The sequence below is a fragment of the Atractosteus spatula genome, chromosome 11, assembly GCF_055471065.1.
Source record: "Atractosteus spatula isolate fAtrSpa1 chromosome 11, fAtrSpa1.hap1, whole genome shotgun sequence".
In the NCBI taxonomy this organism is placed as follows: Eukaryota; Metazoa; Chordata; class Actinopteri; order Semionotiformes; family Lepisosteidae; genus Atractosteus; species Atractosteus spatula.
Window position 1 is genome coordinate 5956998 of NC_142716.1, and position 72089 is coordinate 6029086.

A 72089-nucleotide genomic window follows, 5' to 3' on the forward strand; every position below is an offset into this window, starting at 1 on the left:
GGGCTCCTAAACAATACGCTTAACAAAAAAAAAAATACACAGAAAACGTCACCACAATATCACAAACAACTCCAGTTGCTGGTGCTGTGTGCGTTAATGATCACAAAACTGTTCTAGCAGCCAATCCTGTAGCCATTAAATACAACCAGCATAATCTTTTTTTCCCAAAGAAAACATGTCTGGATATAAATGTTAGCTGGGTTAAAACATCTGAAAGCAATTTAGTGCTCCTGCAGGAGTTTTTTTCCGGAGGATTTATTGAGATGACACAGCCTAAATGGTGCATCAGTAAAAGGACTTGATGTTTTTAGAATGATCTTTTAAATGATTCACCCCTAAGAATCACAGCAAAACAAGAAGAGAATACTATTAAAAGTGAAAATATGTTAATGTTACCAAAATGACATCTAATTGATTCTTTGATGTCAAATTAGATGAGAAAGAAAACCTTAAGGAATACACTTACACTCCTAATGTCTTCTAGATTCCATCAGACAATGATAAAAACCATGTTAACAGCCACTCAAAGCTATTAATAAATATGCAATTACTGGTACACAATTTTGTAATCACTCAATTTATTTAATAAAATGTTAGAAGTAGGAAATCACATTTAAAAAATTGGCAAACACTGAATGCTGAACTACACACTATGTTTGCAAATACTTTTGATGAGGATAACACCAATAAGCCTAATGTTGATAACATACAGTTCAACAGTTCTACTAGGTTAAAGAGACTGCATTAATACTCTTTCCTGAATTCCAGTTTGGAAAACGTCTATTGTCAATTTAATGGAGCGCTGTGATTGAATTGTAAAAAACTGGAAAAAACCATCACAGAAACATTCAATGTACAATTAGCATAAACGAGAAGTCAATGACAGAAGTCTAATAGCACGCTTATCCTACATCCCATCTTTCCTTCTACTCCCTTAATACATAACTTCATTTGTGTTATATATATTTATATATTATAATATATAACTTCAATTATGACTTCGATATAATAATAAGGCTTAATAACTGATGGGACAATGGAGAGTCACAGACAAATCTGTAACTTCAGAAACAGGAATAAGCAAACAAAAGGACTGTGTGTGTTCCTCCTTACAGGTTGATGGTTTTTACTCATTTCATAGAAATAGGTTATGTTAGAAGTGTGGCACAGAGTACACTAACAACGTAAAGCCAATGAAACAGAGCTTCAGTTTGCTTTAAAACTGTGTTGCTTACTATACCGTACTTTCCTACTGACAGAAGATACTGATAACTTTCAGGGTCACTGGGTTGGGCTGAAGGATATATATTTATTTATTCATTCACTCACAAAATAATAATCCAGCTCCAGTATGATTTCTACCAGATACAAATGGAAATGTTTTCCTTCAGGTGAATGTGTTTAAAATGTATCAGTATCTGTACAAATTCACATAACAAGAATAATTTTAGTATGTATTTAATGCATAGGTTTGTTCTTATTTTATAATGCACTTTACATGTTATGTTTTTTAAAAAAATAATTTAAAATGCGCATCTCACTTGTTTCACAGCTCATTTGAAAGAATCAAAGGCATCAGGAAGTTTGGATTATAATCCAACATGTGATCCATCAAAGGTCTTAATTATGGACACAATTATGAGGCAAACAAGTAAAAAAAAAGCACAGACAATATAAGATATCTTTCTGTAAAACATTTGGCCTTGATGATTTAATTAGGACTTTAAGCCGATTTCAAGCTATTAATTGTATTTCATAAGATCTTACAATAGAGACAAGGATCAAGTAAACATGTCATTCTTCAGTACTGACATTTCACCTACTCTCTGCTGTGCACTGGTCTGTCACATGTTCTTTCCTATACTTCTGGCCTGCTCTTGACATCATTGGGGTGAGGCAATATAGCCCCTAGGGTCTCTGTCAATGAAAATACCAGACCATTAAAATAGATCTACACTAGTATCTGGGGTGATATTTAGTCATTGCTACTATTCATTTTTAAAACTTCTTTAATGTACAGTATGCAGTACATGTTTCCACCAAACACCTAAGATCTGTTTGAAAAGGCTTCCCATTCTTGTGAGCTTTCTTCTATATCAATGAAAGAGATTCTGATTCATGTACAAGTCAGACAGTAAAAAACACTATCCACCGATTTAGGAAGGCGGGTTTCATGATCAATTAAGTACTGTAGGACTCCTTTCTTGCAGTAAAGTGTCATATGACAGTGTAGTAGCATGTGAATGTAATCAGTGGCAGCTATAGCTCAGTCACAGTTTTACTTTGAACAGTTCAGCATCTACAAAACATATAGATTTGGAAGAGTTAACTTCCTAGGAAATATTTTCAGAATGTAATTTCAAATAAAGAACACTTTTTAAAGGGTTTGGACTGACACCATGCCTGAATCCTAATATACAGTTTTGGTGGGGTATGAATAGACACTTTTGTGTACAGTTAGTGAATTGATAATAATCAAAACGCAGACTTTCAAAATGCTATGTTATGACATAAGCCCTGGACGAAAAAGTGGCCCTTTGTGGCCTACCCAATATCCCAAACCAATTTCATGGGTCTTGCAGAAAAGATCAAAGTGTATTATTGAACCCAAACACTTATTTCAGCTGTTTTCAAGTTGTTGCCTGCCAAAAAAAAATTATGTCTTCGTGGACATGAGTCATCCTCTCAAAAATACTCGTTGGGTCATGTTACTTTTTCACATGACGGAGTTTGTTTCTCTATAAAGTTCCCGTGATTCTAATTAGATGTCAGTTACTGAATTCTTTAACCTCAAGTAAAGAAAACAGTTTATCAGTTGAGTTTGAAAATAGTAGTGCTCTATTTGAGTGATGTTCAATGCACTCTTTCACTGAACCATAAAATGATGCAAGCACAAATATATTGTCCAGACAAAAGTGCTTATTTTGGAATTGCAATGAAACTTTTGTATGAACTGTGATGGGCCACAAAGTATAATACTCAGAATACCTAAGATGTTTTCTTATTCTATGTTTTAGAACATAAGAAAGGTTACAAATGACAGGAGGCCAGTTGTGAGGCCCATCTAATCCAGTTGGGAGTTAGCAGTCAGCATTGATCCAATGACCTCATCCGGATGTTTTCCTGAAGGAAGACAAGGTGTCTGATTCAACCACATGACTAGATAACTTTTTCCATTCTCTATACCCCACACAGCCCTCTGGGATTTTAACAACATACCCTAACATTTTGTGCTTCATTTTAACTGCTTCCCCACATTGTTTAGATAGAAGATGCAAAGGAAGTGTCAACATAATCACCTGAGTCTTTTTCATAAGTAACCTCTTCTGTCTCACTGTTTCCCATTTTGTATTTTATGTTCACGTTTTTCTACCCGCATGCAAAACCCTGCATTTGCATATGTTAAATGTCATGTGCCTGGTGTTTGCCCGGTTTTGAATTTTACCTACATCTTTTTTTCTTTATTTCATCTGCTGCTTCTGGTGCCAATATGATTAGTGTTTGCTATACTCCTAAAGTGGAGTCATCTGCAAACGTAACCAGTTTTCTAACTATTCCTGAATCTAGATCAGTAATATAAATTAATCGTCATGGTCCTAGCACAGATCTTTGTGGTGCTAATTAGATAACCTCAGATTGAGTATTCAATGCTTTTCTGTAATCCCTGCTTCCTATTCACTAACCAGTTCTCAGTCAAAACACTTGAAACACTTCCAGGAATGCCTACTGCTTTAAGAATGAATCACTAATGAAGAAGTTGATCAAAAGTCTTCTGAAATATTATTACGCCATATCATAAGCCCTGTTGTTTCTTCAAGGGACTCTAGACAAGATCTATATGAACTTATCATCCTGTAGGCATTGTGGCAAACTTGGTAATAAAACAGTCATTGACCACAACTACCATTTCAGTTTCTGCTGTCGACATAGGTGTAATTTCTGTGAGCAACAGTGAGCAATTTTTTAAGGTTCCAAACCTCTGCATCTTCCTGATGGTGTGGATTCAAAACAACAACTTTTATCCTTTATTGGACAAGTTAATTTTTCCTACCCTAGATCCCCATATATCTCCAAAACAATTTCTCCATTAACACCTCCACCCTGATTTGAAGTTTTCAGCCATCATCAACTGAGATAACTCTTTTCCCTTTAAACACCAGGGAAAAACATAGCCAACACCTGCATCAGACTTTAACTCCAGAAGCCACAATGACCTTTTTTAAAACATTTATTTTAAATCTCACAGAGTTGGAGCATCTCTCCTCCCTAGCAAGCAGTCACACATGCAAAAAGCCATGAACTGAAAAGCAGCAACACAGTTATTATAACAACAGCTCCATTAATCACATCAATGACATAGTGAAAATCTCCATGTTCCCATAATTCCACTATAAAAAACATTTACATATACCTATCCTGAGTACTTAGGTGGTTAAAACGGCTATTCATGTTCTTGAACGATGCCCAGATCCAGAAGTATGACTTAATCATGGTCTGGACACACTCAAGACCTCTAGAGATCTGTCGCAGATCAATGCTGCTCAGAACGTGTGGGCAACTAGTAGGTGGTGCTGATATTCAGACGGAAACTTTTTGACTTTGATTTCTAGAGTGGAAACCGGGCTCACATATTCCATGCATCACAACCACAATGGCTGACCTGCTATATAAAGATAAAGGTTAAACCCTTGATATTGTTCAAAAGGGTTAATAAGTCTGCTCTTAAAAAGGTGAAAAACTTGTTTCTTTCAATAGTTTCAGAATTTAATGTTCTTCTTTGTAGATCTATATATATATATCTTTTAATAATTAAAAGCAGATTGCCAAAGCTGTCAGACATAATAAGAGAGGTTACAAATGAGAGGAGGCCATTTGGACTTTATTTGATAAGAAAACACGTTGCAGTCTTGTTCTCTATTTTTAGTTATCAAATATTTTTCTCTTCAAAAAAGAATGTTAAATTATGAAACATTTGAGACAATAAAAGATGTCTTATTTCTTATTAATTGGGGATTCCGTATCCCTTATGAGAAGCTTTAATCTTTATGTGAAAGTCTGGGAGCTGACATCTGCTGAGGTTGCTTGCAGATAATGAGCCTACGAATTTGTGACCAAGTGTGATAGGAATGGCTGCACTTAATACTAATAGTGATAAGCAACAGAATTGATAGATTCCACAGCTGAAGTTAGAAGATTGGAATTTTTGTGGAATAAGGACTGCAAGGATAATTATTGCAAGAAACAGCAGAAATAGCAAGGGAGGGAATTTCTCAAAATTCTCTGGGACCAAATACACCTGTACAGGAACAGTTAAGTTCCTGTTTTATAGTATATGATATCATCACCAGGCAAATAATATTGCAGCTTCATAACAGAGCACATTACACAAAACAAATACCTAAAACACTGCCTCATATTTGCATACTTAACTTACTAAAAACAGAAATTCGGTACTACAGGTAGCCAGCTGCTTTAATCCACCTGTCATGACTTTCTCATTCTCCGCTGTTTCTGGGCTATTTCAAGTTCAAAACAGAAGAAACTCTATTTTAGATAGAAGAAGAAAGTCATTTAGGTTAATGAATGTTTAGACAGAAAACAAAGGAAGGTTGCCTTTGTTTTTAAATATGGCAGTGCCTCGCCCTTACTTGATATTTCTGTTTATAGTCCTTCTTGGCTGTGTTTTTTCATCATCTATGCTAATCCCAGATTTTCAAATGACATCTGACCAGCTCTGAAAATAGATGCCTCTACAGGTTTATCCACATTAGTCATGTACAGATATTGCATTGGGGTTACAGAATTTCAGAAAGTCTACAGTCACTGACATATTTGATTTAGGCTTAGTGTTTGCCCCCCCTCAACAGTGCTCAGGTCAGAGACGAATAGCTGTTTCTATCTATAAAAAGTGATTTAATGCAGCTGCTAACGAAGATAATTGAGGGTTTTTTTTTATTTCATGCCCTTTTTTACATACAAAGCCACCGCTGTAGTTTCTGGCACACATTTTGAAAACACTAAAATTGAGGTATTATTGTAGCCTAACTGAACAAAGGGCTCACTGTGCTAGCCCATCTTTCCGAAACAGTAAAACACAAAGATGGTTTCATTTCTGTAAAGGTATGAAATGCCAGCCAGCCATACTGTGTAGATGGACAAAGTACAGTATGTTTATTTTTTCCTCCCTCTGACGTGCTCTGGAAGCACACGCAGGCTGCCTGAAAGCGTGGTGGGGTAACTCTAGGTTGTGGGGAAGCAAGCAGTCATAACGCCCCTCCCCTTCAATTCTATACCAGCCTCGTCATGGCATGGTTGCCCCCACGGCTCGGTTGTCTAGCAGATAAAAGCTGGGGGAGGAGTGCTGGGGATTCCTCCCATTCGCCACAGCAAACGTAGTCTCTCACCATAACAATCACAAACGCACACGGTTGTGATGCAAAACGCCCACGAGCTACAAGACACTGAAGCATCTGGGTTGGCGTCTCCCCACCCTTGATCTCTTTTCTTTCTGCTCCCACATGTTCAGCCTTATTTTTTTAAAACTTTTATCAGTCTTTGAAACCACAATAAACCGTTTCCTGTTTTCAGCTTGGTCCTTCATGTACGACGCATATGAAGCACACATATGTGTACCGACGGGTTTTCTTGTTTACTAGGCCAGTGAAAAACAGTACAGACCCCCACCAATCATTTTAAAACTTCCCGAAACAGAGTTCTTGTTGTTGGATTGTCAGTGCTGTGGAAGGTGAAAAGGTACAGTAAGCTGGATACTGTACATATAAACCTCCTGCCGGTTAGTGCTCTTTTTCATTATTCCTTTCCAATAACTTTTCCATGTGCTGTTCACATTTCCTGCCCACACTATTGATACTGTATGTAGAAAAAAATCCTTAGATGTGTAAGTATTAGAATGAATATCTTTACGGAAATACTTTTAAAGAGACAGAACAAAAGATCCAGCTTCAAGTATTTACTGTGGACCATGCTAGCTGATTAGTATTAGGCCTGAAATAGAAGCTCTCTTGAACATTTTTGATTACAACACATGAGATCTAATCGTTTCAATTTAACTTAAAATTTGTTATTTAGTTTGAGAAACACAGACTGTGGGATCTACATGATTCCAACAACTCCTGGATCTTTATCTCTCTCAGTACCCTGATCAGACCAAAGAGTCTCCTTCTCCATCAAACCTCAGGCAAAAATTCTTACTACTTTAACTTACAAAATAACCTTGAGGTATTTTTAGGCACTACTCTAATTTCCTCTTTTGGGAAGCACATGTGGGGAAATTAAAAGGACCATTATTTCAATATGATACACTTTCACCTTCAAGCATTTTCCTAACAAAAGGAACTTGAGGTTTGTAATGTGATTTGAAGGTGTAAAGAAAGTAGCTACTGAAATATAAACAACACGGCTTCATTCTGCATTTCTTAAAAGACTTAGAATAACCAGTAAAAAGGTGCATCAAAGTACTAGAGTGCCTTAGGGATGCCATTACTTAGATTTTGTAAATAATCATCTTTTTTTTAAACATTGACTTTTATTCATTAGCTATTTCTGAAACATTTAGTTGTAAAGTATTGACATTCAATCTAAACAGACTTGAACTGCTCTCTTTGATTTTGAAATCAAACAAAAGATAAAGAGTGCCCCCCAGAATTCCAAAATTGTCTTACAATTACTTTCCCTCCCAAGTCAAAACACACATAATACACCTACAAAATGCATAGAATCTGTTATAAACAGAACAACACACAGTGTCAATGTACTGGTACCCATCACATAATATTATCCCTGGCCTTAGTTATAAATGACCTGTACAGCAATTCCAGGGGATTAGAACTTCCTGTTTCCCATCCTAGTGCTCTACTAAAATATCAAACTGGAAGACGAATGAATGGTATCCGAGCCTTGGGATTTCTAGTTTCTGATGAAGCTCAAAATAACAGAAACACTGAAATCAGTGTTTGACTATCAAGGCTTCTAAAATTAAGCCACTACATCAAATGTATAAACACAGTGACTATCAAAATTATTCACCCCTTTGGATTTTTTCATATTTAATGTTACAATATGCTGGGTACAGTGCAGAATCAAAATGTATATATCTGGGATTTTTTTTTTGCTATTGATTGACGCAAAAAAGACATTTGGTTGCACCAGAGCCTATTTAGGTCTGTCCTAGTAAAAGGGATGAATACTTATGCAATCACTTATTTACTATTTTATATTTCAATTAAATTTAGGAGGATCTGTAGAATTTTGTTTTCAGTATGATTTTATATGGTTTTCTGTTTCCTGTCAATCAATCAATCTCCCAGTTAAATACATTATGATATTCGATATTGTAACACAATAAAATATAACAAAATGTCCAAGGGGGCAAATCCTTTTGATAGCCACTGTAAATACAAAAAACTGTAAGATGGCAGCAAGATGTGTAGAATGATTAGATAAGTGTGAATTTTGTATGTCTTTTTAGGAAAAACATAATCAGTAAATAAAATTTGTCTTTGGGTTTAGCGTTGTCATAAAAATGTTCCTAAACTGAAATTCCTGAGATGTCAATATAGGAATCTAAGACAGCCGATGCAATTTGCAATGAATGTCATAAAATGCGGAAGTTAACAGTTAAAAATCAGTTTTTTCTAGCATGTTTTGTGTTTCCCCCAGGATATACACTTGACATTTCAACTCAGTGAAAAAAGTTTCTTTTCCCCTTTTCGCCACTTCATCTACTTCCATTAGACAAAGGATCCCCAGGAGGCCGAACTTTAGACTAGTACATCTTGGAAAAGACTAAACAAAAACATCCCACACAGAAACAATCCAGACCACTAAATCGGTACATTCTTGGCCTAAAATTGATAACATTGGAAATATAGTTAAAAAAAGTTTAACACAACAGCCCGTTAGCTTGTGCATTTTGTAAAATGGCACATAAACACAAACAAACAAGGCCAAATTTAATAAGATATTCACAGCAAGGCATCTACTTTCTTAGTACTATCTGTGTGCCACAACAATGGAAGAAGGCTATAATAATCCTTCTTAGAAGAGATTGTTTACCATATGATATAATGACACCGTATGAAAAGCCAACACTGTGGCTAAGGTGACAGGAATAGGCAGACAACACAGCATTCAAAGTTGCATGCTGCTCTGGGCCAGAATGCCTGCTGCTCAATGAGGGTGACTGAAAGTGAGAAACTAACAGCCCCCTCCTGCCAGTTAATGAAGTGTTAAGGAGTAGGCCCCACTGACACCAAGGCCAGCTGACAGATGGGCTTTTCTGGACATGCCCTTTCGTGACAGCTGCTTTGAGGTCAAGGGTCAAACATCTCCAGCTGGTAGGTCTGGGCGACTGCCAGTTTCCTCTAACTTCATTAAAACATCCCTAAGAAAAGGGTGAAGTCTGGACTTGTTTCATACATCCCTGTGTGCGTGGAAGCAAGACAAGAGATACTGCTGAGAGGCAGGAAAGATTCTCTGATCTTCAGCTGCTGGTATCATTAATCATGTCATCTCTCGGAGATACCTTCTCTGAAGTGGACCACCTAGGTCCCATCATTTACAAAGGGGTTGTTAGGTCATGGTCTCCAAAACAGATATATATCGAATGCTTGGTGCTATATAAACAAAACCGCTCTGATCAAGAGAAAACAAACTGTGTTAAGAAAAAAAGTTAAATGTATTTAGTCATGATCATCACATGCCATGTTCAATTTTGTTCACCATGAAGTTCAAGATGTAAGAACAACAGTCTCCTTAAAAAATGGTTGTAGGGTGAGGCTCTAACAACCAAAACAAAACTCAATGGTAAATGACATTCAGAATGCCAAGTACACAACTGATGCCTACAGGAGTTTACACCCAATGCTTATTAAAAAGGACTATCATAATTACAGAACATTCCAAGATATGAATATTACATTTTTTTCCAAAGCAATTTTTGGTTTACATTTTAATAAAGCAAAATTAATATTAAATATTAAAAATAAAACCTTAAATTTGAATAGAGAACATACACTAAGCAACAACTGAGCTGACTTGGAACAAACTAAAATTACTAACATTCACAGTTTGAATGGTGACTTGTAATACATCATCTCTGAAACAGAGAGGACACACTCCACGATCTGATAAGAAGACTACAAAATTTCCCTCTTCACGTTGTGCGGGACTACGTATAAGCGCCATGTCTGAAACACTGAAATACTGACATCTTTTGTTAAGTAAAAAGCAAACTTGCCATTACAGTTTCTTAAACCGATACAGCGAAGTAAAGATACGCAAAGATCTGTCACTGAACCAACTACATGGCTTGTATTGAAATACTTAAAAACCCAACTGTAAGATAACTGGGAAGAAGCAGTGACTAGTCATCTCTAATTTATTTTGCGACACGTGGCACTTGAGCAATTTGCAAAGAAATAGTTCCTTCCTATAAATATCTGCTAATCCACTTTTACAGCTTGCTTGCTTCCTTTATAGTAAAGATGTCGGCAGTAAATAAGCTTCCCAGCAGCTCTTCTTTGGCAGCGCGACTGCAGTGATTAAAAGCATTAAGAGGAATGGTTCCAGCATTGAACCTGGCAGCCGAGATACTTTTCCTGGCAGATCCATTCAGGCCCGTCCAATGTGGAGAATACAACCAGCTGCACTTTCCAGTAAAGACCCTGGTTAATCCCCTGTCACTGCAGACAGCAGGGAATACACATCTACGAGGGAAAAGCTGCTGTAGTATCCATTCAATGAGAACAAAAAGGATAGACCATTTGCACTTTTTCAGTTTTATTTTCTTTCCTTCTTTGGACCTACTGTATGCACTTGTATATATATGGAAGGATAAACACCTGTATTTTTAAGAATTCCTGTCCCATTGACAAACATGGAAAAATAACACAAGCCTGCAGAGGATGAGTTAAAATGGTTTACAAAAAAGAGTGAGAAGGTGCTGATCATAAGTTTTCCTACGTTGCTTGTAAACACCTCCACAGTTGTTTAAGGCAGTCCCTCAAAAAAAATAGTTATCGTATTGGTCAAAGCGAGATGTTCAGGGGAAAAACCAAACAATGGGAAATTATCAAAGCTTGTGTGATCCCTGTCAATGACATACAGTCAGTCTTGGTTCATTTGCCGTGCTGCTTGTCAGTTCTATAGATCATTTTATACTTTCTGGTTTAATAACCACTCAGCTCTTAGGAAAATAATGTTTTATAAGTTCTACTTCACTGAAAATGTGTACGTTTCTGCTGAAAGTGAGAACTGCCATTGTTAACTGCAAGTAGATATACCAGTACCAATACAGAACTGCAGAAATGCAGTAATAATATTCAGCCTTAAACATTCAACATAGTTCAGCTGCACTTATTAAGAAAATTGCAGCAGAAATCATTGGGTCACCATATAGGAACGAGGAATTTGAATTTCTTACTTTATGCAGAAGAATAGCCTCTGTAGAGTTCAGGTATCAGGCATGACTGATGCTTAAATGTATTCTATCAAAATATTACCAAAGTATCATCACTAAGCATCACGGTTACCATGGACAATCTAAGAAGATTTAAGTAATAAGAAATGTATTTTGAATGGGAAAAGAAAGTGGAATAACTTTTTGCTTTAACCGAGGAGATTAAATCTGAAAGGATGGCTGTATAAGAACAGAAGAAAGAACGTAAACAAAAGTAGGCCATTCGGACTTGATCATTTCTTAGTTTAGTACATAACTGAAACTAAAATTTTGGCCAACTGCTTCTTAAAAGCACCCACAGCATGGGGACCTTTTCTGAGTCAGCTCATTTTGAAAAGAATTCCCTGTCCTTAAATTCATTCTTCTTTAGTTTCCTTCCTGTTGTGATCCCATATTCTTCTTTGCTACTGAATTTTAAAAAAAAAATCTGGATCTATCATATTTATACCCTTAGGATCTTATATACTAAGATCAAATCTTCTCAACATTAATATCTAAGACAATATTTTTTTGTGGTGGTAACCAAAACTGAACACAATATTCCAATTGAGATTTTACTAATGTATTGTAGATATCAAGCATAACTTTCCTGGATTTAAGGTTTCTAAATATTAAATACCTGTTTCTAAATACCCAAACATTGTTTTTTTTTTACATTTCCACATAATGTAATATTTACTGATTAATCCAAGACTTGAATGCAGTTCTGAAATACCTAACGTTTCCAAAAACATTGAGCTCAGATATGGAAAGGCAAAACAGTGAGGTTTCAAATTTTTTTTCAGCCTCGAGTCACAGACACAGAGTTTAGGTTTCAATGATTCTTGCCACAACAATACCTGAAAGTCTTCATTTCATTAAATTCTGGTCACAAAAAGCAAGGTATGCACAAACAGGAGATGCTAGAGTCTAGGATGTCAAGATTACAAAACTGTGTCATGTCCACCGAGGCCTGTAATATATACAGTATGCGGTATAATAGAACTTTAACCCGATATTCATGCTTATGACACAATCTGCATTATGAGGGCTGAGAGCTATGGCAGAACTTTGAAGGGAAAAGGAATTGTTTGATCAAATTCTATGCCCATTTGGAAATGAAACAGTTTCATTGTGTCACAGTTAATAACTAAACTGGGAAATCCCCCCAGAATGCATTAAACATATTCTTCATGTCCGTGGATAACCTCTTAAAACAGGCACATGATTGTAACACAGGGAGATCCCCCGATTATGTTAAAATGCTGCCATGAAACTTGTTTCTTATTTGGGCAATGCAGATCTTAATAAATGCTTCTCAACATGTATCTCTACATGGGGCTTGGGGCAGTTTGGGGCAGTTTGGGGCAAACTCTGCCCTTTGTTTTCTGATTGTATCCATTTAGCTGTAATATAAAAGCATGACATGCTATTGTGAGAACAGTTAATAGAAATCAGACTCATGACAAATATGCTAAACAAGACAAGAATCATAAAAAACAGCAATATTTATTGACATCAGTTGCAATGTCTTGTCAGAGGTCTTCATGGCAACAAACAGGAAAACAAGTAAACTGTTTTGTTTCAGCATATCATTCCTGCATATATCCAAGCTATACAATAGTATGCTAAATTAATACAACTTTTGTTTGGATTGTGAATGATTCAGAAACCAACACATCACAAAAGGCTGGAAGAACTGTCTTTGGTGAAGCTACTGAAACACGCTGAAAACACTGAATTTCCAGCTTTGTTCTTTTTAGATATGAAATATTTAGAAAGCAGCTCACAAAGTCCTGGTATGACTGCACAGCTGCCTGCTTCTGGGTTATTCATTAATGGAGGCTCTCTGTTGTGGCAGTTTAAAAGGATAAAGGAATTTAAGTTATCACAGGGAAATCCCCACATTTTTTCCAGTCTGTCATGCACTCATATATGAGGGAGAGAGAAGATTTTCTGGAAGACAAAAATACAACTGTAGAAAACAAAAATGCATTCTGCCCTGAAGTTCCTTTGTTTGTAAAAATCTAATGAAATACAAACAGGATTTTTACAAACTTTCCCTTTGGTTCCTCTTTGGATAAAAAATAGTCTAATTGGAAGTTACATACCATACGATGTGGTCATTTGTTTAAAATGCATTCAATGGGGAAGTTTTTATTTGTTCAACCCATTATTGCCTCCTGCCTGACATTCCCTTTTAATGACTGGTTCTGATTAAGCATTTTAAAACCAACCCTTTCATTCTGATCGATTGTTCTAGGCATTCTAAGCCTTACCCATTCAAGGCTGGATACAACTTAATTGACAAATCGACTAAAAAACATAAATGTCAAAGGATACATTTTAGTTTCGTTACAAGTACTACTTCTACTTCTAAATTGTTTTCGAATATTTCAAACAAGTATTCATTTTAAGTACTTTTTATGCTTTAAAACATTTAAAGGTCAGCTTCTGAAGTTTGTCCTTTAAAAGTCAACAATAAATATAACAAATGAGAACAGATCATCTACTAAAAAAGCTACAGGAAACTTAGTTGACAAGTCTACTAACATATTGTCCAAAATATTAGAGGTGATTCTTGCCATCAATAATTTCTGGCAGTTGTCAACTGTCATAACATTGAATAAATATAACTGCAGAGCCTCAGTAATGAGCAAAAGGTCTGCATTAATAATACTATAGATGGTAAAAAGAATACACAATCAGGAAACCTTCAGATTTAACAAAACATGACAACCTTGGAGACACACCACATGAATATAAATTAAAGATGAACTTAACTTATATTTGATACTGGACAACCTTACACGCAGGGTTTTGGTCTCAGTCCTACCCAAAGGATGATGAAAATGGTGAGAAAGGGGGGTCAAGACTCTGAAAAATCATCTTACACATGTTTTGTATCAATAACACTTCTCTGATTTCAAAAGCTTAAGTTTTTTTACAGATGTACAGATTTAAAAAAAATATAAGTCTGACTACACTTCCATTTCTGAATTGTATGGTTACATTTCAAAATTGTCTTCCTTGGGATTCCTGTGGTCCTGAGTCAAATAATATTTCCATTGCAATATAACACAGTGGTAGAACAGGTGAATGCTTAAAGAAAGTGACAGAATGTATTTCTTATTTGCCTTATTTAAAGCTGCTATACAGAAAATGACATCCAAGGATATGTGATCTGCTGCCTAGTTTTTATGTTTGCCCAATATGTGAAATAACATAAATATTCATGCCAGCAATAATTATAGTCACATATTTACTCATTTAGACTGTCTTTTTATGAAATGCAAAAGGATTATTTTTACTTTGTCTAAAGTTCTCTAGGATGGAAAATATTCCTTAAAAATTAAAAGACATTCAGGTACATTTACTAACAAAATGTAATATGTCAGTTAAATTGACTGCTCAGAGAATCCATACCTTTGCCTTTGGCATGCTTCACTTCAGCTCATATGTTAAGGATTCCAGTAATTTCTTTTAAAAAATACAGATGGCAGGGAAAATCATTACACAGCTGGGCTCTGTCCAAGTTCTATCTACATAAGGCTAATGAATAATGATAATGGCTGAAGACTGCGAACCTTAATAGTATTTCTCTGATAAGTGATTAATTCTTATATAGGAAAAAGGCTTCCATACTTACTTGGCAGTGCTTCACCATGAAGCATGACAATGACCCAAAGCTTAAAGGGGAACTGCAGTCCCAATTTCTCAGATCAGCTATTAAATCTGGGTAGCAAAATAAATTTACTGACAGTATCCTAAAATTTTACAAATTCCCAATTAAGCACAAATTGTGAACTTTCTGAAAGTACTGTATGGTTGCCATGTTATCGCAAACCGCTGGTCTTGCCACGGGCCCTTCCTGCTCACTAGTCATTGTAATGACTAATGTAATGAAGGGAATAAGTACGATTTGTGCAGCAGACATTTGACCACAGAAATGTTCCAATGTGATCTTCATGCAGTTAACAAGTAGTATTTGTCGGCGAAACCGTCTCAAAGTCAAAAGCAATTTTTCTATTGGATTAAAAGGGATGTATTCGCATGCCTGCTAGTTTACAATGTAATAGTTTCGTTTCACATCACTGGATGTTTTGTTGCCTCATTCTGAATCACAGACAATGACGGCAATATGGTGCTACGCATAGCTGGAAACTTTCTCTTTTTGCGATGTAAATTGGAGGTTTTACACATTACTGTGTACATTTTACTTTCATTGTGGTTTGAAATGCACTCGCCAATGTCAATTCTTTTTATCCCTGAAATATAAAAATGATTATTGCAATTCCCCTTTAAGGCCAATGCAAACAAGCAGTTCAACAAAAGCAGAAAAAGTAGAAAAACCTAGGCTGGTCAAGTCGATCTCCAGATGTAAATCCAATTGAACACACTTTTAACATGCTCAAGAGAAGACTGAAGTCGGAACAACCCAAGAACAGGCAATAACTCAATGTGGCTGCAGCAAAGCATGTCAAATGTTCACACGAAAAGTTTGATGAGCTCAGAAGGTTGGAGACCTCATGCCGTTATTGACTCAAAGGGATATGTGACCGAAACTAACTTTCACAGAAAGCATTAAAATGAATGTGTCCCAATACTTATGGTCACTTAAAATCAATAGGAGGAACACAAAGTATGTTTTTTTTCCCCCCAATTTGATCAGATGTATTCATGGTAGTATCAAAAATATTTTATTGTAAATAATCTCATGATGACAGATACAAATTGCTTAACTGTAAAATAACAAGTCGTAATGTGTTGTCCCAGTACGTCTGGAGAACACGGCATATTTGGCCAGAACAAGGAATAAAAAAGGTTAAGCTCCTGTTAACCTTCCTCTTTTGCACACATCAATACCTTAATGCGTCTCGAGACAGGTGCACGTACCCTGCGCATGTATTAGACTAATGTGATTCATTCAATTGAAAAACCGTTGCTGGGGCCCAGGCTGAGGGCGGCCCTGTTTTGCATATCCCAGCCTGGACCGTCTAGCAGCAGTTCCCTTCTGCGTGAATGGGACCTGTCATCTCCTTTCTGTGGTGCGGAAGGGACGGGTTGACCCTTTCACTTGCGCTGCAGGTTTAAGTAACGGTGGTGGTCCCGCGGTCGGGTGCCCTTGCGTCTCCGCAGCAGATGGGACCGGGCCCCCCGGCTGCCTTTCTTCAGCGCGTGGAACTTCCAGGCCGCCGCAATCTGCTCCACCTGCCAGACCGAACAAAAAATGGCGTTGTCTAACCTGTTAAATTGATTTTCTTGCTACCGCGGAACGGAGCCCAGGTTGTCGCTCCTTCGGCTCCGGCAAGAGGCGATGTATTCATCTTCTTTTGTGCCGTGTTGACGGCAAGCGCAAACTCCCAACCCTAACAGATGCACGCTTCTTCAATGTCTTTTTTATAGTCACTTTTTCATTTCAGTCTAGGCAGTCAAAAGACATTTTGTAAATGCTGTCATAAATAGAATCCTTCACAATCTCTAACACATTTCATGGTGAATACGCAACCCTGTATATACGTATATGGTATAGTAGATATTTTAAAATATCTCTATTTTACAGTATTTTTGTTCTAGATGGGTACTGTAAACTGAAGTACTGTCTTCACCAACTGCACTTCCCTCTTTAAATGACCATTAGAAAAGGCTAGCAGATACCCAACAAAAGAACATTGTCTTGTTGGTTAAAGAAACACCCCCATAACCTGGACTGCTAGGTGACATTACTATAGGAGTGCGTGGCCTGTTGAAGACTGATGTTTCTTTGCATAAGCAGTGATGTTTATTTTGATTCTTTGTACCCAGGGTTGCCCTAATGGTTCCAGTCGGTGCTGTCTTGTTCTGCCTTAATTTCCAAATGATCTGTTAAGGCTTCCACACATCTTTTTGCAGAACAAAGTGCCTGTTCTCTTGACTGACGGTGTCAAAGGATGTGAATGATGGTATTCTGGCTTCTCTTAACCTTCACAATAACATTATTAACTGCTGGCAGCAGTGCTTCTGCAAATGTCTCAAAAGCCAAATAGAATTCATATTTATGATGACTGTGTTTTACGGTTGTCTGCAAACCTACTCTTCCACTTATCGGTCTGGTTTTTATAGGTGATTATAATGCTTTTTCAGAAATGCAATGGTTGTATGTTCACTTACAACAAGTCTCTTTCTACATATACGAGAGGTACTGCACATGCAAGCATATTGTTGCACCAGCAAGACTCAAGAAACAAATTACCACAAAAAAATTAAAAACACTGTGGTAACAATGCTATTAATTTTGACTGCTAGCAAAAATGCTAACCACAAAAAATTAGTTCTGCGTGTTTTAACTCTTCACGTTACCAGAGCAATACCACAAAGAAAAAAAATGGTTGAAAAATCTTAAGATTTTTTTAGAAACAACTAAAAACAGTAGCCATATCTGCAACATCTGCTGTATTGGGTAGATCTACAGGTAGATGTAGATTGTACATATCAGTTAAACAGTACTGAACTGGACTAGTGTTAGATTTATTTTGCAGCTAATACCTGATACATCAAAAAAGCAAGCAAAAAGGCTGCCTAATGCGAACATAAAATTAATAATTTACCTGGCAATAAACTCACAACTTTGAAAAAATATCAGCAACCTATTCATTCAGAATTCATAAGGAAATTCAAACAGCCAATGTGCTAACACTTTACACTGTTATATCCTAACAATCTCAGCAAAGTTTAGGAGCCTTCATATGCAGGATATCTGACTCGCACATGACATCACTAACGTCTGTCACAGCACCTGCATTCCAATTACACCAGGACACTGCTGTGATTTCTAGCATTGGTATTCAGCACATCACATTAATCCTACCTCCCTTTGGGCAGGCGGCCTTCCAACACTTTGTAAAGGGTATTAAACTAATCCCTTAAAATTTAAAGGTAATGGTTGTCATTAGTAGCTGGCTTTAGCATCTAAAATCTCAATTGCCTGACAGAAATAAGAAAAGCACCAGGACACACAACTCTTCTCCAGTATTCTTTCTTGATCCATGGAATACATATATAACATTACTTAACCTCTCACACAGTGTAACTACTTCATTCCACTGTAGCTCAAAATTCATCAGTTCAAAGAAGGGCAAAGTATAAGAAGTGGTGCATTGTAATTTGCAGTGGGCTGTAAATGACCATTAAGGATAAGAATTCAATTTAAGCCTAAAGCTGTTTAGAACATGTTCTGATTAAGTCAACAAAAAAGTGTAGATATAGGGCTGAAGCCTTTTAAAATTACTACAAACTTAGACAATTTTAGAACAAATCTCTTTCACTCTGGGGGAAACCAAATTTAGAATGAATAGCAATTAATATTCACATACATCTGGTTTTAACAACTAATTATCACATATCCAGGACTACTTAATACTAATTTAGGCAAGGGTGTTTATTAAAAATCAAGGTCTACAAAACTACCCTTAGAGTCTGACCTGGTAGTTGTAAAGCAGCACTATTTCTGTGACAGCAAGAAACAGTAGTGCTCAGTTATTGATTCCACTTAAAATATTCAGTCAGAGAGTCTGCAGATATAATTATAACAAAAACTGAATTTTTTAACTTCATGTAAGTTCTAGACATCTACAAGTAGATCAGAACATAATAAAGTATGCTAATTTGGCTTGGATTTAACATTCCAAGAAGATTACAGGATTTAAAACAGTCCCCATGAAGTTAACATATGCGAAGAGGTAAATGTTTAATTTTCAGAGACAAGGACGAAACGGTGTATGGGGCAGAAAAGTTCAACTGAAGTGTGTAACCTCAAAAGGTTTTTGCACCCACTCACTGCAACTGTGAGCAAGATCTGCAGAAGACAGTTTGTTGCTTGAGATGTGGTGGTAAGTGACAAACTAAGACTTGCATAAACCCCAGGTCTTGAGCTTCTATCGACTGTGTGCATACATACAGGAATAAGACCGTCTTTGTGATTTTCTTTCTCCAGGCTGGTGAGTTCCTCAGGGGACAGCAGGGACAGTCGCAAATTTGTCACAGCATCTTTGGCTACATCAGGAATGGGCAGCTCCAGAACCACCTTTAAACCATTCATAACACAAAGGCCAAATTTAGTTATACTTTTCACTCGTTTTCACTGTCTTAAACTACCTCCATTTTCTTCCTTGGATTTCAAGGGAAAGAGCACCCTTAGATACCGTTTTAAAATAGAAAGCTTATCTTCCAGAAATGTTGATTTATGGATCTTGGGATTAGTCGTAAAACAGGTTACAGTTAATGGTAACATTATCTCATTTCGTACAGTACAGTCAGAGATCAGGAATGATTATGTTGCACAAGAATAATCATCAAGCACTTATCACAATCAGTGCTTCAAAAAGGTGCATGCATGCAGGTCACTTCTGATGGATGCAATTAGCACTGTTATACAAACTACATGCTTTAGTTCAAAGGAGTAACAGTTTCGATAAGGCTGAACAAAGAGCAGGACTCTCATCGCTGGTCTCATTAAAGGGCTTGGGCTCAAGGTGTGGCACTCATCCAGTTCCGCTAAAGACATTCGACTCGAGCACAGCCACAAGGTTACCGTCTCCATAGAAACAGGGTCAAATCTCTCAGCACAAGAAGAGTTTTCACTCTGCAATTCTATGCCACCTTCAGATGTAAAGAAAAAAGTCTTTTGTTTAAAATCCTCTTTTTTTCCCCTATATTCAGCCTAGGCTTCTGTTGTTTGTTTTAACTTGCAGGAGATACGTACTGAATTGACGTGTGCCCATTCACGCACAGCACACAGAAGGTCCAGCTCGTCTATCAGCAGCAGGTCACTTTGCAGAATGGACACCAACGCCATATCAGAGAGCTCATGGAAGCCTTGAGTCTTTACAATCTCCTACAAACATGACAGCAAAAGTCAGAGATACTGTATTTGAAATAATCTTAGAAGCAGTTTAAAGCTGTGGTAAATGAAAAAGAGAGGGATTTTTAGGATGACATATTTGCAACTTGTACCTCATTGGGGTACATGTTGAAAACAGTTTGCTCTAACCGCTGTATTCATTTTTATTTAGAAATATGAAAAAAAAAACAGAAGATAAGCGGACAATGACTTCGACCCCCTGGGGAGATCCCTCACTTTCTGACACTACTTAGCCTGACACAAACAGCATCTGCATCTGATATCACTGCAGTATCAGACAACCTTTTCATACACTGCTTATATGGTTGCTAGGTAAACACTTTACAAGATTAGATAGAGTTGGTCCAAATGAGTTAACATGAATGTTTCAGTTTCTAAAGCACACTCAGAGAGAACTGTGCTTAGGATGGTGGAAAGTAGCTTTGTTATTCTGGTTATACAATGTTGTAAAATTGTATCCACTATTAAGACACACAGGCACACTGGTTTTAAAAACAGGAGCAAACAAGTGCCCCTTTTTATAGTGTCCTGTTCTCAAGTTTTATTTCAGTTCTAACTTCTCTGAAGTATTATTTATTGTTCTTATTCTTTACTGTATTGCCAGCAGCTATATCACCCTACAACTTACATTTGGCAGCCCACTGAAGCTCAGCAGGTGTGAGTCTGGCCAGTACCTGGATGGGAGACCTCCTGAGAAAGCTAAGGTTGCTGATGGAAGAGGTGTTAGTGGGGCCAGTAGGGAGCACTCACTCTGCGGCCTGTGTGGGTCCTAACGCCCCAGTATAGTGACGGGGACACCATGGTGTAAAAAAGGGCACTGTCCTTAGGGTGAGAGGTAAAGGTCCTGACTCTCCATGGTTATTAAAACTCCCAGGGTGTTTCTTGAAATGAATATAGGTGTTAAACCCCAGTGGAATGCCCACATTTTCTCCTGAGCTTTACCAATCATGGCCTCCTAATAATCACCATCTATGAATTGGTTTCATCACTCTATTCTCCTCCCCACTAATGGTGGTGTGTGCCAAGTGTACTGGTGCACTATGGCTGCTGTCGCATCATCCAGGTGGGGCTGCACATTGGTTGGTGGTGAAGGGAGTCCCCATTACTTGTTAAATGCTTTAAGTGGAGTGTCCAGAAAATAACTAAATAAGTGTGAGGATTATTATTTAATTCTATTCAGTGTATGTACCGTAAGTAATTTAACATTAAATGTAAAATTGTGTTTCTTAAATTGCAAATTGCCATCTATGCAGTCTGTAATAATAAATCAGTTCCACAACAAATTCAACCAACGTTCTTTAGCAGAAGAAAAATGTTATGTTCTTTTAAGATTTAGTGCAAGACAAGTGAAAGAAAAAATTTAAAGGCAAAACTAAGCTAAACTTAGTTTACTCATCAGACGTCACTGTGCATACAGAACGTTTCAAGATTAAATGTCCATCCTATTTCATTTAACAGGTTGATTTTCTAATTTTCTGATTTTCTGCATCTAAAATAAGTTAAACGTAAATTATTGCACTGTTTTCAGCCTTATCCTAACTGTGCCAAAAAGAAACAAGAAAGTGTTGTCACTGACTTCGCCCCACCATAAAGTGGATCAATAAGCTAAACTCATTAATTTAAAATCAGAGCTGGCCTGAGCCTGGGAGCTATTTTTTGCATGTCTTCACAAGCTTTGCGCTCTTAAAGGAAGGTCGTGCTGAGGTGAGACAACTCAAAAATCCCTTCTCGCAAAGAAATGGGAATTGCTCAGGCTTGTAATGTGTGACTTAACGTGTGAAGTGTTTAGTAGCTACTAATACATTTCACTCTATCCCATAAACACAGCAGGTACAACAGCTGTCAAAGCCTGAAATACCATTTGCTGCAACAGAGCAAACACACAAGTCAGAGGCCTCCGCAGGTCCCAAGACGTGTTATTTTCTATTCGTTTATTTTATTCGAATTCATCATTGTACTTTTTATATCCCCAAGTTATGGTCAATCTATTGTTCAGCAAACTCACAACAGTCCTTGTGCCAGGAGAGGTAAAGAGGGATGACCTGTTTTAATTATAAATATTCAGACACAGGCAAGCTATACAATTAAATGTGTATTAACTTTGACAATTCCCCTTTAACATAAAGTCTCAAAAAACTTTGCTTTTTAACCTGCAGAACTTAAACTGAGCAGATGAGCCATTCATCTTACAGGAAGCTGTTTCATAACCAGCATGGTGCATTCTGCATCTAATTAAAAGACGCAGGACTCAGGGATCCTATTAGGGAGTTGTTTCAATCTTAACCACATGACTCATTCACAGGATCCAGCCCTTGCTATTAACACCAGCAGTCTTCCTGCTTGGAGTCCCACTGAGCAATACAGCTCTGGCAACCTTGATCCTGAGCTTCCACAATCACTTTGGGGGTGTGTTGATTTAAGGACAGGGAGGGAAGAAAAATAAATATGCATTAAGTAAAATGACTCATGCAGCCGAAAAAAGAGGATGTGATGACAGGTTTTTGATGTTTTCCATAGTAACGAGTTCCTCAGCTCAAGATGATCAACCTCAAGGTGTGGGAAGCTGTACATGGAAATGGATAGGATGGCAACTGCTAATTATCACACATTTCTGATTACACCAAGAATGCTTTCACACTTTCATCATTTCTTTTTTAAATTAGTGAAAAGCTACCTTGCATTCTAAATTAAGAGTTTTATTAAAAGCAAGAGACATATGAGTAGCTCATTATATAAGTGAGATGCATATCAAAAGTTATTCTCTTAAAACCATTTTACATCTTTAACTACTACAATCTCACATTTCTCATTTATATTAGGCAGTAAAGAAAACAATTACATTCACTTCCCATGTGAATGATAAAGGTAAATAATTCAGAATGTAGACTGTGCACATACTGTGAAAAGATGGTGTTATTGTACATAACGATAACATAACGCAAAAACGTTTGTTCTGATTCTGTATTGAAGGTGTCTCCTGGAGAAATTCACTTCTATGCATGATCTAGATCAAACAGACAACATCCACTGAATATGAAGTCGAAAAACGCTCTCAGACTGAAGATTCATGTAGTAAAAGCTGCAAGCTCACTTCTTCTTTAATACTTAATCAAATGTCCAAGGAATTCACACCTTTGTCTGCTTTGGAATCACAAGTCTTGCATCATTGAATGGGTAAGTCGGTCAAATTTTGTTTTCTAAAGAGGTTTTCTTATAGTGGAGTCAAAGACATTGACCACCTTTACCAAACAATTGCACAATGTGATGCAATTATGTAAATAATGTTTCAGTGCTGTACAGTTCTGCATCTACGGCAGATGGTACGTCACTATTGATTGGTTCAGGGCAGGGGATTGGCATATCAATGTTTTCATATTTAAACCTTTAATATATTCAGACACATTCAACAGAAAAAGAAGAATGAACTTTAGTGCAAATTGAATCTATCACTCTCATAAGTAAAATCAGTAAAATGAAAGTTCAGGCTAAAAAAAAGGGTTGGCTATCTACATATTTGAGCATATGGACTGATCAGATGGTGAACAGGAGGTATTAATATGTGAATTTACATGTGACAGTAGCTGATTTCCTAGGTCTGTAATGTGACTTGAATCTCAACCAGGGAAATCTCTCAGAAGAGATGACTCTTAATAACCTTGGGATACAAATGCTGATTAATTGCTTGGCCACCACAGTATTAAATAATTTGATTAATTCACAGGAAAGCAAATGTCAGTTCCAAGACTGTGCTTTTCTTAACATTGTCTACTCAACTGGAAAAGTAACATATGATGTAGAAATGGTTGTGAATATATACAGCATCCTTAAAAGAAATATTTAGTAATGAATCTTGATTAAAACTAATTTTCTTGTAATAAATATAAAAAGAATGTCCAGAAAAAGATTTATTTAGGGGGAAAATCAACATTGTTAAAAGTAAGCTGGAAACTTACACTGTGACTTTATTGGCTAACTTGCTTCCTACAGACAACATTAAGAGCAACAGTAAAGTTAGGGACAGAATCAGACAGTTTTTCCCTTCATTACAGAGATGAAGAATTTACAAGAAACAAGTTTTAAAGTGGATTAGATGCACATGTGATAAATATGGTAATTAAAACCATTAAAATGGTAAAATGGTAATTAAATACCATTAAATATGGTATTAAAAATATGGTAATTATCTTTTTCGCATCTAACTTCATTATTCCTTTGTTGTATACAACTACTTAATTATTACTCGGAATAAAGGAATGTAACTCTTACTCTTGCAGCGTAATTAAGTCGGATTGAAAAAAGCTGCCCGGTTATTTCATAACATGTATGCAGGACATTGCTCAATGTATAAACTTCTCAGCAAATCAGTCCAGAACCTACCCAAGTGTGGTTTTCTATGAACATGAGGCACTTCTCCTTCATATCCAACTGCCCATAAGTCACTGCTGCCTGAAAAGCAAAGACAATGGTGTGACACGAGTTCGCATCATGCAATATTATCAAAGCCTTTCATTAACATCCCCCCACTACACAGGTCAGTAGACTGACGGAGTCAAAAAGAGTTGACAGACTGATAGAACAAAGTGAAATAAAACAAAGAGATAAATTGTCCAACTGACAAGCAGCATGTTAAAGATGATAATGAAAATGACAGCAGAGTTAAAGAACAACATGGTCCTCAGTAATTACCTTCACTCAGTTATCTGTCCACGACCATGCAAATGTTTAAGGTTCCCTTAATGTAACGTGTAACAAACGCAATGATTCAAACTATTCAAGATGAATGACAAAATATACTGTGACAAAAGGTTGGTTTCTTTTGGGAATATTCTAAGGGGAAACAAAATAAAATGTTTAACCATGGAATCTATAATGGGCGAATCAGTGACAAGCTTGTGTTCCAGTGTAGTACAGCACAGGATCGGCCTGTATACAGGGGAGGGGATTACTAATTCCATTTTCATCTATTTTACCTGTTTATTCTAAATCTTTCCATTGACTGATATCAGTTTATATCAGATATCAGTTTTCTATACTTGAAAATTTTTAATTTTTATCCCAGTTTTCCCATCTCTCTGGATCCCATTTCTCTCCTGGTGTGCCCATTCGCGGATTCTCAATCCTTTGTCCTCTTTAACCATCCCTCTGTCTCAAATTTCGTTCTCTCCTTCACTGCCCCACAAACCTAAACAGGGTTTCACATCTGAAAAATTGCGTTTTCTATTTTCCAGTGCGGATTTAACCTCTACTTGTTCCTTTGCAGCTTGCAAACTGATGCCGCTCCCCACTCCAACCTATTTTAAAGACTTTGTTTGAAAGCAGAAAGAGAAGAGAAAATAAACTCCATGTCTTTTATTACATATGCATTGCTTAGCTACTTTTAAGTTGTTTACAATACACAGGGGCTTTTATCCTGCTTGTGCTTTGCAGCTATTATCCTCTGACTGTGAAGTGAATGTTGATTTCTATATTAAAAATATATGTTAACGCTACCAGAGGTAACAAAAAGAGGAAACAACTAGAGAGGTTGAGAAACAAGCAAATATCCCCTGAGACTGGCTTTATTGTGACTCTGGAAAATCCAGAGATTAAACTGGCAAACCCCTCTATAACATTCAATAATGTCCTTAAATCAGTAACAGGCAGAAAAGGAATTAGCCATAACGATGTGGAAGAACATTGTGAGGTAGGTTTTAGGCCTCAGACTCTACGTTTCTTAAACACAGATCGAATACCAATTTTCATTTCTACATCAAGACTGCTGCATGAAAACAGCTGGGTCATATACAGTTAATAGTCAGGTTTCAATGCAATAAAAGCCCAACCCCGCCAGAGTTATATACAGCCAAGAGACCAAGGAATGTCTTGGAAAAAACAGATAAGAGTTTAAATTCCAAACTTATCAGAAAAACTTTCCACATCTTACTGTACATTATTTCATTTTACTGTCACACACAAGGAAGTGGTATAATTATAACACCGCTTGACTTAGAGAAAAATAAGTTTAAAAATCTGTAATAAAAATATAAAAACACATACTGTACTGTACCCTGCCGCAGGATAGGAAAATATATTGTGTTCTGTCATAGTTCAGAATTCAATTCTAAGCAGTATTATCATTTTTTATTTTTCAGTGCTTGTAGTCCCTCCTCTGCCAAATTACAGGATAATGAACTTTTATCAGGACTTTATTCAAGGTTTTGTTAATGGACATGTTTGGACAAAGATTAAATTTTTGGAGTTTAAAACATCAGCTTCAATTCTATTTTTTTTAATCTTATATATAATGTCTATTCATAGACAGAATAATTACAAAGCAAATATGAAAATACTTCAATCTGTAGTTTTAAAACAGTTGAATTTCTAAAGTTAATCTTCCCATTACATTGGCTATTTTATTGTATGTAATCTCTTATAAAAAGGATACAGCTTCTCTTTGCCACAGAGTTTCAGCAACAAACCATACTGATATTTTCAAGTAGCACTCTTTAATAAAATAACTCCTTCGGGAATGGGGAACTTGTCAACAGATGAATAACAGCCATTCTGTCAGTTTCCTCTCCGTTCTGGATTAAATATTAATGCAGACAATTTTAGTAGGATACATGTAATTTATGGAAAAGGAAAACAGTTACAGTTCAATGGATTGTCTTGCTGCCATTATTAGGTTGAACATAAAATTAAGACCGGTTTTATAAGATAGATGTAGAATAAATGTACAGCCTTGGTGAACCACTTTCATTATTTCATTCTTTATCTTTGTGTAGAAAGTGAATAGAAATCTTTCACGATAAAAAGTTTGACAGGATGCTTTTTAATACTGAAAAGCCTGCAAGACTACTGTTTATAACAGGGATTGGCAATCGGGGTCCCAGAGGTCCAGCAAGTCTGCAGGTGTTCGTTTCATCTGCACTGTTAACAAGATCAGCTCATTGCTGGCTAAATGTGATTGATTTAACAGCCTTTTCTAGCTCTTCAGCTGCTGGAGCTTTCAAGAGACCTAGAGAACCTACAGACGTACTGGATTTGCAAGAACAGGATCACCCCTCCCTGGTTTAGAAGAATGTTTATTTAGCTTTCTTTCCCGAGTAATCAAAGGCGACAGCTTTAACATAGTCTTTCCCTGGTTTGTCAAGCACGGTCCTGATTTATTTCTGCTCTGCCCTTTGCAGTTACTGTACGCGTAGCATGTTGAGCCAAGTCTTGTCAGCTTTTTATAAATAAAGATCCTAAGCACAAATATCACAAAAACAAAATTATAGTCCGTAGTTATTTTACTTTCTACTAAGCTCAAACAGTAGCAGAATCTTCCCTTCCTCTTTCAAGCAATGTTGCAGTAGAATTAGATATTAATTAGACAATAAAAGACACATAATCAGTAGACACTTAATGTATCAGTATTGCATTTAACTGGAGTTATAATTGTCTTCCTTCCCGCCTCTACAGCAGTCCTCAATATAGAATGGTAGAGTCCCCTTTCCAATTCCATTACGAATACCGGTCTTCAGTATTCTCATCTGCACTTAAAGGTCATGCAGATAAATTCACCTATCACAGAAAAAGCAAGAGGCACCACCCACTTAAGTAAACAATGACATAAAAACACAATACAAAGCAAAGTGGAAGCAAAAAACCTTTAGTTTATTAAATTAGTGAAAACAAACAGGTGAATCACAATGGTAGGAGAGCTGTGGAGCAAAGCTGTGGTGATATGATTCTGGTAGTCACGTCTTTGTTTTTGAGAAAACTAAATTCTCCTAGGAACAAAGCCGTGGACGGAATTTTACTCATAAAATGAATGTAGGGGCACAAAATGTAAAATTAAAACACAAAATATCAGATGTTTGGCTGTCACAGATCTAAAACAAAACAAAAACAAAGTGTTTTCTTTTCTGCTAAATTATACAATCCCTACAAACATAAGTTAGTTTTCTCCCCCCTCGCATCCAAAATATAGTGACAAATTATATTACAGCTTTTAAGGGGACACTCTAAATACAGTGTCTGTGTGGGTTAATACAAAATGTTTCCTAAGCCACCTAGACTGCAATATACAGTAAGTGCAGAAGACTAGCAGCACAATCAGACAGAACCTAACCAACATACTGAAAAGCAGGTGCCATACTTGTCTTAATAACAATTCAGTAGCTACAGATAACTCCATTCTCTTCAGCAGAAACTGATGGTATTAATTCAGTGAGATGTGTGTTTTACACAGAAAAAAAGGTATTCAAAAACCACAAGGTACAAACCAATCTTTTCTTTTGCAATCTTAAACCTGTCCTGGATCACTTCCTTTTTATACAATATGAGCACGATGCCCCACTTTCTGGGCAAAAGGTTGTGCTCAAAGACTATGCAAGATATGAAAACACATCCTAATGCCACTGCCTGTGGAAGTCACCAAGAATGAGAGAATCTAAGCATGAGAGCATTTTAAATATACAACAAAAGAGATCATTTACACCTTATGGCCAGCAGCCATATCACCCTGCAACTCACAACTGGCAGCCCACTGAAGCTCAGCAGGTGTGAGCCTGGTCAGTACCTGGATGGGAGACCTTCTGGGAAAAACTAAGCTTGCTGCTGGAAGAGGTGTTAGTGGGGCTAGCAGGGGGCGCTCACCCTGCGGTCTATGTGGGTCCTAACGCCCCAGTATAGCAACGGGGACATTATACTGTAAACAGGCGCCGTCCTTCGGATGAGACCTAAAACCGAGGTCCTGACTCTCTGTGGTCATTAAAAATCCCAGGGCATTTCTCGAAAAGAGTAGGGGTGTAACCCCGGCGTTCTGGCCAAATTTCCCATTGGCCCTTACCAATCATGGCCTCCTAATAATCCCCATCTATGAATTGGCTTCATTACTCTGTTCTCCTCCCCACTGAAAGCTGGTGTGTGGTGAGCGTTCTGGCGCACTATGGCTGCCGTCGCATCATCCAGGTGGGGCTGCACATTGGTGGTGTTGGAGGGGAGTCCCCATTACCTGTAAAAGCGCTTTGAGTGGAGTATCTTGAAAAGCACTATATAAGTGTAAGCAATTATTATTATTACTATTATTATTATTATTATCATTATTATTATTAGCTTGATCAAGTGTTTTCTTTTTCTTCATTCAGCACATCATTGCCCTTCACAGGTCAAGCCGATGGACTCCAAGCTCAGTTATGTCATACTAGCATAGTTCTAGCTGAAGTGATCACATCCAGGAAAACACAGATACGCACATTGAAGGATCCACTTTTTAAATATCACTCAACTATTTACACAATTAAGCCCTTTTCAAAATGCTGTGTTAAGATATATGTCAAATCTCAAATGGTAGAAAAGACTCTTTTGGTAAGCTGGGTTTAATAAAACCATTCTCCAATAAGAAATCAGCTCAGTTTAGAAACTCAAAGATAAAACCCCAAAAAGTGACACTTTAAAGACAAGCTATTACTCCAGGTTTGTGACTAGATTAAATCTATAAAAAGCAATAACAACACATCATCACAATGGGTCTTATATTATGGTCTACTAGTTCACAATATTAAAAGTATTTTTCCTGTGATCATAAATCATGGTTTGTGAATTTTACTTTTGCTGACACCATGATTTTACATACTAATGAAGCATTCTTTTTAAAGAACATTAAATTCTCTCAACAAGAAAAGAAACTGCAACACCCAAAGATTTCCAGTTCAGTGCCTTTTATCTTTACAAAGGTTCTCAGATTCATCATTAAATTAACTGGAATGAGGTGGATATGGCTTATCATTCATTTGATAAATAACAGAGAAAGTTATGATTTAATAAAACTAAAATGTTAACTCTCTGCACTACCATTCTATGGATCACAGATGACTTACCAGCAATCACAGTATTTCCAAAAATAAGTTGTAACCACTCTACTGTTTTTTTATCAGTGTTTTTATCCTTTGTTCAACAGGACAAAACTTATATTAGTACTGCAACACAATGCACATCTATCCCACTGTGAACCTTTAGGTAAAAAGGCACAAAAGCACAGAAAACAATCAAATTATGTTCCCAAGGGTTGGAAAAACTGGAGAGCATTTATCAGGATGCTATAGCTCATAGGGAATGAAAACGGAAAGGAAAAAAAAACTGCTTGTGTGTCATGGTTTGCTTCAGCAGATTTACACTTTCATTATGACGTCACAAAGGATCGATTGTGATGACTATGTTACCTACCACACAACAACGTTGCCGAGTTGCTATTTTACAGTCAACAGTTACCAGTGTAAATAAAACACCTCTATCTATGCAGGTCTCAATGTCATTCCACTGCATGGGTTAATCTGTTTGTGTACTGACACCACCTAGAATCCTATTTTGCAATCCAAGACTGTGTGAGACAAAGACATACTGTTAAACTGTGCCTCCATTTTGACATATGTGGATCTTTCAGAGTTGCATGGTAATATGTAACACTGCTTACTGCTATTGTAAACGCCAAGTGGTGATAAGTTATATTTGTACATTACATTATTATACATTAGCCATTATAGTCCTCTCAAATTTTAGTGAACAGAAGAAGCATCAGTGCCAAATATACAAGGTAGGCACTAACTAAACCAGATTTGTATTTGTGATGAGAATGTATTATATTCTAGGAACCACAAGATTTCAAAAGTATTTTATAAAAACTATAATAATACCCCATCTAACCGGGTGATCAGAAACTGAAAAAATAAAAAAGAATGTTCTTGTACTGGCTGTGCTTTCCCATTGATTGACCTTGAGTCAGTGTCCAACTTTCACTTGTAATGTACATACAAACTGATGAAGTGAAATCCATACTTTTTCGTTGGGATTGCGGTGTTCAAAATGTTGTTTTACTCTAAGGGAGGGGAGTTTTCATTGGAGCATAATTAAACTTGTCACAGTCATACGGGACCGTCCCAGAACAACTGTCACTGTTCAGTGCACATCGGTTCCCCTCAGGCAGCTGAGGAACGCCACCTACCTTAAACATGATCACTTCAGCCCCAGTGAGCAGTTCAAGACAAAACGATTCTGCTGAGAAACATTATGAACTCCCTCCGCAATCGAAATGCTAGCCTTCAATCAGGAAGGTAGAATCAAAGATTTTTAATGGGTTTCAGAAATGGGGGTGGCTGTTGACTCAAATCATGTTAGCAATCCTGAAAGTGAGCCACAGAAATACCATTTACTTTATTTTGGGGTTTTTTGATGACTCAGTCAAAGATGCATCAAAGGTGGGTTTGTGGTTTGACTTGGCAAAAAAAGTGTACTTGGGCACACAGTACTGTATCAAAATAGATAAACAAATCAAAATACTACGTATGTGCTCCTGATTTTTGTCACAGTTCTCATTTACTGGTGTTTCATGGTTGTAAGAAAAGTCAGCAGAGAAATGCGTGGTGCAAACATCACGTACTGTAAGCTAGTGAAGCAAGTGATGAAGTACATGACACCACTGCCTATTAGAAAGCAAGCACACAGATTTGGTTCTGCTAAATTCTTTTGCAAAAAACGCTCCCCTTCAAAGGAAAAAAAACAAACTTTATTTTGGACAATTTACCAGCCATCATCCATCATCAATAAGAGCAGAGAATTCGAAAAATAAGTGCTGATGAAAAAAACAAATTGTGCTCTGAAAATATTTTCCCTGGAAGGGACATCCAGTTAATTTCACATGAGCATGATTTTAAACAAGGTCACCACAGGTAAAACCACATTAAAGGCTCCATAATTAATGCAGCGCTTCACGTCTTTCTCTTTTTTCACCTTTGCTCTTTGAAAAGACAGTGACAACCATCTTCCAAATAACAAAACAATGGCTTTAGAAAATAAAGGGGAAAAAAGGAAACAGAAAAATAGAAAACCCCATTGAGCTTAACGGAAAAGAGATTACTGTGGTTTTTATGCTGAGTAAAAGGAAACTGTTTGTTTTCCTCCTACAGTCTCACCTTTTCAAAATGAGTTTTACCTTTTATGTCTAGAACCCTATTAACAGTAAACTCCTTGTCAAATTCCCCCAAGGCAAACACAAAGATTGCTAATACCCAGACCCAAAATTTAAAAGACTTTTTACATTCCTAGAATGTAACTCCCCCCCAAAAGGTTTTGATTTCCTAGAGTGAAAACAAACTTTAATCAAATACACCTACTCTACCAACGTCATTGAAAGAAGCTATTTATAGATATAATTTTATGACGCAAGGACTTTTTAGTCGATCAATCAGTAAAGGTGCTAGTTTGGAGAACACATTAAGCACTACTGGTATCAACGGTTGAACACTGGGCTTTGTCATCAATTGACTATGGTCCATATTGCTCTGAACACAGGCCTTGCGCCACTGTCCAAGCACCACTAGGATTAGACTGTTCATCCTACTGGGTAACAATGATGCATGTGACCTACCAGGCATCTGTGAGCTCACAATTTTGTCAGATAGAGCCTCATCTCTCTTCCGGTAAATACTATTTCTCCTTCACGCACTTCAAGTTGTGAAAGAGTATAGTGTGACAAGCACACATTGTAGAGGAAAGCAAGCACAAAGAAGCAAACAGACTCAGATCACAGCAGTACTATCCTATAGCCCGATCACACCAGATCTCAGGAGCTCAACAAACCTGGCACTGGTCAGTACTGGAATGAGAGGCTAATAAAGTAACGCGAACTACTAGGTAGCACAGATCCATTTGGGCTAGAATTTCTAAATCAATTTGCCAGTATGGTGGCAGAGTGCACTGTGCTGTAAGAGGTCTGTTGGATGAGATTAAAGATCCCCTTGCACTGTTTTTGAGAGTAGTGGCATTAACCTCATTGTCCTGGCAAAATTCCACTTTTGCCTTACACGAGCTGGCCTACTGAATTTTCCACTTTAAATCAATCAGGGAAACAACTTCATCCTTTTCCATCTTATTTTAGGATTAGTGAGACTCCTGGTACACAATGGGTGCTGTTCATCGGTGGTGGATTAAGTGGTTTTCCTCCTGTATATGAAGATCTTTGGTATTTTTTGATACAGAAAGCCATATACACAAAACAAAAAATGATGATTAATTACCTTCTCTGTGGCGGTGCATATGTAGCATAGTAGGAATAACTCCTTGAATAATAATGAATGGTTCCAAATCAGATGGGACTAAGGAAATAAATAGTTCCAGAGTAAAGGATAAAAATTTAGCATATGAAAGCAGTGGCCATCTGTTGTTTTTAGTCTTAAGCGAAAGGTAAACTTATTGTCTACTATGATATATAATTGGATTTTAAAAATTCTACACGAATATCTGATTCCTTTTAACAAATCTTTGTATATATAGTATTCCAGATACATGTTTATGAGCAAGGTATCCTCATTAATTTTGGGTTTAGTAAAAATCATCAGGAGTTCTATGTCTTGAGAAATACACTATTTTGTAAAGTACAAACCATACTGTACATTAAAAGAAAAATGAAAAATTTACAGTGCAAAAATCAACATTAGAGGCCATTAGTGCAATTATGTTGCCAGAGAAGAATCTTGTTTTTCAGTATTTATAAAGTCTGAATATTTCACGTTTAATTGAAGTCAGCAGTACTGGTTGCTAATTAAAATTGCTATTAAAAAATCATGTTTTTTCTAGTATGCAAGTATAAAACCCCTTATTTTTGAAGCGGGTTAAATAATCTCATTTAGATAATTTAAATGTATCCTTTTTTTTTCCCCATTACATTGTTTTCTCCATAAAGATGCTCAGCCTCTTCCTTCACATTTGGTTGATTTACCATACAAGGCACTACAGCAGTGCTCTCTGCTTCCATCTCCCCCCTGTTCTGACACCGAGAGTACAACACCATCTATCTTCTGACCTTGTCCTGATTTATATACGTGTCTCATCTTCATTCCTCTTGGTGTTCTGAACTTTCGGATACTGTTTTGTTCTCAGATGACCGATTTGATTTAAGATACATAATCAAAGGATAGGGATAAATAAGATTAGGATGAATACATTTAAATCATGGAACTTGTCTATTTGCTTTTTATTAATTAATTTTTGGGAAACAAAAGTAATTGAATGGTATGGTTCTTTTAAATAAAAATAAGGCCCACACTGTTGAGCGTTTTACTTCCCCTAGTTACCACTGTGTTTCTAAGAAAGCTGTGTTCAAGTTCACGATCTACCCTGCTTAATGGCCAGTATCACAATCCAAACTACAGGGAGTGTGTGCTTTTGGTACTCAATTAAAGACATCCCTTAGTTATGGGCGACAAAATGAAAAATAAAATTCTTTAAAATCATGATTAAAAGCACCCTGATTTGGGTTTCTTTGAAAATTAAAGTTAGGAAACTCAATGACTCTCTGTGGTCATTAAAAATCCCCGGGCGTTTCTCGAAAAGAGTAGGGGTGTAACCCTAGTGTCCTGGCCAAATTTCCCATTGGCCCTTACCAATCATGGCCTCCTAATAACCCCCATCTATGAATTGGCTTCATTACTCTGTTCTCCTCCCCACTAATAGCTGATATGTGGTGGGCGTTCTGGCGCACTATGGCTGCTGTCGCATCATCCAGGTGGATGGTGCACACTGGTGGTGGTGGAGGGGAGTCCCCATTACCTGTAAAGTGCTTTGAGAGGAGTGTCCAGAAAAGTGTTATATAAGTGTAAGCAATTATTATTATTATTAATAGAAATTTGCATTTTTTAATAGAATAATTTTTAATCGCTACCTGCAAAAAACAATACAAAATCTGGAAACGCCAAGTCCATACATGTAGTATGGAGAACACTGTGTGATGGCAGCTCAGTACCTGGGATTGTAGCAGTTATATTCCAAAACGGATTAGGATGTGTGCGTACCCAAACCAATTTATGGTACATCCGTCTTAAATTTGTTGGGTATCCTGAATATAGTTAGTTCCTGATTACTGAGAAGGTTTTAGAGTACACTAAGTCCTAAATTCAGATCTGTATCCTAACATGATTTATTACCTGCTGTTCCTAGCTGTCCGTCTTTACTAGTCTAAGGACAAGTGTGGCTGCCCTCATACCTAAGAGACAACATCTTCCACCGTCTGTAATCAAGTTGCTATTTGTCAGTGCAAAGATATTGGTTAGCAAAGGGTTCAAGTGAAGAAGAGTCACCTGTATTGCTCCTCGTTTCTCTGCATGTATTGTTTCCATCCATTTACAATGATTAGGAGGAAGAAGCAGCTATTCTTCACAGAAATCTATTCCTTTAATGTACAAGTAACCAATACTGTTTTTGTAGGTAACTTACATCACAGAGGCCTTAAAGGGGAATAGCTTTCCTAGAAAGCGGCAAGAGCAAACTGAATTAGCTTCCCCATTAATATACTTTTGATATTATAATAGTCTTCTTTTAGAAGTGGAATATGGAAGATACTGTATATTGAATGTGAATCTACCGATTACAGTAGACATTAGCAATCTATTTTTCTCTTCCTCAGCTTCTCAGTAATTTGTCTCTGGCACTTAAATATAACATTCATAAAAGATAAGACATTTTTAAATGAAATACAAATAAATGATATATACTAAGACTAGCAATGTTGCCAGAATTTACCAATACTAATCATAACATTACAAATATGGCAGTAAAATTGACAAATGTAAAAATACCTTCTCAAGCTTTTTTTTTCTATATACAATGATAACATTGTGAAATTCAAAACAGGAAATTCCCAGGACCTTATTATACAGTTGAGAAAAAAAGGTCCCTGTTCTCAGCTGTCACTGAACATGTATTTTTTTTTGCAAACTGTACATTTTTTTTTCCAAACATATCTTGCGTAGTACTAAACAGTCTTTATAATGTACTCATATTTTGTGTGGACTTTTTACCACGCTTTAACACCTATTGTGTCACAGACAACAGAAACTGAATTAGTACAACATTTAGCATGTTTTTCATTCTAATTCATTTTGTGTGTTTTAACTATTGACCCTCAAGAGATGGGCCCTGATTAGGAATTCCAAAAAATAAGTCTGTCTTAAATTGTGTATGTGAAGGGACAGCTTTTCAAAAGAGGAATAAAACAATTCTCAATATACCATGTTACAAAATGTTTAACATTAGAAAGACAAAAATCAAGTACAAATAAGTACATAAGGTGACGACAAGACATGACATGAGATCAATACCTAGGATTAAACATTAATACTGAAATGAAATACACTCTCCTTTGCCTTCTTAAAAGCACATATTAACAGACACCTTGACATTTATGGTTACTTAACTGATAATTTAATTTAATTAACTTAATTTTATTGTTAAACTGAAAGTAACAATTAATAGTTGAACAGAAATACTGTATTAAATTTGATGGTCACGGGTTTGAGCCTAGTCAAGACAATAGCTGACTGGGATTGACCAAATGGTGGCAAATAACTGGCCGTGTGCCACCAAGGGCATGATGGGATGGGTCAGCCATAGCTCTCTGATCTACGAAGTGACCCCCTTTGGACTCTCAGGTCCTTGCAGGTATGTGGTTGTGTCAGTGTGGGCTGTGTCTCTCAAACTGTGCAAGAACAGGGCTGTGTTAATAAATGAATGGCTCGAAAGTGGACAGGTCAGAGTGAGACTACCTGCACTTCAGTCACAGGGATCACAGCTGTGAGCCGACATGTGGAAAGAGCGACAATGGCTCTTTCAAATCAGGTGACTGCAACGAAAGTAAATGGTGATCCTAACTTTATAAAAATTGCCATTAAATTAATGAAATTGTAACTTTGGTTTATGACTTATAGAAATATGCCCGAGTATGAGGGACTTCTATTGTTTGGAATTACTCATTTGGCCAATGCTAAACATAGAATGCACACATTTAGACAGCACTTTACTATACTGAATCAGAGGTAAAGTCGCAGTGCTCAGGCTGGGATTTGGACCCACAACCTTCCAGTTAGTGCTCAGAACTTTCAGGGTCCAGAGCACTAACTGCTGCCTTACACATGAAGTACATTATTTAAATTAATGCTATTAGTATTTAAACTTCAATTTAAGAACTAAAAAGGTTTTCTTCTTCCAATTTAAGATTTTCCATTCCAATTTACAATGACATGAAAATAATGACAGGCTACATGTGACAATTGAGTAAATATCTGTTTGAGTCAGTCTTCCAAGGTCACATTTAAAACAGACTGCAGTGTAAAAAGAGGATTCCACCCACCGTGATAAAAAAAAAAGTTTTTACAGAGTGGTATGAATTTCCAAAGCCTGGCAATAGGTCCAACTGTGTGTCTGGTTTCTTGGCAATTTGAAGTAGGAAAGCCCCACAGACAATTAAACAGATGTCCAGAACTACATACTCTCTTACTTCTCGAGTATGATCCAAGTTTCCTTTTCCCCTATAATCTGACTTTCCAAATTTCCCCTTAGGAGGAACTCATAGACCTTCCTGTATATAGGGTTATTTTTTGCATGAATTTCCTTTATTCTTTTTTTGAGGTGTTACACAGATTTATATCAGGCTTTGACAGGAAGAAGCTTAGAATGTTGACTGCTACCTTCTCAAGATGATATCTTTCTCTTCCTACAATGCAAAATATTTTTTGTCTGTTTCATTCATTTCGCAGGTGCAGGTGAAACATCACTGCTGATCTTGGTCAAGTATAAATAATTAAAACAGAAAAGGGACGCAAGTGCTTACAACTAATTTCTACAAATCCTCCATGATCAAAGTGAGGTCAAAAGAGAAAACGAACAACCGAGCCCTTGGTGGTCACAAGATCATATGTTTGATTATACAGTTTCCACATTGTAACTATAAAGTATTTCGGAAATGACTGCCAGGTCTACAGTTTTCCTTTGTGTAAAAGTATTTATCAAATTGAGTTTGCTCCAAGTCATTTTTTAAATAAATCATGTCCTGCTGCACAATGGCAGGTTTATATATTACTTGGATGTGCTACAATAATATTCCAGTTATGTAGGCAACATTCAAATTTTTATTATTAGCTTGACCTGTTCCGTTTAACTGTTTTTTGCATTCTTTCATAACAATACATGGAAAATGTCTTAACAGTGTGTTAAATAGCTTTTTCATCCCCTTCTCCAATTGTTTTGACATTACCATTTAACTATGCCTGTTAACAAAAAACTTCAGAACTTACACAATAGAATAAAAAGAGGGTAGCACTTCTAACTGTAAGGTGAGTGAAACATTTTGGCAGTCAGGTTGTTTCTTCTATTTCCAAGTACCAGAAGATATTTTCATACTTTGATGTATCATTTCTGCTCTTCTAGAGCAACCGGGTAACAATATGTCATGAAGGTCAATGATTCAAGTCTAACTGCAGCTGTAAAGAACTTCTCTTCTTTAATTACCTTGAGTGTCAATCTGTAGTGAAGGAAGAAAGCTTCCAATTTATAGAAGCATGTCCTTGAGTTGTCTTAGAGTACAAATAGGAATGTGTTAGCAGGAAGCTAGCTCAAATAATGACTCCTTTGAAGGCTATAGAAGTTGTATCCTCTGTTTTGGCTTTTGTTTGGTCTAAAATATATTTCTCAGTTTACATATATAGAACACACTATAACCCAGTAAAGAATGCATTTAAACTAGTACCACAAATAATTATGTCACTAATAAGGACATGCAGGTTTGTAAGGGAAATTATCTACTTTTGGTATAAAGTCAACTATTATGGACTACAGCTATTAAGTTTAACTACAATAGATCAAACACTTATTCTTCAGGAATATATCCAGAGACTAGAAATACAATATCTATTATGATATGCAATCTACATCTCAATATGCGTCATTGTGATACATTTATACTGTCCAGATGGAATACTGATGTAGGGTAACATGAAATTAAAATTAATAATAGACAATCATGGTGAAAGAAAAATCCTTAATGAGTCATGGCAGGACATGTATTTATAGCAAAAAATAAATCAACTAGTAGACAGTTTTCATTGGCTCCAAGTACCAGTCTGATAATGAGTCCTGTGTCGTAGTTTGCCGTCAGGAAACTATTAACCTGTGCAATGCTGTACAACACAATATGAACATTGCTGTGGGATTTTTGTATAGTAATTGTCCTTCTGAAAAGAAAGCCACTAGAAAAAAATATAAATAAAACAGCAGGTACTGACGGCATCAGAAACGTCTTTGAAAAATTAACAATTGTGATACAAAAAAACCCTGAAAATGATGTTTAGAAATTTATCGCTTTTGAAAAAGTATGTGTACATTTTCCAAATGCAAATTGACACCTTTTAAAGCATACTTATAGCAGAGATAATAATTACAATAGAATACATTAATTATTTTGACAATTTCAGTGTCAATACAGTCAATACATATACAGTGTCCCCTTGTATATGTGTATATAAAACACATTAAAAAAAATATTTTGTGCTCTCTGCCTTTGTACATCATGTGACTGTGAATTCAATACCAAAGCCCTCCAGAAACACCTGTCATTCTGAAACTCCTATTCTAAACAATAGATAAACCCACATCAGGTCTGTGCCAAGTAGTTTAGAAGCCTGCTTAAGTGTCCCACTTGTATTTATCGAGGAAAATGATGTCAGTATAGTGTGTGTGCTTCGTAGAGCAAAAGCAAGATGACATTTAATGGCACAACAAACAGTGACTGGAACTTCAAAATCTATTCTAGCACTATTTATTTATTTGTAAGATAAAAAATATTATATTAGAATTAGAAGGTCTGATTGGACATATTACACCTAGGTCCTACCAGACCAATTTCTATCACCATTTCAAAATCTCTCTTTCAAAATTCCAAAATGTGTGTTTTTCATGCACTAGATTACTCACAAAGAAACAATATTTGTTTACTGTCTGTTCAATATAGATTTAATCGGATGTCTCCTTCAAGAGGAAACACTCTGCACATTTTCAATCCCCCTTTTCACTATCCCCTTTTTCCAATACAAGTCATAAAGAGCAGTTTTCCTAACGAAACACTATGCCGTCCCCCAAATCACAAAACTGACATTCTACAACAAATCAGCTCTAAATATTCTGGGCTTGGCCTGTTGAGTGATTTGCCACAGAATGCCCCTGCCCCTGTATCACAAGATAAGACAACTAAATTCAAAGAAAGAAATTCTTACCTGCAGGGCTTCACATACAGTCTCCACTGTCAGTGTTTCTGTTATAAACTCCACACACAGCTGGGAAATCAAATATATGATGTTATTATAATAACCAGACTTTCTAGAAGGCAGAAGGAAAACATCTAACTTAAGCCATGTATTGATTCTTCATGGTGTTATAGCTTTTAATTATTTGTGCCCAGAAAATGAAACCTTTTAGCTACTGCATTAATTCACTGCATAATAGACTACTATGGGACATTAATATACAGTCAATATTGTCATAAGTGGCAAACCAATTAAAAAGGGGGAATTGGATTTTAAATGACACGTTTCAGTTCTTAATCTGTTCTGAATTCACCTCCAATCCTTAATAGTTCTTGCCAGGATAAAGCAAAGTTCAGTACACTCTAAAATATATATACTTGAGAGATATTTATACCACAACTAAATTAATCAAATACAATAATGTAAAAAAATGATTTAATTCACAGGCGCCAATACTTTTGCCAGTAACTGTGTATTATAAATACTATCCAATTTATCACCAATTTTAAATAAAACACTGTAATAACAAGCCATCTGTTTTTTGTCAGTACAATTAAATGCTCTTAGAACATTCTGCAATCCAGGTGGACAATTACAGCAGCACAATTCCACAGAAATGAATTGTTCTCTTTAAATCACATACCCATTAGCAACCCTAAAGATTTGAACAGAAACTGATAATTCTCATCATCTGTTAAAATCAGACATAAATTGCACAGGAAATATGCTTAGTGTATATGTTTAGTGTTGAAAGTAAAATTAACTCCACACATTAGAGAAGCACAGAACAAATAAAATTGCATGCATTATGTGACATTAAGCAAAAGTCAACTTAAAATTAATATGTTAAAAACAACATTAGACTGAAAGCAATGAAAACAATATAAAACAGACTTAGAAATGAATAATCTTTTATAGTATTAAAGTGTTTATTATGAAATGTTTGAAATAGTATTTATTCTAATAAATACTAAAAGCAAAAGGTGAAACAAGAGTAAAAATATATTCAGGCTTCATCTTAATCTGTATTCAATGATATTGCCTGTTGAGCCACACAAAGCCCTGTCTGCAGTCTTGTGAAAGTGGGCGTTATAACAACATTTTAAAGAAAAAGCTTGGTGATATTCTAGGAAGGCAGGCCTATACCTTCATAATAAGGAAAACCTTTCTCAATCAGGGGCATTCTGTCTGCAGTTCAGAACCTTGAACTCCATTTTAAGTAACAGGTTCACTACATGCACTGTGCTGCAGTGTTGCCTGACAGTTAATATATCTGCATGGGAGGGCCTCTATCTATTGTAACTATGACACTGAAGAAGAATGCTATTTATTTTATAGTCGAAAAATAAAAATAAACCCGTTTGCAATGAAGTCCAACCATTCAGAATGAACACTTGAAAGTTGTACTTTATTTCAGGAAATATTTCTCCTGTATGTACTGTAGAATCAACAAGGTGTGTGAATGCTAAAAGAGACAGTTTTCAAAATGCTCTTCAAAATTGTATTAGTTTGCTCCCTGACAAGCATTAATAACAGCCAATTAAGAAAAAAATGCAGTGCAGATCTTTTCAGAATAGAACACAATTTCCTTCCACAACATGCAGGGCAGTGTTTTCACTGGAAGAAAAGTTGTTCAAAAGGCAAATGTGGAGGAATAAGGAGGGAAAAGGGTGAAGGATTGAAAGTTGGAATAATGAACTTGGACACTCTCACGGAACCTCTGCAGTAACCAGCAAGGTGCAAAACAGATCATTAAAACAAGAAGCTACCAAATCATTGGGATGTAATGGTAAAAAAGAGTCTATGTGACCAAAAGTATACATTAACACCATGTCCCGAACAATATTAATGCATATTAATAAAGTGCAACAATGAGCTTGTTTGCTTTGTTAAATTCATTTTATTAAGAGCGAAGTTCATACTTTTTTACTGCATTACTCCTGTGCAAGTGTTTCAATTTTTTTTTTCACCTTGTTAATTACAATTGAATGAAATATAAGTCAGTCAGTGGGAACTAAGCAAAGAAGGGTTAACTGTGGAGCACAAAACATGGCACTGTAAAAGCTGAAAAAAAAAACGTTGACATTCCCAGTTAGCAAATGTTCAATCCAATACTTCACAGAATGCAGTGCAAAACTAATTACATTAAAAATGAAAAGGGAGAAACTTTTGGATTATACTTTACTTTATATTTAAGTATGAGAAAAAACTGGACTACAAATAACATAAATTTTGAATGCTTAAATGTAATAAAAACATTCCTAATCCTGGCCATAAATTGGCTAAATTGGGTTGCAGGGGAGAGATAGCTCAGCGTTTCTATTTATGGGCATTTTGAGATGGGATGTTCAGCTCAGTTTCCCACAGGGAACAGACAGGCACACTGTGACAGGATCAGCATCATGCTCAGGCAGTTTTGTTTGCCTGTATTTGCCAAGGGTTAATATCACTGGTCAATTTGTAAGTTCTCACTGCAAACACATCAGGTCAAATACACAGGAGAAAGGTATAAATATGTGCAAAAGGTAGCACATTCTTATAGCGAGAAACTAGATGTACATAAAGATAAGCAAAAGATGAGTGTGTGGCCATAAAAGAAAAAGGAATTTTATTTTTTTACCATTAGTGGATAAACCATTTTTATATCTATATTTATGCACACTTTAACATTGAAATGCCATTGAGATGTAAATGCATTAAAACAAAATATTTTATTTTCCATGGCATTACAGTATATAATGTTATGAAACAAAGGCAATGATGGGGAATTAATTCCTTTAAGGATTAAAGAGGACTGGTATTTAAACATTAATGGAAACAATCGATTCGATCTTTAGAGGAACCTCATTCATTTTTATAAGAATAAAGCTATGTGCTAGGTTTCAGATTCTTTTCTCATTTTGAATTCCAAACCTCAAGGCTACTTTTTAAGAAGTTAATCTTTCAAACTATGATCTCTTGAGAATCACAGAGCATCTCTTACTGATTTAACCACTCCTAGAAGAAAAAAACAATTATATTAAAAAGAAAACTATAGTGTCTCCTCAGGTTTTAAGCACTGGCTGTGTAGACACAACTCTTTCTTAATATATATGCCAGATTGTGCACATTTATAGTAAAAAATGCATCTGACTCTTATGCAGTACATTGTGTGCTTTGAAGCTGGGCAAAAAGAACACCCTTCATGAATTAGAAATAAACATCTGACAGAGTTATGAGGGCACCCAGTGAGCTACCGTATATAGTTTGGCTGAACAAATACAGAACTCAGATACACACACTTGGCAGGTGATTTTATTTAAACTTTTTAACAATTACTCTAGCTTTTTACAGAAAATGACATGTAACAAAAACTCCACTTGTACAGAACAAAAATGACATCCTATTTACAATTACAGTTTTATGTTCTTGTTATGTACAGCACAGACATGACCGTTATTTTTGCAGATGTACGAGACTGACGCCCATTTAGAAGATAATACAGATAAGTGAGAAAAGTGATTTTTTTGTACTTCAGCATAATTATGCCAAAACTTTCAGGCTTTGTTTTTTTATTTCTTTCCACCTTTTTATTTCAGCATTAAATTCAACCAAGCAGCTATGTATTTTCTATTGCTGTACAATTCAATTTCTAGAACAGATGTATACCTCCCATCTAACAATTTTTTACACATAGGTATTTAGGAATGAATAATACCTGTCACTGTTTACACTAAGACTTACAATACTCCACAGGAAAATGCTTAATTCTTTAATGTTTAATTACCTAAAAGCTTTTAAAAAAATTCTAGTAAGAACATGTTAATGGAATGTCATGAGCAGTTCACAGTAGACAAACTTCTAAAAAACCAAATAATACACAGAACTTAAACTCTGAACTTAGGTACCATTGATATAGAGGGGAATACTATTCATTGTTCTGTATTTGGTTTTGTGGCCAGTTGAAAATTTTAAATCACAAAACCCAGTTTCACTAAAAATGAATGATCTGCTTTCGGTCTCGATGATAGAAGATACAAATGAGGTCATATGTTTTTGTATTTCCAGAATTTCAAGTTTCGGTTGGTTTCTCCCTACCTTGATAAACTTGATTTACAGATCACATCATCAAATGAGCCAGCTATGACTTAAGAACAAAAATATTTTTTTTAAATAAAGCAGTGAATGTGGACTTTAAAACTATTCCCCTTGTGAAACTTCAGCAAAAAAAGATTAGAACTAAAATAAAAACATACTGTATCTACACCTTTCCTACATCTCCACAAAGGCCAGCAGTCACTGCCTTCTCACAGAGGAAGAGAATTCCATTCCATAATTGAGCGAAAGCCAGTTCTTCCTCCATCAGTGACCTCTCACATAATCCAAATCTTTGTCATTAAAAAAAGGTTCCACATACTGGACATTCTCCAACTCCAGGAAAGTTCTGGGAAAACGGAAGTGTATAATTAGCTTCTGGGCTACATATTGCAGCAAGGCCTGAAATCAACTTTCAAATGTTACCTCATTTACTAGCAGTGTTTTAAATTTAAGGCCTCATGATTTCTCAGGGGTCTTTGTACTATTATGATAACACTACAGAGCACAAGGTTAAAAAGTAAACCAGCTTGCAATAAAGGCAAATTAACATTAAAATTACTGTTAAAAGTAGTTAGAAAATAGTTTCTGGAAATACAAGACAAACCCACAGAAAGAGACATCCCAAATGATTAGAAAGCTGTACTTCTCCGAATGATAAAAATGACTATAATATTGCTCATGTGCCGATTTACAAAAGACAGATCACTAGGAATGAAGGGTGTGGTAAGTACTGTATGTAGGTGGTTTTAAACAGGATGCCCATCGAAAAATGTTGCCAAAAAAAAGTCAGATATACATAGTAAGAAGGCAGAGAAACAGGTTGAAAAAAACTTTTATACATAAAAAACCAGGTCAGCTGAATTTACGAAAGGCACCCTCGTTCAGAGTGGAGGTTGAATCTTAAGTCAGACATCACTGATTTGGGCCAAGGTTATAACATCAGCTGACTATCAATGGAACTTCCCAATCAACAACCGGCCGTGAGCTCTCAGTAACCTAATTTACATAGGTTATGCTTGTCTTACTAGGTGCCTGTAAACCTACAGCCCTTTCGATCTAGTTTGTTCGATCAGCATGTAAATTGGTTAACATCTCTGACGTGTACAGAGAAGAGTATGCGCTGTCCTTGTCCCCTTTGGGTCACAACTTTGAACACAGATAATTAACTGCCAGTAATTCCAATTTGGGAAGGCATACAAAAAAAAAGAGAAAAATCAATATCTATCTGTCAGATTATACCGGTGTATTAAAACTTCTCTTGTTTTCAATCAAGACTTCAGTGCATTACATTACAGTATATATATATATGCACATGAGATTTGTCAAAGATCACATCATGCATTGAGAATGCAAAGCCAGTTTTACCACGGGAAACTTATTTCCTCTCAGCCTCTGCATGACATTTCCTACATTAATGATTCATTTGCTACAGACTTGCACCATAATTACTGGCTAACAAATGACATCAGCAAGTGACTTTCAGAACTGTAATAACTTCCAGCCTTGCTACAGAGTTCACTCAAAAAATCTTTTGTCAGAAAGCCACTAATTGTTGTCTGCTGTCAGACTAGCACAGCAGATCAAAATGCACTTGAAACTAGCTGGGCAAATAATCTGAACTGCTCAGTTGTTCAAATGGGAAAGCAAGTGACTGATTTATAAGAAATCAAGAGAGATTCGAACCATAAACAAAGAATACAGTCCTACTTACTCATCCCTGAGTAAAGTTATCCGTTTTACACATTAAAACCTGAAAATACAAATTCGTAAATGACTAAGTACAAACCTACTGTACTGTAAAAATAGAACAATAAGTTAAAATAGATGCAGTACCAACCTGTACTGTAAAATAGGAAGCATCTGCTGCTCATTTTCCCACCCATTTCCCATTTTGATCCACCTTAAATTTCAGGAGAGAAGTAGCATCATTAACCCTGCTATGGGATTCTAACATCATTCTAAAGTCTAAATTTTATATTTAAGTATATTAAATATTACACTGAAAAAAAGCCTTGCTTGCCAAAGTCAGCTACAATATCCCTTTGAATTGAAATATTTTATTTTTGCTATTTGGAACAAAAGAAGTCCTGAATCTCATGTCCTCAGCACCGCAGTTATTCATTTCCCTCCTGGAGGAAATCCTCTAAGGACTCTTGCATATACTTCCTAACTGTAGTCTAAATAAAAAGTAATAGGTTAAAAGAAAAGGTTTCCCAATTTTTAATATTCAGTCAAATATTGGTCTCATATTTTTGATTCTATATTGCAAAAAAATGACGGGGATCCCATGTCAATCTTCTAAAATAAAAAAATTCTCCCTGTGGTAACTGCAGAGGTCATGATCATTCATCTTATGAATGTAAACCCACATAAAACACTTCTCACCACATGGGCCAGGTAAGAGTTTCTGCTGTTAAATAGAGTGAGTGCACCTGAAAACCTGGAGCAGTAGAATAAACATTACTGATTGAGAGACCCAGCTCTCACTGTTCTGCCACGAGAAAAACAAAGAACATCTTCAGGAAAATCTGCACCTTTTAACTGCTTAACTGTTCATAAGGCTACTTGTCAATTTGACAAGGAATCACATAATTCAGTAAATCAAAATTTGTGAAGTACGGCATCCTTCTTTTACCACCTTAATAAATCCTAATGTTAACGTTAATATCTCATGGATAGAACAAATGCCAGGCCACAAAATTAAAGAGGTCAGCTATATGAGGCTGTTTAGCCCCAAAGAGCAATGCATTTCATTTATTTTCATCCAGCCTTCCACAGGCAAATTGCTCCCTGCAAAGTCTCTCCAGCGCTGATGTCATAAGCCTCTAAGACATCTGGTGTCTGCAAGCCCCATCATAATAATTCATAACAGCCAATGACTTTCGCTGCATCAATTGAGGTGGATGTATTATAGGAATCAGCAGTCTCCTCCAATTCACTGCCTGGCTTTCTGCTCTACTGGACATCATTCTGTCACAAGAGGGATCAGGGAAATTCTCCCCCATTTAAGGGAAGGTCTCTTCTGTTTGAGGCAGGCTTTTAGCTGCACTGAATTATTGACTCATTAGACAGGAAGCTTCTCTTTCTCCCTGTTTCCTCTGATTAAAGCCTTCCAGTAAGCTCTATTCAATAAGTCAGAAGCTATAATAAATAGCATCTCTCTAAATTAAAAAAAAACTTAAGAATGGCTTTCAGCGCTTTCGACACTGCTGTAAATGACACCCAAACCCAACCTCCTCATTAAGATTTTTTTATCAAAAGGAAGACATTTTTAAGTATGTCACCGAATTACAATACCATATATTCCTCCAGTCCAGCAGCCTAGATGAGTAAAAGCAGCATACCAGGAATACTGAGTATTTGATAACCTTTCACAAACATAATGTTAACCTTTGGCTATTAATTTAGTCCATCTTGATGGGAATCATGGAAACATATTTCAAGGTCATTTGTCTAAAACTGCACAGAACCAATCAGTCTTGTGACGTCATGATTCAGTATTTCTAAATAAGTAGTTATTTACAGTATAAAAGAGTTAAAGAAAATTGCTGGGGATCAGCAACTCCTAGCACTGTGTGGAAATAATAAAATTAGGTGAAGGACTATCAATGAAATTTAAGGTCTTCTCTCCAAAGAGTTTTCAAGGCAGCAGAAATGCTGTTCTGTAAACATGAAGCAAATAAATCCAGAATAATTATTTTCTTACTCAAGTCCAGGGACTGAACTGCAATACAGAGCCTTAGCAAAAATTCTGTTTGAATTTGAATACTCAACTGCTACTAACAAAAAAAGACAAAAACACACAATACCAGTCTAGTCGGACATCCATCTTGGTTTATGTAACAACTCTACATATTTCTGTCTGATAACAGAACTACTGTATCCCAACAGAGGTTGGAGTTAACTGGCCAAACAGATTTAAAAGAGAGTAATTTGATAGTCTACATCTATGAAAATGATCTACAACACAATGTGGGCATCAAAACTGGGTTGAACAACTTGAACAACTACAAATCTATTGTACCAAGTTTGAATTCAACTGGTGCAGCGTTCATAAAAACAAATTGAAAGGGTTGTCAAGTATGTGGATCAGCCACCTCGTTTGGCACAGGACCCCAGTTTTTTGTCATAAATTTTCTGATTTATTTGTTCCACTACACCGACCTATTATGAAAACGCTCAGCTGTCCAGCCTTTGAGGAGCAACAGTCATAAAAGAGGGCAAAAAAAAAAATAAGCTTCCACTACTTGGAAGCCTAAAAAGCAATTTGGTACCACAAGCGTGTCTTGTTTTTTCACACTTCGCTGGCCAGACATCTCAGCGGGGGGGGAAAAATACTTTCCATGAGATTCAGGGGACAGGCTAGTCTCCGAACAACTATGTGCAAAGCTTCGTGGGAGGTCATTTCCAGTCTCCAAAATCGATCCACCAGTACCTGTGTTCTCTAGTTATACACTGTTCCATAAAATTCCTTTAAACGTGTAGCACTTGTTCTAAATTAGAACTCAAGTGCTTTTTTTCCCAACACAAAAATGATTAAAGACATTTTGGTACCATTATTTTGTTAAATAATTATAAAGTTTTGTAGGTCACTTGAAAACTTGTGGTGTTTACTTTGGTAATAACTATTTTGTTTACAGGAAAAGGTCTATCCATGGGCATCCTAGTATTAAATAAAGTGTGAAGACTTAATTGCATGTGAACCCTAAATACTACAGTGCAGTGACTTTAATGGAAGACTGTTTAAAAGGTTTACTGTTAATTCCAAAACTTTAATGCCAATGAGAAACACAGTATGACCTTCTTCTGTTATTGCTTTCATCACATTATTAGAACAAATCATATTTAAAAAGGCATAAAAACATTTTACATGATGTTAGAAGTCTATAACAAATAGAGGATGAGTAAATACCATGGTTCTCAGAAAAATGGTCGCTCCTTCCACAAAGGCAGAAAATCAAGCTTATCTAGTTGTATGCCCTGTAGCACAGAAATCCAGAGTGACTATATTCCAGAGAAACAAAAAGCTGTCAAAATACACAATCATGATCAATTTCAACTTACAATACTTTACTGAAGCAGTATGGTGCTTGACAAAACAATGTTTTGCTTTATTATTTTTAATGTTATTTTTTTACTTAGCAAAACTGGACCTTCTGAAACACAAACTATGTTTTGTTTTTTATACTGCTTTTGACTTGAGCACAATGGAACTCAAACACAACTAACCACAGGTGTCAAGACTGAGCGTCTGAGGGTGAAAGATACAGAAAGGTCAATTATTCTGACAATTCAGTAGTAAAACTGATACTGTGCCATGTATCACAAGTACAAAGAAACATTACATCTTAATGATTAGATCTGTAACAAGACCCCACACATGCAGCTTATAACAAAGCAATGGGCAACATAATACAGGAAACCACAGCACTGCATACAATCACAGCCTACGTGAGACAAGAGGCTGGGATCATTTACTACTGAATATCAATCCGGGGGCAAGTAGACTAATTCATTAGAAAATTAAATAACCATAATAATAATGTTCAAAGGAGAAAAAGAAACTTAGATTCTAGATCTGATAACGGCAATTCGAGCCCATGAAAGCTCGGGCATGACCTTAATTACCAAACCAGCTGTTTCACCTTTTTTAGGTCACTGTTGTTTGCCAATTAAAAAGCACCTGCATATAAAAGCTGGAGCACTCAAGAATTGGAGTTCCGCTTTCCTGTTATAAAGAGGTTGTAAATCATTCTCTCTTTGGCATGGAATAGCCAGGCATTAAATTCACAACTATTTTAACTGTGAAGTGAAAGCATGAATAGAAAAACATAAAACTGTTCTAAAATAACTATGGTTCTGAAAACGGGTACAAACTGGTGGTTTGGACTGGAAAGTTCAGCACTCTGTTTACTTAGTTATAGTCTTCTATTAGAGGCAAGACTATTATTCATTTTTCATGTTATTTAGGATAAAATTTAAGCTTAAACGTGACGTTGATAATATACATTTTGCATAGACAATATTAAAAGTTTCCTGACACTAACAGGCTCTCAGACAGTAACTAAATCCTCTCTGAGACAAGCTAACTTTGAGCCGATACATAATGAGTGACAGGCCCATGAGGAAATCGGAGTTTTGACGCTTAACTGAAAAAGCCATATATTCTTAGTAGGCTATAAAGAGAAAGGATAAATAAATTCTGAAAAACAATCTTTTGGATTAAGCATGAAGCAGAATTATGGGTCAAATGAAAAGAAGATTTAGAAACACAAACAATCATATCCTTAGTCTAGCTTGTGTGTTTAAAGCTTATGACATCCACCTGAATTGATTTTTTGCAGAGGTTATACACAGCAGCATGAATCAGAATTTTACTTTAAAATTATGTTCCAGGAAGAAAAAAAGGTGGTACAACAAGATCTAATAAGGAAATGAAGTGCGTGCTTAACATTCATCACCCATTATCAGGAAGCCATTTAGTTCTGGTATGGATCTGAGCAAACCAAAACCTCTTCTGGAAGGACTGTGCCCTGAATGGGATGTTAGTCCATCAAAGGACACACACACAATGCAGAAGCACCAATTAACCAACCCAGCATGTTTTTGGAATGTGAGAGGAGACTATAGCACCCTCAGTAAACCCATGAGAAAACCGAGAAGGAACACAGAAATTCCACAAGAGCTGAGAGCCAGCAGCACTAATCACAATAACACCCTGCTGCACATAATTAACATTCTTCCAAATAACTTTCACCCTTAGAAGTTTCAACTGTTTACAAGGTGATCTGTGCAGCTTTATCTGATGCAATGTTACTACCTGGTAAAAACTTGCTAGGGATAACCAGTGCCATTACACAAACCTCCAGAAGTCATGCTTCATTTAGTGAACTAGCAGGTGACACCATAAATACAGTTATAGCAAGCAGTAAGACCACAGCATAACTCTACAAAGAAGTGAAAAAGACAAGAAAACTGAAGCTGAATAAATGTAAGAAAAATAGCTCAAGAAGACCATGAGTCAACCCAAATGTGTGAGGTTCTCTTCCTGTCTATCAGTGTTAGAACTCTTCAATGTCTTCAGTATTATGCAAAAAAAAAACTTTTGTCAGCAAATACTTACATTACACAATGTCAAAGTGTAGTAGGCTATACAACAGGTCTACATACACTCTCAAACATTTGCTTTGCAATGAAAGTTCTGTAGCAATGTTAGCTGTACATTTGTAGATTTCAAAGCAATTTACAATACATGAGTAAACATCAAGGTACTCTGAACTAAACTAACATGTAAAAGACACACTGATGCACGGCTTTGCCTTAGAATAATAATTAATGGCATACAGCACTGTGGCTGGTAGCCTATTTTTTCCTCATTAAGTGAAAATGCCTTAGTGAGCTGTTCTGTTCTGTTACTCAGCAAGATTCCACATCTCACAGCAAATTCACTTCTGAAGGGCTATACATCAGCCTTCTGGAAACTCAGGATGATGTTCCTCCTAGAATATGAAGAATGGGCTACTGAATCGGTCCTAACAGTTTTAAATGTCAAAAAAAAGATTAAGCAAAATGCAAGAAGTTATTTAACAAAAAATGACAGAGAGCACTGTATTATAATAGTAGAGTGTACACCATAAGAAAATGCTAATGTAAATTTAAGTATCACAAATCTGTCACTACTTGCATGATTTACAGTTCTTTTTCCAAAATGAAAGAAACTGGAGAAATTTAAGCCCTTAAACTTAAAGGCAATCATCGATTCTAGACAAGGCTGGTGACTTTCATTGTCCTGCAAGAAATGGCAGGCCTAGTTTTTCAGTTCTCTGAGCCATGTGACATCTCACACTTCTAATTCTGCACATCCTGTTGGTCCTCTGTAGCAAAGTCCTCAGCATATCCTCTGCAGCCCGAAGGGCAGACAGCACCTTTGCGTGTTGTGAATGCAAATTATTTATAGTCACAGAAGGAGAAAACTCCTTAACATTTTAACACCGGTCATGCAGGAGGTGTGCAAAATCTTAATGTTTGGCATAAGGCTGACCAACCAGATATTGCAATCATAATCACGTTTATGGTTATGCATTGAACAATCTGAAATTTGAAGCACCATGGGACCTTAAATAACATGAATCATCACGGTTTTCTCCTCCTTTCATAGCCTATTGTGTATGTTCTATATCATTTCCAGATGCTTTTCCTACATAGATCATCATCGCAGTTACCTGTTGCAATACACACTGCTTTTGAAAGCTTATCTCAAAGATGAGGGGAAAAAAATGCTGACGTACAGCAGCAATGCACTATTTTAGAAATGTACAAAAATCCAAGGTTAATTTCCTCTGTGCACTTCCTAGCAATAGATGAAAAATGCAGAATAAATCAGACTGAGTGCTGCAAATCCTTGATTGGAATTTGTGGCACGGTGTCTCAAATAGCTGAATGCCACTCCTTTATTTGTACACATCTCTTTTCATTTCTTCATTTGGGTTTCAGGATGTTGAGGCACTGAATGGCAGAGCAAGATTTGGACTGATTACGTAATTCTCTCTGTTTGCCAACCACAGAGGGAAAGATTGTCTATACAGTACATCCAAACATGTCGCTTAATGGCACATAATAGGTCTCTAATAAGCCTGAGGACAGGCAGGGAGTACAATCTGTAGTCTTTGTGTATTTATTCGGATTTTAAAAACACATGATTTATAGTCTGCCTCACACAGCACATAACTGCAATGGAAACAGTTTTTGATTTTCTCCTTGAATACAGTGTTTGTTTGTAAAACCCGAAGTAAAAATTATGGTGCAGGAGAAACATTGAGTTCTAGAGAAATAGAAGTGTGAACTAGTGCACAGCTTTCCAAGAAACTACCCCCAAGTGAAAACACTGGTTCATTCTACCTCAAAAACCTGCAACTCACAAAAAACTTAAAGACTGCAGGTCTGACACCTCCAGCAATACAAATGCAATAGTGTAGCTCCTGATAACCAACCAGATTTGGTCTATTTGTAATGGCAGCTTCAAAACCTAGATATTACTCCTTTTTTGGTAGCACATTCTATTACGTTTTTGCACATTTTGCAATTATGCTGAAATCTACTAAAAACTAAGAAACGTAAATACAGTATTTCCCCTCAATATTTCAATATCCAATAAGTATTTTGTTATCTGTGTTTTGGCATTTTTAAAAAAATCCAACCAAACTGATCTCTTGAATAATTTTTGATTAACAACAACATTTATACTCCTTACACACCTGCAAAAATCAGTTTACATTTTTCTTCCGTCAGCTCTTTATTGGCAAGCAATAAAGTTGTTTGTGTCAAACTGTTTAAATATTTAAAAAGTCCGTTTTAAGGCAGTAGAACTAATGAACCTTACATAAAACCAATTTGTTGACGAAAATATAATAAAATGTGGTCAACAACACCTGCAATGTCTGAAAGTGAAAACAGCTTTCTTGAATTTATTGGAATCTTTAACATCACTACTACTTTGTAATGCCTGCCTGATCACAGCACAAGATATGCTGAACATTACATGTGACCATACAAAGAACCTAACAACAAAAGAGCAAACTTTTATAACAGAGAATACTGATTTCTTTCTATGGAAGACCAATACAAACAACTTATTTATCTCTATATCTTTCAGCTTCGATGGCTGCTCAGTGTGATCAGTCTCTGCTGTTTATTTTTCAGCTCAAGAATTTAATCTTAACCCTGCCTTCCTTCTCCGGATTTATAACTTATTGATTTACATCTGCCCACAATGACATGCCCAGACCTGCATCAGCTAAAGAACTAAAAGTAAGAAAAAAAATCTTCAACATAAAGGCTTATATTTTAACTTTTTTATTACACAATGTAATAACATGAAGTACAACCAACACACTCTAGTACTTGATACTGAATTGGAAAAAAAGTATTCTTACAATGCATATCTTAAAAAGTAACAATGCGACATTTTTTCATCAGTTTATTATTTTTAGAAAATGTTAAATCACCAGATATTTGTCATTAGTACTGAACAACTTGAAATAAATAATTACTAACCCAGTATAGCTATAACAGTTCATACACATCGAAGAGATAATAACATAAGGGCCATCTAAGATGTTCAGGCGGGTAGTTGCGTCAGCATGCGTAGGCTGCAAAGGAACAAGTAATAGGTTTATTCCATGCTGAAAAGAGAAGAAAGAACACACAACGTTTCGGCCGTGGAACCTTCTTCAAGAAGGCTCCACGGTCAAAACGTTGTGTTTTCTTTCTTCTCTTTTAAGCATGGAATAAACCTATTACTTGTTCCTTTGTATCCAAGATGTTGACAACCCAACTACATACAGTACAAGTAGGGAGCTGCGTCAGCATGCGTAGGCTGCAAAGGAACAAGTAAAGGTTTATTCCATGTTGAAAAGAGAAGAAAAGAAACAACGGCTGAAACGATGTGTTTCTTTTCTTCTCTTGTTCTCTGTTTACATATGGTACAGTATGTCACTCGCATGCAATAATCCAATACCATTCGGGCAGTTTCTTTCCCAGATGCCAGCAGAATGAAGGCAGATCTGCCCCTTTACTCCCAGAAACTTTCATGGATAGTCAGCTAGAGGTACAGCCTGGAACTGAACTGGCAGAACCTGGCTCGTAAGACTCATATTTCAGAATCTTTTACCAGACAGGGCTCTTGTGAGCTGCTTCTGATTTTATCCATGTGCTCCTTGTTCTGTAAGTCATGTTATCAATATCGTTCTCATAAACTGTTTACCTTAGTAATAATCAGTATGACAGATGCTGTTCCTTTAATTACCTCCCTCCGGTGTCTACCAATTTCTCTACATTTAAACCAATATAGATTAGCCTCCCTTTTCTCAAATGTTTGCAACCTATGTAGAAATAACAAAAAAAGTAAAACAGGATCGCAAATTTTATCCTAAATTCTTGGCTTAATAGCTTTCTGTAATGCATTACTGCACGTTTTGTGGTATCAGCTTTTTAGGTATGTGCTTTTCATTTAATATACAAAAATCAGGGAAGGTATCAATAGCCTAACATACAATGCCGCACTACATAACATACAACATAGCAAAAGGAAATACATAACACAGAATGTTCAACCAAACCGAAAATATGAATTAAAGTAGGAAAATTCTCATCCTCCACAAAATAATTTATTGTTAAATATTGTTATTAGATCAAAAACATACCTTTCGCAGGTCATCCAGCCCATACTCCACTGCTGATGTCAGCACCTCAAAGGCCTAAAAGAAACCAGTGAAAACAGATTGATTAGTAAAATACCCCTGTAATCGTCTCTTTCAAGCTGTTCTTCCATTTGCCCGCTGTTAGGTTCATTTTAAGAAAATATAACATGATTAGTTTTTATCAACATTCTTACTGTCTTATCCAGCCACATGCTTTATTTCAGCAATGGAAGCTCCAAAGGTATGACTGCTAATGAAAAAATCCACTACAATCTTATTCATTTTTAGTTTTAATCAATAAACATTTTTCTCTGTTTTCATAAACTCAACAGAGAAGAGACCCCTCGACAGCTACACAGTTCTATATAAAGTTTTGTTTCAATGTTATATTTGACTTGCTGATTTGCTAATAAACCCTATATGCTCCTAAAATTAAAAAAAATGAAAATAATTTTTAATTTCCCTTAAAAATTTAAACAAATTCTATTTGATTAGCTAAAATCATATTTATGAACTTCACACAACACGACATATTCTTTAAAGGTTTAATTTCATTGCAACAGTGTATTTATTTTGAACAACAGTTTAAAACAAACCATACTAAGGAGGGTATTTACATTTGATAGAGATAATGCTTACTAAAGTGTCTTGCTATAAAATATGCCTTGCTTGTGTAAGTAGGAGTTTGCAAATCCCGCATAGGTACTGAACTACAGTTAGCATTATGCATAAGATCGGTTTATAAAGCAAATTACCATTATAAGCATGGTATTTTCATTTTAAATTTCTTAAATATCTTATTATAATCCTCATTGTTACAGGTTTAGGTTTTCTTTTTCTTAAAATAATAACTCCTTTAATATTCTCCTTGTTATGCTGACAGATGTAAAATGAAACAGACGCAACCCCAGCAGATGGGCTATGATAATCACCTGCAGCCTGTCCAGATGGGCACTTATTTATTCTACAGAGTGCTCCATTAAGACAGCCAAACTGACTTCAAGTATTTATAAGACAATTTGTGATAACAGCAAGCAACTGTAGGCTTTCTAATTTAAGTGACCTCCTTGATTGTGTAAAGGTAAAATGACGCAGAAAACAGAATATTATTTGAATATGTACACCCGAAGAAGGCTCTACAGCTTCTTCTCTTTTCAGCATGGAATAAACCTATTATTTGTTCCTTTGCAGCCTACACATGCTGACGCAGCTACCCACCTGAACTACCCACATGATATTAAATTGCCCATTAATACCATACGAGGAAACACCGTACACACTATGTTATTAATGAAAATTAATGAAAGACATTTTTGGTTATGTAGCCTTAAAACAAAGCATTAAATGCACCTTCCCAACTACAAACGGGAATCTTTTTCTCAACAAGGTGGTGTGGTCCAGTTGCTTAAGGCACACCATTCTTCTGTGAATCTTTTCTTTGAACATATCATCTGCAGTAAAGTATAGCTAAAGCCTTCGTCACACTACATGACTCAACACGACTTCTAGTCGGGGACCATGTCAGATTTAACAACTGCAGTTGCTGAATCTCACTGCCTTTTCTGTCCTAGAGGGTGTCAAATTTTTAAGACTAGGAATCGCAGGGGGTGACTAATTACATGATTCCCTGGCAACTTTTCATCACGGTTCCAAATCTCGCTTTGCGCCACGAGAGTACCGCGAGGTCGCTTCATTTTGGCAGCCAATCAATATGGAGCACACTGGAATAAGAGGAGGAGTACCAACTAACTCACAACAACTAACACGAAATGACAAACATGAAACATCGAACAGACATTAGTGCTGGCTCCAAAGTTTGACGCGCCTCTCCTCCATTTGCACAATCCAAAACACTCGTTTTCCTATTTTCCTTGCAGTCGCATTGTATGCGCTGTACTTCCGGTTGAACGCTCATTGGCTGTTGAGTGTGGCAGACACAAGAGCCCACCCCTACGATGAGTCGCAGAGAGTCGTAGGGGCTATTAGTCAGCTCTTAATAGCCCCTACAACTCTCTGCGACTCGTCGTAGGGGCTATTAAGAGCGCTATGACTGAGCCGCTGGGGGTGTCACACTACACAACTGACGGTAACGGGGGGGCCTGCAACTCTGTACAGCTCGCTGTGATTTTCTTACGATCGTGTAAATGAAGGCTACGACTGAAAATCCCAGGAAAAGTCGCGTAGTGTGACGCCGGCTTAAATCCCATTAGATTTCTCTTCTAGATTTCGAAAGTACCCCATTAATGTTATACATAAATAATTTCCATCTCACTGCCTTTTTTATCAAGTTTGGAATATAACAAAGACATTACAAAAAATAAAGTATGTTATACCTGGAAATAAGCAACACTTCTAGAGTAACACTGCCCAGAGAAACAACATTATGTCTTTTTTTAAAGTGTATAATGAATAAAAGGCAACTTTCCTACTCTAGCGTCAGGTGAAAGGAGTCAGAGGTCAGGCCTTTTATTTAAATACCATTCCTGCGCCTAACTGTGAAATTTAAGTGAGGGAATTCCACACAAAGATTTAACCATTACTCACAATGTGATTGTTTAAGGTAACACAGTTAGTGTAGAGAAACTCAATCACAGCTAGGAAAACCTCAGGCTGCGCTTCAGAGAGAACAATGGGAGTCTCCAGCAGTTCCGTGTGGCGACCAGTCTGAAGCTGCTGACTGAACATACCATGAAAAACTTCACAACGACAGGCGAGGATACAGCGGTGAGCAAACACCTCCTGTTGCTCCTTGCCCACCACAAACTTCACATCACTGTTAAAACAGACATAAGAATGGAAAAAAAAACTGAATTAAAGGATAAAGCCAAAATGGTTGCTTCAAGTTAGAATCAATTAAGAAATTATAATACCAGGTCACAAAAATAACAATCCTGTAGGCTTTTTGATGAAACTGATGTTCAGTTCTTGCCTAAAATACACAACAATGGGTGTGTGATCTTCTCTGCTGCACCATTTGCAACAACCTCACTGCTATTAAGAGCTAGAAAAATGTAGCCTAATCATGTAACCAAAACTGAACTCATTTGCAAACAGCAGCAAAAAAAAAAACAGATCAAAGTACTAAGCCTAACTTCGCTGTATTTTTGAAAGAAAAAAACACCCATGTTCCATGGAACACGGTTTTGGGTAATCACCAAGATACACCACTTGCTAAATGTAAAACACACATAAACAGTTTTCAAAGTAACAAGTGTTGAACTGGAAGACGGGTCCTGCTGTTGTATGTGAGGTGTTTTCAAACTCAATGCTTCACTGTCTTAAAAATGAACAAATAACACAATGTGCTTTTTTGAACAGATATGAACCAGAGCTGTTCCTGAACGTACAAATCGTTATGTTGTTTTGTGATTTTCCCAAACATTTTTAGTGAGGCAGTACACACGTTTTCTTATTTACCCCATGACTGAATGATAAGGGAGTCTGATAAGCAAATAATGATAATCAAAGTCAGCAGGAAACTACATTTCTCTTCTATGCCTGTACCATAAAATAATCACTGCATTAACCCACAATTTAACGACTATGAACCATTTTTTTTTAATCTCAGAAAAGTTTTTCTCTACAATTTCGTGCATTATTACTGTAGAGTAATTCCTGTCCGACAGTAGCCGAACTACAGTAAAAAAAAGAAAAAACAAATGTACAGTAAAACGAGAAAAGCCGTATATACCTGATCCCTGATATATTCGACACTAGTACAGCGCATAAGATTAAACATTCGAGGAAACTGCAAAAAAACGTTTTATTTTACACAAGAACAGTGGGTCATTTTCAAAGGTTTTTCTCGATCACTCCCTAAATTAGGATATACATACTGGCTTCAAAATTCCTATATCTAAGCATAGGTGACTGTATATCACGCACGAAGGACAGTGGAAGTTTCTACCCTGAATCTTATTTATAACCATCTCAAAAATGTTCTAAACTTTGCCCCTCCGTACACAGGCCCAGTCACAGCCGTGGCTCCGCGAAGTTTCCTGCAGCTCTTTACCAGGACTGCCTCACCTGAACTCGGGGTTGTTGACGAGTCTCCGGAGTGCGGCGCTGAACACAGCAGTGTTTCCATTTTTACAAACAGGGAGAAGCGGGGAGTGAATATAAGCCATGCTAGGGAAGAAACGGGAATGGTGAGGAGCAAATTAGTGTTAGCTTTCGAAAAAGTTAATACGGAGCTGGATAAAAAAAACAAAGGGCGAGAAGCATTGCATTGCATTGCTGAGCATCGCCGTCACAGAACAGACGTACAGTCAGTACACCAGTAGAGGAGAGGAATCTGAAATTCTAGGCTAAATGTTTAACTGTTCATCCAAAATTATTAACTGGCTTCGCGAAAAAAATATTATTTCGGAATGCATAGACGAAGAATGTGTTTAACATGCACTACGAGAACAACCAATTATTCTTCAAAAGATGCTGCATTCTGCTCGGATCATTTATGTGCTGTGGGAGGTCTTTATGAACATATTCTTGTTGGGGGGGGCGATATGTGGAAATTAAGAGAAATTCAGTCTTTTAGCAACAAAAACAGACAATGATGATCTTATTTTTAAAAATCGCCCACTAATCGTACAATATGTAATTATACATCACAAATGGGAGATGATATTTGTTCAATTTCACCTTTTTTCAAATAGTTGAGAATAAAGCATGTAGAGCAAATTTTGCCACTCATAGCACAATTACATGATTTCCTAAACCACAAAAATGGGTATTTCTTTTTTTAAAAAAACCCAACACGTGTAACTGAGTAATAGATTTCTTTATTTTTACTTGATGTCCTAATAATAAATCAAACCAAATTAAACTGAAGTGTCTGGGGGAAACTGGACCCACTTTATTCCATGAATTTGTACATTGAAATTCCTAAGAATATGGTTAATCCTAGGACACCCCAAGACGAAAATGGAACGGCATCCTCTACTTAAGGAATAAAATTTCAGTTTGAAGTACGGGGCTCGCCATGGCGACGAAGTGCAAGAGGTGGCAGAAAGCCCAGCGTTACAATCCCTTTCAAATGAATTATTGCACCCGGGCTTCGGTTTCAAGCTGTTGCTGTGTTTGCTGACTTGTCCTCCTCCTTTAGCTAATAATTTACCAAGACATGCAGAATAATTAAACCCGTACAGTTTAAGAGATTGGATCAGTTTGGACTGGTAACACGTCCAGCAAGTGTCCAGAACTCTTCTTGGGACTATCGGTTTCTAGAGGATTGTAATAAAAACAGAGGCTATAACTGAAGTAGTACCTTTTTGTTTAATTTCTAATTAAGGTAGGTTAAATTTGACTTTTTGTATGATTTTAATTTAATAAATTATTATACTAATATTTTCCTTATTTTTAAATTTCCTAATCATCCTAAAATATTTCGTACTGATGGCCATTATTAGGTCTCCCCCTTGAATTTGACCGTATAAATTTCCATGCTTTACACAGAAGTTTGGCATCTCCAAGAAGGTAGTAAGATATAGCCTTCTCTTATATACAATGATATTTAAGTTTCAGAGGCATGAGAATTACAGAACTGGTTAAAAGTAATGAGGGGGACAGGCTTTAATTCAGTAACGCAAACATTTTAATTTTCAAAAATTTTTGTCTCAATGTTGCGAGATGTAGGCCACTTCCAAAGAACCGTTTCTTCTTAGCTGCAAACACTACAAAGCATTCAGAGGAAATTTGCATATTTTCACAGTGCAGCAGACAGCACATGAAATGTCAGGATGAACTTACCAACGACCCAGTTACAAGAACTTGTCATGTTTGTTTGTTTTTTAAGTTAAGACGTTCTTAGTTCTAATTCCATTTACTTTTATCCTTTTTCGCCATTCTTTTACAATTTCACTGAAATCATGTGACACTTTCAGTTGCATTTTGGCTTACAAAAAATGCCCAAACAAGATAAGTCCAGAGACATGTATGATTTTTTGTGGCATTTTGCAAATGATTCAGAAAGTGAAATGTCCAGGTCTGCAAACTTGAGATGTTCCTCTAGAGGCTGGCAAATGTATCTGAACACATGGAAACCTTAAACAGTTCCAATCATTCTAAGGTTTTAAGTTGTTCTAAAAGTTTACAGTCGTCTTAATCAAGTCTACAGCAACCGAAGAGTTGATACTTGATGAGAGATAAGCGTTCGGCTCTCTTGGAGAGTGAGGGAATCTCCCTTCTGCTGCTGCACAGTTTTGCTACCTGGTACCCTCTATAACATTATTTTTTTACAAGAAGGGATTGACTTAATGTTTTCTTCTTCTAAAAAGTGTTGTTTGCTGGCTTTCATCTGCCTACTCACGTACCTGGTATTAACAACTAACAGGGAAATTAGGGAAGATTTTTAAAGCACATTTACATATAATTACTGTATTACTTGTAAAGAATAATATTCTGAAAGAAAGATGAGTTCTGAAAAGGTCTCGCTTTCTGATTTCTGTTTTTTTTATCATTAAATGGTAGGTCACGCAATGAGTGGTATGGCGCTCACTGCTGCTGCCTCACAGCCGAATTTGTTTGTGGACTTGGGATGACTTCAGTTTGTTTCCCACGTTTATATAGGATTTCACAAGGTGTCAGTCCTGTGAAGAACTGAAGAATTATCCGTAGTCCAGTCCCGCCTTGAGCCTCCAGGATAGGGATTGCTACCAGCAAGAACATCCTCACTGATGATAGATGGATGTTATACATTTTTTAATGTTAAGAGAAGATACAAATATTACCTTTTGGGGATCTATTACTCAAATGTCATGTACAGAAGACAAGCCCAGAGAAAGTTAAAAGGCTTACATGTAAATCTTTGGAAAAGAAACCTTTGGTGTTCTTATGGATTGTGTGAAGACTTATAGTACAGTTTTGGTATAACTGCATAAATGAATCATTTTAGAGATTGGTTTGCAGTGGATAATGCACGCATAAGGTAGCTATCAGGCATTTGTGACACAAAGGATTAAAAGAAAAGAGGAAAGGTTGGAAAGAGAGTTCATCAATTGAATTCAGAGAAAATGTCTTAAAAATTACACTTCTTACATTTTTGTAGTTTGTAAATACGATCGGCGATGATTTAATAGCGGATGGGCCTGAAAACATTACTTGTAGCCCCTTCCACACATTTTCATTGTTTTCTGCCGTTCTAGGTAAGATCTGGTCGCTATGACAACAAGGCAGCTCCCCCTGTCAAAGGAGACCCTAGCGAAGTTTGACCAGGGGCTGGCTGCGGACCCAGTAGGGCTCTTAAGGAGACGAGCCGGCTCTCTGTCAACCAGGCGCAGCTCTCAGTCCGGCGATCTCCACCACTCGAAGCCCCTTTTGTTACTCGGCAATGGGGAAACCAGCCAACCGACAGCTCCCTCGCGCCGCAGCTCGGTCCTTAGTAACTTCAATTCCCCGTTCGCCCGAAAGGAGTCCTTTTCCATGGGAAAACGCCTCTCCTTGGGGCCTTGGATGCACTGCGGCCGGGTCAGCTTTTCTGGACTTCCCTTATACCAGCCAGTACGAGAGATCCAGTTGGAAAACACATACAAAACCCAACCAGATGAGGGCTGTTGCTTCAATGGTCACAAGGTACAGCAGCTTCTGGAAACAACCCTCGACAGTTACCTCAGTGAAGCCAGCTATAACCCTACCACCTGCGGCCTCCTGACGCAGAACCTCTCCGATCTCATCCACAGCAAGGCAAAGGACATCAATCCTCCCCGCTACAAACTGGTCTGCCTGGTCATACTTGGGCAGTGCAATGACCAGGGTCTTCGGGTCACCAGCCGCTGCTTGTGGGACACAGAGACTGACAACTTTGCTGTTGCCACTTTCCAAAACACCTCTCTTTTTGCCGTGGCTGTAGTATACGGGTTGTACTGCGAGTGAGAATTGTGAAATCAATTTACATCCGCAAAAGCTCAGATGGGGGAAATGCAGATCAGATATGTCAGATAAAATGTTAGGTAATTAGGATGGCTGGATATTAGTATAGTATCTATTTGCCTCTAGATTAATTGGGGCACAGATAAAAATTCCTTTATCCACTGAGCTACAAAACATCACATTTACAGCCCCCTCAGTAGATACAGCAGTGATCAGAAATGATCCAGAAGTTGTAATGCAAAAAATAGGCTATATTTGGCATAAGACACACTTGTGCATCCATTCCATTAGTTTGGCTTGAAGGGAAATTTGCAAGCATTTATCTGAAGTGAAATATGCAAAAGTGTAAAGTGATTAAATCCCCTTTTCACAAATGAATTCTCAAGTTTTATTTTTAATACAGTAACATTTCAGTGTTCTGTACTTCACTTTCTGGCCAATACGTAAGGCTAGAGATACTAACTGCAGACATTGGAAAAAAAAAAGACAAAATGTCATATTTCAGACTCCTAAAAGATATTATCGATTTACTCAAGGTTTACGAGCTTTACTAATCTGATGAAATCGGATGAAGCAGGAAACTAGCCATTTACTGTAAATCAGGTGCACTTGGGACTTGCTAAAATTAGATTAGTTTTTTAGACTAGTAATCTGAATAGGTTTCCGTTTCGTTTCATTTGGAAAGGGTCACTTTGTCTACTATTGCATTTATTCAATATTCAGTTATCTTCCTACAGTGTCCTATAATCAACAAATGAAACCTTATTCTAATTACGTAGGGGGTAAGAAGAATTTCTTCATTTTTCCTTTGAAAGGCTTATAAACAACTGCATCTTTTAGGAAAAAAGGTAAGATATAGAAACTCCTTGTGCCATAAAACCAGAAGCACTGTATATTATTTCTGTCACTAAAGCCTTATTCTATTATCTACTCAATGCAATGGAGTGCATGATTTAAATTATATTTAATGAAATTCATGTGAATAAAGTACTTTTAACTAAAGCCAGCTGACTGAGCACAAAACCTTGAGCATCGTTCATTCCACTGTCTAGCTCAGAATTACAGCACTATCAAAACTAAAAACAAGATGACAGTAAACAGTTTTTCATGAAGCTTTATTACACCCACACATAAAAGTGGTCACATTTCACCTTTCTTGCTGTCCACACTACACTCAAGATATACATCAATAAATAAGAAAACATAAATAAAAATAAATACATTATTAAAGACGGGACCAATGTGGTTGACAAAAAATAAAGTTAAATATCTCCAGATGCAGTGAAAGAAAAGTCATTGATAAAGCCTTCTTGGGTTCCTGAAATCACAATACTTTTGCAGGTTTTGTAACACTTAGGCTGAAAGTCACAGTTCACACAGGAATAAGATATCAGGGTAGGTTTGAATGAGACATCACATAGCTAACAAGTCACTGAAATTACAAGGACAAAGAATATGATCTAAATCTGAAGCTTTTGACTCCATAGTGAAGACCAGGCTTGACCTTGTAATATATCCTTTTTTTGAAAGTAGGGATATACTGATCGCTAGCCTTATTTTTTCAGAATTCTCTCCCTTACCTGGCCATATTTTCAAAATATATATTCCCACCCGTCATCTCAAATTCCCTTTTACTGTGTATTCAACCCTATCAAACAGGCCCAGAGGAGAATTATTGCACATTAAACACAATCACCAAAAGGCACTTTCTCCTTCCTTTCACATTCATATGTAAAGTTTGGTCATTACTTCCATTAGTTCACAGACCACAACCACTTTCTCCTACCAGCACCTAAGACTTTTTCCTTCCCAGTTTTATTTTTGTTAAACTTTTAAAAGGAATGACCTACATTTGGCATCTATAGTTTAAAAATGAAATAAAAATAAACTGCCAATAATGGTGATAAAAGAACCCCCCTCCCCCCCCCCCCCCAACAGCTTTATAGTGCAAATTCCACTTTTTTCCCTCCAATTATATGTGCACCATTTGTGAAATTGAATGTTTCCTTCTTTAAAAAGAAATGCTTAAAACAAGTGATTTTAAAGCATAAAAAAAAATAAAAAGCTCCTACTGGCCGAGTATACAGAGACACAATGAATGTGGGTTCTGCAGTTACCCATTATTGTGACCTCTACAGGATCAGCAGCAGAAGGGTTGGGTAATGGCAGGTAGATCAAGTTGTGCGCAGGTGTCAAGACAGTAGTGATATTGCAGTCAAAAGAAACCCCTGCCTCTCCCCTTTTAAAAAAAGAAAATCTGTGCACCATAGTCCAAAGAGGCCAGACACTAGCCAAAGACCTTGCGACATTCCTTGTAACAAAGTCCCATCATCCGCTCCCCAACAGAAGCAAAGCAGAGAAAAATGGCTCCAGATTTGGAGTCCATAAGAGTCCTCTTATTTATGGGTCTGCCCGATGTTGCAACAGCTGCATGACGTATCTGAGCCTGTGCCGGAGCTCCGCAGAGCAGCCCTGTTCAGCCAGAGTGCTCAGTTTGAAGGTGTAGGATACTCGCTCTTTACTAATGTAGGTCAGGAGGTAGGAGTCATCACACTTGCACAGGATGATTTTGGTGTGGTCCGTATAGAAGTTCACCTTAAAATTAAAAAAGAAAATTAAGAATAAAATCCAATTGCTCTAAAATGCTGTCAAATTACACAATGAACAGTTAAAAGGGAAACCTGTTAGGGGAGTCATATATACACACACACAGTGCATTTGACTGACCACATACCACAAGTATTAATATTGGCATCAATCACAATCAAATGGCAAAACTATGTCCACCTGGACATCATCTTGATTAGATGCCAACTGAATGACATTAGCATAATCCTCCCACATTCATCAGCCTGTAGCTCAGGACCAGATCCTCACCTGCAGCGTTCCATTGCTAAAGAGCATGACCAATGCATGGTCCGTCTTCACCCACTGCAGCAGGAGCAGGGAGGAGGATCCCTGGTATTCACGACACTGGAGGTCTCCACCCTGAACAGAAACAGCAAAGAGCCTGGTCAGCTTACAAAATAACTACACACACCCCCCCTTTACACAAATTCTCTACTAGGAGAGTTTGTAAAAATCCAAACACGGTTTAAGGTCTTCCTCTGAAGCACACAATCTTGATAAATTGCTAATAGCCTGCTCACGTGGTCTGTCTGAAGCATGAAAGTTAAAGATCTCCAATTACCAGTATACTTCAATTTTCCTTAATGAACTAGAGCACTTTTCTTGCACTCTTCCCACATAATATTCTAAAATTCAAGTAGTTTACACTTGTGATCTCAGTGGATTTATATTTATTGAGCATTTCCTTTACAGCGAGGCCATCTTAGCTTTTTAAAGACATGGGACACTTTCAGAGAGATATTCTTTATATCCGCACCTTCTAACATACTGTGCTTTAAAGGCTAAGTGTTTTCTCCGCAGAAGAGTACGCCGAAGGAAAAGCCTTCCGTAAACTAATAGGGAGTTTATACTTGCCTCCATCAGGTTCTGTTCCATGTAGTTTGCAACATATTCGACAATTTGCATCTGGTTACGAAGCTGTTCAGGCACTGCCGAAACCGGAAAGGTGAAGTGTTTACTATCCGTCAAATAGTAGTGGACAGTTCTGGAAACAAAAGAGACACATCAGAAGGAGCATACTTCAAGTGACAGTAAGTGCAATTAAAAAAAAACACCTTTTCACTCACCTGCGCTGATCACACAGACTGATGTGTGTCCCTTCGTTGAACAGCACACCAATATTCTGATTGGACAGCTGGTAGCCAAACCCATACTTGTTGGAATAATCAACCCATTTGGTGACCCACATAAAAGGCTTGGGCCTGGAGAGACAGCGGGGGTTCCTTGAAGCTTTAAAAAAAGGGAAAAAAAAAGATCAATAACACACACTGTTGTCTACCCCAGTTTCCAGAATCTCACTTAAGAACAGAAGTGCCCAATACGCAAGATATCTATGCCATTTTAAACAACAAGAGGACTCTTAGCAATCAGACTTAAAGTAGGATATTTACAATACACACCCTCCAGTGCAGTGGGCATGTAGATTTAAATGCTTTGTCAAAAAATAAAAAAAAGGCAAATAACTCACCTAAAGGCATGGAAGACAAGCAGTTATTTAAAACCTTAATTGCTGAGTCAGCCACTGCAGCAGCAGTGATGCCATCTTCACAGGCTGAAGGAAAAGGGAAAAAAAGTTATTTAAAACAGCAAGCAGCCACAGTTCAGTTTCTAGCAGGAAGCGGTCTGGGCTCCTTCCTTTCGATGGCTGTTCCTGCAACAATTGGAAAACTTTTGCATATATAGCAAAAAAAAAAAGGGGAGACCAATAGGACAATACAAGTAGGGCACAAAAGACCCAGCGAGACTATTCATCAACTGGAAAACCGATTAATGCAGATAACAGCATACTGATATTAAAGAAATCCCATTTCCAGATGAACATCGAGAACCACCTTTAGAATTATTTTTGCAAGAAGGTATGTGTACACAAAGAAAAGGTGTTTTGGGGTCTCTTCCATTTTACTTTATTCAGTTAAAAAAAAATGTACGCGTTTCCACAAAGATTTAATAATAAAGCCCTAAGACCTGCTTTCTGGCAGTGTAGTACAGGATGGGACTCCCTTTACTCACCCTCCGTATTGCTGGCCACGCCTTTGAAGGATCGTGAGGTGGACTTCCTGGATTCTTCCTCAGCCTGGGTGTCCAATGGGACAGAGCTGGCGAGCTGTCCACTGGGAGAGGTAGCCTGTGGGGAAAACAGGAAATTCAATTAAGAAGCCTACAAGAATGCCACAAGGCCAAAGCAAGGAAAATCCTCTCAAAAAAAGCTTCTTAAGGAAACAGAATTCAAACAGTTCCCAAAACATCATTAACCCATACAAATGAAGGAAAATATGATCTCCTGAAAGGCTAATGAATTAATTTAGCAATATCCATGGCATTGTAGTAAAAAGACCCTCAGAGACTTAAAAATGAAAAATCTTCCATTTTATTTACCGCAGCACAAATATTCTAACTGGGTTTCACTACCCAAGTCTCATGTTTAGAGATTACACCCCAGCTTTTTACAATGAATTTTGGTGTTGCAGTAGCTCCAAAGCACATTCTGTAGTTTACACAAAATTACTTGCTTACTTTTTGCTAAGGCTACACTTAAGGTAGATTAAGGTGATGAGGCACATATCTTGTAAAAGCAAACACCGAGGTAGTACTCCTTCATTTTTTCTAACTGAGTCATCCATTTGTACCACAGAGTAAATGATGTTTGATCCTATACACTTTCTAGCACATATTCAGTACCTCGTTTCCCTCCACAGTCTTGTAGCTCATCTGTCGGCTGATCGAACTCTTGACAATTCCAGTAACCAGCTTGGAGATCTCATCATGTTCCTCAACAGGGCTCTTCTCAACTGGAAGACAACAGACAATGCAGTCAGACAGGCAGTTGCCCGACAGGTTGAAAACAAGAAGTCTTCAACTCAAGAAAATCAAAAAGACCATAAGAGGGTTTTACCTTTAGATTTCTTTTTGCCAAAAAGGCTTTTGGCCATCTTTGTGAAGAACTTTTTGGCAGGACTTGGAGGGTTAAGTTCTGGCACCATAACACAGCTACTGGGAGGCAGTTTGTCGGGGGTGAAACCCTACAAGAGATAAAAAGCTTGGAATAAGTTACACTCCATTACCATGAACTTATTTTCTTAACCAATGAAACAAGGAAAGTTAATAACAATCAGGTTTAAGATATTCCTACAATTTTTTTTAGAAGGGAATATAAAAAAAGTCAGAAGTAATCCTCCATTTTCTGATGAATATGGCTAACCTATGAAATATGAAACAACCTGATAAAATGTTTCAGGCCTTAGCATGCAGAAGCTCTGGGCATTGCACAATGACCACTCCAAAACCAGCACACCTGGGAACGCCATCGTAACCGGATGCTTACTTTAGTGAAGAACTCGTGGTTGAGGATTTGATCCAGCGTCAGTCTATCACAGGGGTTGTGCTGCAGAATCCCAGAAATCAGCTTCTGAGCAGCTGGTGAAAGGGAGGGTGGCAATGTGTACTTCACTTCCTTAATACACCTGTAGGTCTCCTTAAGGTCCAAAGTCTCAAAGGGGGGGTTACCACACAGTAAGGTGTACCTGCACATAACACCAAACAAGACAGTGGTTAGATACCCCATTTCATATAACTTGAAGAAGAGACATTCACCCATCTTTAAAGTGCTAATGCAGAAGACATTCCACAAAGTTTTGCACCCTCCTACACTGACAATCAAACTAAAAAAAAAATACAAGTAATAGGTTTATTCCATGCTGAAAAGAGAAGAAAATGTAAAAAAACAAAATTACAATGGACTTTGAAGAACAGAGAAGTCTGCTCGGGTTACAGTATTGACACTATTAACTAATGTACACTAATACAACCTCAATGGAAATATTTACAGGAAGCTTGTGGCTAAACCAGCTATTTGTTAGTTCAGCTCACTTAGCAAGGAAGTCTAAAAATGGTTCTTCAGCTCTAGTTCACCACTGTTATTTTCCTATCACACTCTACACTGCTGGCACGTTTCCCTCATTGCGACAACTACAAAGGTCATGCTTAAAATGACATCATGATGTTTTGTGTTTTCTGGCAACAAACATTGTTATTCATTTTCATATGATGATCATATTGTTGGCATTTGACATACGACATATGGAAAAGCATTTTGTTTCCACTCACATGACACAACCCAGTGACCAAACATCAGATTCTGGTCCATGTCCTTGCCTGTTCAGGACTTCAGGAGCCAAATAGTTTGGGGTACCACAAATAGTTCTGGAACAGTAAATAATTTGGCATTAATGCAGTGCAGAGAAGACTGGAAGAACATGAAAAAAATACTGATCAGCAGAAATTTGGAACTGAGTAAATCAAACAAAAAAAAAATCAAGCCTACTTTTTCCTCTGTTCCACTGGCTCAAGCTTGGCTGCTAATCCGAAATCTCCCAATTTCAACTCCATGTTCTCATTGACGAAAAAGTTACCTAAAAGTACAAACCTCAATTAATTTCATGTACTTTGGAAGGGTTCTGTATCAAAAGATACTTTGCCCTTTCTGGGTAAAGATTTAAGAAGCCATTCTGAATTTGCCATTTCAACACAAGCAACTGTAGGCTAAAAAAAAAAATATTTCCTTTTTCCTCTTTAAAAAAAAGTCTCTACCTAGAGGACATTTTTGTGTTGAGAACGAGGTCTCATGACAACAGTTCCCCAGAGCATTCCAAAGCTGTGAACATCTCACAATAAAAGCAGTGCTTCATTGTGCACACCTAGTTTGAGGTCTCTGTGAAGAATCCCTTTGTTGTGGAGGTATTTCAGTCCTGATATAATCTGCTTGAGGTAGTATCTCACTTCAGGATCTGTCAATGTGTGCCGTGCCTTCCATATGTGTGCCAGAGACTGCAAAGGAAATGGAAAACGCCCGTCAGTTTGAATGATTACTCACTACCGGCATTCTGAATCACCGGAGAGCCAAAGCCAACAGCTTACCTTTCTACTGCAAAGCTCTAGGAATATGTAGATGTTTTCTTGGTCTTCAAAATGATGAGAGAACTTCACTATGTGTTTGTGATGAAGCGTTTTGTGCAGCTCAATTTCATTCGTTATCTGGAAGGGGATTAAAAAGACGAGTTACAGCAAAGGTAGAATTCCCTCACCAGTTCCATAACAGACCAGCCGCTAACCCAACCTCTTCTGTACAGAAATTGTAAATACAGTAAAGAATGTATTGCTATTATAAGTAAATGAATAAAGAAAAAAATGAAGACGAGTTCATTCTCCAATAAACAATACTCCAAATACGGTACCTTTTCTCTCTGGTGCGGTTTTGCCACTCTGCTTTGTGGTATTACTTTCACAGCATACACCTTGTTGTTGGCAATATCCGTCATTTCGTAGCAGCGAGCAAATCCGCCCTAGAAATACATTTAGGATATAACCAATAAAAGCGCACCAAAGTAAACAATCTACTCCTTCCGAGTTCCACAAAGGAAAGAAGCACAGAATTCGTAGCATTTATATTCCATGGGTCCGTCTCTTCAGAAATTCCGAATTTTAAATCCACGCCAGACGACCCTCTTTTAAACACAGCCTCGCATCTTAAATGTGGATGGTTGAGGTCTATTAACAGCCAAGAGCGCTTCTACATTGCATGCATCACTTCCAGGACAATGGGGGAAAAAAAGCCCTCTTCACTCCTGGCATACGGACAGTAAGCTATGGACTTTCCTCTTCTGGTGTAAATGTAATATTTATTACGGAACACAAAATCCAAAACGTGACAGAGATGAGGCACAAAGATCTTTCTTACTCCCATTTCTACATATTTAAGGAATGTTTTAATCAGGTGTTATGCACCCCCATGCTGGTTAATGACACTGCATCAAACGCCTAAGGGCGATAGAACTAGAAGGCTCTAATCAAAAACAGTGAACAGCGACCATTACCCT

General features: G+C 37.0%; 3 protein-coding genes and 1 long non-coding RNA gene across 4 annotated transcripts in view; 1 reads left to right on the plus strand and 3 right to left on the minus strand.

Moving 5' to 3' along the window:
• Nucleotides 1-12948: 12948 nt before the first annotated feature.
• On the minus strand, nt 12949-60169 carry LOC148823403 (BTB/POZ domain-containing protein 19-like). Its single transcript, XM_088927446.1, has 8 exons — nt 59749-60169; nt 58267-58495; nt 55726-55779; nt 40418-40477; nt 24735-24803; nt 20199-20330; nt 19395-19520; nt 12949-16669 (listed from the first exon to the last, which is right to left on the minus strand). The coding sequence occupies exons 1-8, from the start codon at nt 59847-59849 to the stop codon at nt 16532-16534; spliced, it is 909 nt and encodes a 302-aa protein (XP_088783572.1). The 5' UTR covers nt 59850-60169; the 3' UTR covers nt 12949-16531.
• LOC148823404 (uncharacterized) lies at nt 43728-46425 on the minus strand. The gene is made up of 2 exons (XR_016093745.1): nt 46362-46425; nt 43728-44870 (listed from the first exon to the last, which is right to left on the minus strand). It is a non-coding gene; the product is annotated as an uncharacterized LOC148823404 (long non-coding RNA).
• Nucleotides 60170-62880: 2711 nt separating the features above from the next.
• Nucleotides 62881-63591, plus strand: dynlt4 (dynein light chain Tctex-type 4). The gene has a single exon (XM_088926736.1). The coding sequence runs from the start codon at nt 62881-62883 to the stop codon at nt 63589-63591; it is 711 nt and encodes a 236-aa protein (XP_088782862.1).
• A 1096-nt stretch (nt 63592-64687) lies between these two features.
• plk3 (polo-like kinase 3 (Drosophila)) overlaps nt 64688-72089 on the minus strand; it is an 8406-nt gene continuing 1004 nt past the window's right edge. Inside the window, exons 2-15 of the mRNA XM_088928194.1 lie at nt 71448-71555; nt 71131-71247; nt 70911-71040; nt 70538-70625; nt 70321-70416; nt 69539-69737; nt 69110-69236; nt 68896-69005; nt 68227-68341; nt 67685-67768; nt 67284-67446; nt 67072-67201; nt 66466-66576; nt 64688-66183 (exon numbers count right to left, since the gene is read on the minus strand). Coding sequence (XP_088784320.1) covers nt 65989-66183; nt 66466-66576; nt 67072-67201; nt 67284-67446; nt 67685-67768; nt 68227-68341; nt 68896-69005; nt 69110-69236; nt 69539-69737; nt 70321-70416; nt 70538-70625; nt 70911-71040; nt 71131-71247; nt 71448-71555 — 1773 coding nt within the window. The 3' untranslated portion in view covers nt 64688-65988. The remainder of the gene's footprint in view (nt 66184-66465; nt 66577-67071; nt 67202-67283; nt 67447-67684; nt 67769-68226; nt 68342-68895; nt 69006-69109; nt 69237-69538; nt 69738-70320; nt 70417-70537; nt 70626-70910; nt 71041-71130; nt 71248-71447; nt 71556-72089) is intronic.

Excerpts from the sequence above, each read along its gene's own strand:
- LOC148823403 (XM_088927446.1), bottom strand. The coding sequence starts at position 59,849 with ATGGCTTATATTCACTCCCCGCTTCTCCCTGTTTGTAAAAATGGAAAC. Across the intron at positions 40,478-55,725 it reads GGCTGGATGACCTGCGAAAG|CTGTGTGTGGAGTTTATAAC; the intron begins GTATGTTTTTGA and ends TTGATTTCCCAG. Across the intron at positions 20,331-24,734 it reads TCATAGAAAACCACACTTGG|GAGATTGTAAAGACTCAAGG; the intron begins GTAGGTTCTGGA and ends TCATGTTTGTAG.
- dynlt4 (XM_088926736.1), top strand. The coding sequence starts at position 62,881 with ATGACAACAAGGCAGCTCCCCCTGTCAAAGGAGACCCTAGCGAAGTTT.